The sequence below is a fragment of the Stenella coeruleoalba genome (assembly GCF_951394435.1).
Source record: "Stenella coeruleoalba genome assembly, chromosome: 15".
In the NCBI taxonomy this organism is placed as follows: Eukaryota; Metazoa; Chordata; class Mammalia; order Artiodactyla; family Delphinidae; genus Stenella; species Stenella coeruleoalba.
The window spans coordinates 16,583,052-16,655,140 of record NC_137161.1 but is presented as its reverse complement, the minus strand read 5'-3'; positions in this window follow the sequence as shown (position 1 = coordinate 16,655,140).

Below are 72,089 nucleotides of genomic sequence, written 5' to 3'. Positions count from 1 at the left end.
GGCACTCACCCATCTGGCTTGTCCTCTCAGTGGCCAGTGCCCCTACGGTCAGAGGCCTTGACCATGAACAGGGATGTCACAGGTCAGCCTTGTGGCTGGGCCCAAACTATAGGCTGGGTCCCCCACCTGTCAAAGCCAGCACCTGCCACCTCAGTCCTCCCCTTCTCCCCGACCTGGGCCTGGGTCACCACGTCCAAGGTCTCGCATCAGGGCGATCCTCTCCTATCCTCAGTCTCTCCCCCACCACAGGTTCCTTCGGGCCAGCCTTCAAACGTGCTCGTCTCCCCACCTGGACAAAAGCCCCGGCCTTGGTTCTGCATCTCTCCCAAACCACTACCTCCTCTCTCTCCTTCCACCTGCCACCAAACATCCACACCGGCTATCTGTCCTTCCTCCCCCTCCCCCCAATCTCCCAGCCTCCAGCCTCACATCACATGTCCCTCCCTCACAGAACGATCTTTCTGAAGCATAACAGAACCCAAGACCCCCTGCCTAACCTTCTGGTAGCCTTTTAACCCCCAAGAGGAAGCCAAGTCTTAAGCTGATCATGCAAGGACCGTCTTGGCCTGGCCACCTCCCTGCTCATCTCTTGTCCATGACACACCTGCACCACCTCCTCCCACCTATCCCAGGCTCCAGGCCTGCTCACCCTCCCCCAAATATACCTCCCTCCCATTCATGCACCCCTCCCCTATCTCCTGCCTTCCACCTCTATGAGCCTTGGTTTCTCTATCTATAAAAGAGATGGGTTTGAATCAGCTAATCCCTGAGGTTCCTCTCCCAATTCTAAAAGAAAAATGCAGCACACGAACCACTTAGACTTTTGTCTGAGTATCTAAGTGCTTTCGATGGAAAACTCAGGAACAGCCAGCAAGGATCCCAGCAGAAGCAGCGGATGTATTCTCTCTCACGCTTTTTTTCTCTCTACCTTCAATGTATTTCACCATCTCATGAACAAAAATAGCCTAGTTTGATTCCCTGAGGAAAAGAACAGAAAGGAAGCTGAGAGTCAAATTAGTGTCCACTCTCAGAAAATCAAAAGAAAAAGCAAAGAGAGTGGAATAACAACAACAAAAAAAAACCCGTAAAAGATGTCAGACCCACAGACTGACCAGACAACCTAGCTCCCTGCAGCTGGGGATCCCGATGGGGCCAGAGAGACCGGGGAAGCTGAGGCAGGAAGAAAGCTTTGCCCAAGGTTCCCTATGGGGTCCTGCTCACAGGTATCATGAACCACGAAGTTTTAGAGCAACGCTGACACACGTCAATTCAGGTCAGATGTATAATCAATCATTCCCTTCTCATTTGGTTTATCAGTTCAAAGGGTTCACCTGCCAATGAGTGGACTGATCCTCCAAATGTAAAGTGTATAATTCTTTATATTGGGGTCAGCTAATCTTTGTCTTTTGCTTGGTCCTTGGGGCAGCACTGATGTAAGTCTGGCCTTCTGAGGAAGAAGAAGAGAAATGTGTCTCAGTATCCCTGAGGACTGGGACCCCAGCTTTCACCTCTGGGTAATGGGCCAGGGAATGAGCAATGAGAAAAGGAACTTTCACTTCTGTATGTTTGTCATGTTAATTGTTTGATTCTTTTTCAATTAGCATACTCCGAAGTGTGCTTGGGTGTTTTGTTTGTTGTGTTTTGTTGTGTTTTGTTTTGTTTTGTTTTGCTAACATGCAAGGAGATGACAGGAGAAGTTTTATTCCTCAAGTTGTTCAAGAAAAAAAAAAAAAAAACAGCCCTGGAAGGCCAAATTACCTGGTCGGTCATCCCCAGTGTATTAAACTATCATTTATAGCGTGGTCTTCAAACTATGGCGCGCAAGCCAAATCCAGCCGGCCATTTGTTTTTCTAGGGTCTGCAAGCTTAGAATGCTCTTTATATCTTTTAGCGATTTTTTTAAATTCAAAAGACTATTGAGTGACATGTGAAAATTATATGAAATTCAAATGTCAATGTTCATAAATAAAGTTTTATTAGAGCATAGCCATGCACATTCATTTTCATACTGCCTGTGGCTCCTTTCACACTGTATAGCTGTACAGCCCACAAAGCCAAAAATGTTCACTGTCTGGCCCTTTCCAGAGTTTGTCGACCCCAGCTCTACACTCCCACATCCTGTCATCCCAAGCCTTAAAGAGTTAAGAATATAATAAAAACTGAAATGTTAAGCAAACATCTGTGGAACATTGAATATATTCTTGAGAAACACTATTTGAAAACATACTTAAGGACTTCATAATGTGGGGTTTTTTTCTCTTTAAAGTTTTCGTTACGGAAAATTGTAAACATATTCAATAGGACACAGAACGGTACAACTAAGCCCCCATGTACCCATCAACCAGCTTCAACGGTTCTCCATCTGCGGCTGATCCCACACTCCCCGCTCCTGCACTATTCTGAAGCAAATCCCAAACCGTACAAATTTCATCTGTAAATATTCTGGAGCATAGAATGTCTTAAAATGAAATTTTACAACCGGAGGAGACTGTGACAAGCTGTTGGTCATAAGGAGTTCGCAGCTAAAGAATCATAAGGCTGTGGGGGGTGGAACCGGGAGACATACTTTATAACTGGTTGAGAAATGCATGCCAGGACCTCGTCTTCCAAGCAAAACTCCCGGCTGGCTGACAGTCGCCTGCCACCGGGATGGGGCAGCCCTTCTTTCCCCCATCTATTGTCATCAAGGAAAGGGGGCTTGTGAACGTAATTCAAGGCTGGGAAGGAGACAGACACACTTTCAGGTGAATGAGTTTCTAAAGTCTGCACGAGTTCTGGCATTCACACTGGCAGTGGATGAGGTCTGATTCTCCTTTCCCTAACGGTCAGTATCAACAGGAAGAAAGGAGAAGCGTCCAGACCCCTCTTTGGTCTTCCTCCCCTCTGCCACCCCAAGAACCCAAAGTCACCCCCCAAGTTCCCTACCCACAGGGAAAATAAGCAAGAAAGAGAATAGCCACGTCAGAGGTCAGGAATGGGGGGAGGGGGCAACCTTAACAGGGGAGGCAGAGGTGTGGGAGGGGAAAGGGAGCTTCCCTGGAGGTCGGATGCAGCGGGTCAGTGCAGCCTACGTGCGTGCTGACGAGCTAGCTAGATTAGGGATGTCATGCTCTGATGGTCAGCTCTGTACGTCACCCTGACCTGGCTGAAGCACCTAGTTTACTCAGTCACGTGCTAATCCCAGTGTTACCGGGCAGGCATTTTGCGGATGTAGGGAACACCTGCAATCAGTTGACTTTAAGTAAAGGAGATTACCCTCCATGATGTGAGTGGGTCTCATCCAATCAATCAAAAGGCCTTAAGGGCAAAACTGAGGTTTCCCTGAGGACAAAGAAATTCTGCCTCAAAACTGCAGCATCAGCTCCCGCCTAAGAGTTTATAGCCTGCAGCCCTGCCCTGCAAACTTTAGACTTGCCAGCCTCCACAGTCACGTGAGCCCATTGCTTGAAATAAATCTGTGTGTGTCTGTGTGTGTGTGTGTGTGTGTGTGTGTGTGTGTATGGAGAGAGAGAGAGGTATAGGTATAGATACAGATACAGGTCTAGATACAACTACAGATATTTATATGATGATATTAGACATAGACATGGATCCTTCCCGTCCTGTTTCTCTGGAGAACCCTGACTGATATACATGCTGAATAGTTCTCTCCCCCCGACTCTATGCATGAGTGATGGTAATAACGAATACCTAACAGTTACTGAGTGCCTAGTACGTACCAGGCACCGTTTCAAGCACTTTGCCTATGTTAACTCACTTAATCCTCACAACAGCTCCATGAGGGTGAACCCCACTCTACAGATGAGAAAACTGGGGCATAGAGAGGTTTCTGGAATGCTGTGAGGCTGCTGCAAAGAGCTGATGGAGCCGGGGAGCAAAGGTGAGGAAGGCATGCGATCCTTCCTTGTAGGCTTACCTGAGATACGGAGTCCAGTTCACTCCACCTGAGACAAGAAGATGCTTACTTGGAAGGAGCCTGGACAGGAGGAGAAACACCAAAAGCCCAAACAGACTGCATGCAATCTCTGATTCTACTATAGCGGCATCAACAAAGCACAAAGTAATCTCAATGAATTACCCCATCACATTTCTGTGATACCTCAGAGAGCATTTTAACATAGTAAATCTTTCCATCTTCCCATGTACACTTTGCCTCCAACTTTGATTTATGTTTTGCTTGAGGAGTTACTAATTCAATCAAAGGTACCTGAATCAAGCCCTGTGGCTGGGGGAGAGGGAGAAAGAAGAAGCTGAAGACATCTGTGGAAGCGGGGAAGTGGTCCTCAATGCCCAAGGAATCTTTCCTTGAGGAACCACATCAGGCGGAGTCCTGAGAACCCATGGTCTCGCACCAGCCCTCTCATCCGGACGGGTTCTCAGCTCCAGATCCAATCTGGAGACCAAGCCAGGCCTGTGGATGTTTCCCAAGAAGGCTCTGGTGGGGTGGGGGTGGGATTTCTTTTCCCCTCTTCTCCTTGGAAACATTTGACTGCTTTGCCATCTAAACCCAAACAGCCCAACAATGTGCTGAAGTGCGTTGAAACGCAGGGAGCTGAGGCAGGAGAGCTTCAGAGGAAGGATTCCTTTAGCAAGGCCAGCCTGCCAGGAGGAGCCCCCGGGGGCTCTCTGAGTCACAGGGCCTGTCTGTTGGAGAACCTCTGGAATAAATTTGAGCTTCCCAGATGTTAGAAGAGCTGGATGTCTCGGGATAGAAGGAATTTGTTTTCTAGAGTGGAAGCCTCATACAGACATACCATCCTTTAGCCCACGAGAAAAGTCCACACACAGTTTGGGGAAGCAGGGGAACCCCAGCACCACACGTGCTGTGGTGAAGACCAGGCAGGCGGCCCCGCAAGCCGAGGGTTCTGCCGTGGGTGAGCACACATGCTGGGAGTGAGCTCTGGTGCACTTTCTGCTGTCTCCCCAGTAAGTCCTCTCATGGCCCTTAGGCCAGCAAGACCAGGGAAACCCGAAAACAAAGCCTCCTCAGCAGACTTCTCCTCTCCTCTCCCCACCATCCTTTTCAACCACCCCCTCTCTTCCATTCCTTCCACCCGGGATCCCCCTTTCTTTGACCTGACTCAAGCAGCCCTCTGGGTGTGTCCCCATCACAGTGATGTCAGACCGTCTCCTAGCAAGAGGGTGTCCCCCAGGAAACCAAGAATTCCCTGAGAAGGAGACCAACCCAGGGAAGCTCTGCCTGATGAGATTCAGTCCCCTCCACCAGTGACCCCCCTCCCCTTCCCCTTCCTCCGCACCCATACCCTCCCCCAACATTCACAGAGAGTTTATTCTGTGGCAGGTATCGCTCTGGGTGCTGGAGAAACAGGAATGACCATGACAGACCCGGGCCGGGCCCTTCTGGCAATTCCATCCATTCATTTGTTCATGCAACAAACACGGACTGAGTACCTGCTATGCGCCAGGCACTGTTCCAGGTGTTAGGGACATAGAAGTGAGCAAACAGAACAAAAATCTTGCCCCCGTGGAGTCTACATTCTAGATAGGACACTAAATAAGTCATTACACAGATTGTTAATGACAAGTGCATAGCTGCTGCAATGGGAGCGCTCAGGACGTCAAGAAAGCACAAGGCAGAAGAACTCTAACCTGGTCACCCCCCGAGGAACGGCATTAACTGAGGCCTCACGGAAGCGGGGGGAATCAGCAGGGAGAAGGGCGGGGTATGAAGGAGCATTCCTGGCGGAGACTGCAGAGCTGGAAGAAAGGCTAATTCAGACCCAAACAAGACCAATGCGAGGGAACAAGCGAAGGGAAGTAGCAGTAAAACTGAAGGACATGCAAGGCTCATCCAGGTAGGGCCTTGTGACTGAGGATCTGGGTCTTCACCCTGAAAGTCATGGGGAGCCACAGAAGAGCTTCAAGCAGGGGAGAGACACGATCAGATGTGTGTTTATAAAACGTGCTGCTGGTGGCTGGGCTGAGAAAAAAATGGCAGGGTGTCAGCGTGAAAGCAGAAAGGCAGGCTCGTGAAACCAAGGGCTGTTATCAATTAAATCCCTTAAACTATAACTTGCTTGATAAATAATACTCTATAACCTGCCTTCACTGACTAAGGTCACTTTAATTGTTCTTGCAAACTGCATACCTCCATGCTTAGACAATATATCACAAGACTCCTTTAGCTGCCCCTTATAGATAACACCTCTGACGTATGAGTCGTTATAGTAGCTGTTGCTTAAGTTGTTTTTCAGGAACATGGAGCTAGTCTTGCCCAGTTCAAATCAGTCGAGACAACTGACCATTCAACTGGGCCTGTGTGAGTGTCTGATGAATGACCGTTTGCAGGTCAAAAACTCCACCCTCAGATCGTGCTAATGCCACCATTTTCTAAACACGTGTCCCACGAGGCAGCACGTAACTCAGCTACACCTGTGCAGAACACTGATTACTTCACCTTTTTCCTGTCTCCCATCCCCTTTCCCCACGCCTCAGATCACCCTGCTCCTCTATCCCATAATTATCCTGAGCCCCTCGCCTTCAGGGAAGTGGATGTGAGACTTGTTCGCCCATCTCCTCGCTAGGCTGTCTCATGAATAAGCCCTTTCTCTGCTGCAAGCCTCAGCATCTCGGCAAATGCTGAGGCTTGCTGGGCATCAGGCAAACAAACCTGGTTCAGTAAAGCAGGAGTCCAGGGAGATGGTAGAGTTTTATGTTACAGTGAAGGCCATGAAGGTAGAGGGAAAAGACAGACTGAAAGAAATTTGGGAGGTAGGCTCCACTGGCAAGGAAGCTGATTACGTGAGTTTGCTAGGGAATAAAGTACCACAGACCAGGTGCTTCAAACAACAAAATGTTATCATCTCACAGTTCTGGAGGCTGGAAGTCCAAAATCGAGGTGGGGTTGGTTTCTTCTGGGGCCCCTCTCCTTGGCTTGTAAACAACTGTCTTCATGTTCACATGGCTTGTTCCCTGTAATGCATGTCTGTCTCCAAATTTCCCCTTTTAAAAAGGACACCAGTTATACCAGATTACAGCCCACCTTAATGACCTTACTTTAACTGGATTACCTCTGTCAGGACCCTGTCCCAAGTAAGGTCACCTTCTGAGGTACTGGGGGATAGGACTTCAACATGAATTGGGGAAGACATCATTAGCTATAACGCTGACTAAGAAAAGTTCAACGGGGAGTGAGGAGAAAATGTAAAGCCTTTCATGTGTTTAGAGAGACTCCAGTTAAAGCGACTCCTCTTGAATCCTCTTCAGCTGCCTAGACTCTGTCTCTTGGATTGTTTGTTTGAGGCCATGCTTTAGAGAGAGGACCACGCGTGTCTAAGACTCTCAGTTTCCAGGGATGAAAATCCAACCCCAACAAACCTTCCTGCCGGATACTTTAATGGGGGTGGGAGGGTGGGGAAGAAAAGGCCAGGCTAGTTACAAACACGAGCCAGTGGAATCTAAGTAGGGCCATGGGGAAGGCTGAGAAGGGAGCACAGTAGGTTATCTGTCCATTTCTGACATTTTCCTGTCAATAACCAAAAAGTCTGGAACTTTATCTACAGCATTCTTCTCGGAGAACCCCAAATCTGACTCACAGTCACCCTGGGGTACTTGTTAAAATACAGATTCCCAGGCCCCACCCTTGCAGATTCTGCAGTGAGACCTCAGACCCCTGTTTTTCTCATGTGCCCCAGGTGATTCTGGTCTCCAGTGGCATCTGGAAGCTGCTTCTACAGAGGCCCCTTCTTCTGATGGGCCTAAATATAAACATGTGTGCGGGGACCTGGGGAACCCAGTGGTTCTGATCTGGGGGGGACTGGCACAATTCCTAGCCCTTGATTATCCTACTAACTTGTCTCAAGGCGAATTCTGATTTCCATCTCTATTCCTCCCTCTCTACTCTCATTACTTTAGCAAGTGCCTTTCAATTGTCCCACTCTTTTCTTTCTTAAAGAACAGCCTCCAGCTTCAATTTTTAAAAATATACATTTATCAGCTATTTCCTGTGTTCTGGAAGCTTTGTGCTTCCTACCTCTGGGACTTGTTTAGGAAAAGATTTTATTTCTCCTATTTTGATTCCTTTAAGTCAACAAAGACAGACTTACATGACATTTTGTTTTTGTTTTTGTTTTTGTTTTGCGGTATGCAGGCCTCTCACTGTTGTGGCCTCTCCCGTTGTGGAGCACAGGCTCCGGACGTGCAGGCCCAGGGGCCACGGCCCACGGGCCCAGCTGCTCCGTGGCATGTGGGATCTTCCCAGACCGGGGCACGAACCCGCGTCCCCTGCATCGGCAGGCGGACTCTCAACCACTGTGCCACCAGGGAAGCCCTACGTGACATTTTGATCAAGCGTTTTTATCGTAGATAGAGATGACCCCAGATGGGGTTACTCAAGTACCCAATTTGGACCAGCCCCATGGTTGATCCTGTTGGTTCTCTGCCCGTGGACCTCCACACACTGAAGCCAGCTTAGGGCAAACCTTGCAGCTCATGGCCTGTGAGTATGGGGGCAGGCTAGGCCAGTGTGCAGGGCAAAACAGAAGCCCCAAGGAGTTCATACCCCAAAAGCAGCCCTCAACCAATTGACAGACCAGGAATTGGTAGATAAATGCTCCAGCTTCTTTGTTTCCACATTGGGATAACTTCAAGACATGATCTACACTGGATCCCGGAGTTCCCCAACCGAGTTGAGCTCTGGTTGTCCACAGTAGTGATCTGCTTGATATAATCCCCCCTTATCGGCTTCCTTCCCTTCTCTCTTTCGCTTCCTCTGTTCCTTCACAGGTGTTTCCTGGGCTCACCTCCCAAGGAAATAACTTGTACTCAAATCCTTGTCTCAGTGTCGCATCAAAAGGAACTCAGAGCAAGATAGGCACTGTTCTAAACTGTTCTTCCTGCGCTAGATCATAACTCTTACTCAAGAACTCAAACCCAAGCCTGTACTATATTTTGAATTTTATTACAGGATATTTAGGGTGCAACACTGTAGACTATAGAAGGTCTTTTCCGGCCATGCTCAGATCTGCAATGCAATGAGCGTTCCTCTGAGACTTTGGACCAAACTGGGCTTGAAGCTCAAATGAATTGCCAGCATCTGAAAACCTATTTCAATCAACAAACACCAAAACAGAGCTTCTGGAGGTGGGACTGTTAAATGCTGCAGCCACTTTGGGAAATAGTGTGGCAGTTCCACAAAAACTGTTACACGGTTACCATATGATCCAGCAGTTCCACCCTTAGTCTATACCGAGAACTGAAAATACATGCCCATACAAAAATCTGTACCTGAATGTTCACTGCAGCAATATTCATAAAAGTCAAAAAAGGGGGAAACAACCCAAACACCCATCAACTCGACTGATGAATAGACAACATGTGGCATATCCACACAATGGAATATTATTCATCCATAAAAGGAATGAAATACCAACACACGCGACAACTTGGATGAACCTGGAAAACATGCCGAGTGAAAGAAGCCAGTCACCGAAGCGTCCGATTCCATTTATATGAAAGGCCCAGAACAGACAGATTCACAGAGACAAAGTAAATCGGTGGTTGCCAGGGGCGTATGAGGAGTGACTGCTAATAGGTATGCGGTTTCTTTGGGAGGTAATGAAAATGTTCTAAAATTAGATAGTGGTGATGGCTATACAACAACTCTGTAAATGGGCTATAAACCACTACACTATTCTTTTTCAAGGTGAATTTTATTGTATCTAAATTATGTCTCAATAAAGCTGTTATTTAAGAGAGAGAGTTTCTGAAGTCCCTATGAACCTGGACCTCAAAATTGTTTTACAACTTTCTGATTTCCCTGAAATATCTTTTCAAAGCCATGTTACAGCCTCAGAAGCAAGTGAAGCTAAAAGGCAGGCTGTGAGTCTTGGCGAGGGCCAAGCTGAATTCCAAGCAGAGGCTAGGGCTGTGAGCTTCGGTGGGCACAGCAGAGGGGATGCAAGAGGATCTAGCTCCAGATCCCAGTGCGGCCACCTGCTGGTTCTGTGGCTTCGGCAGGTCGTGCCTGGATACGGGGTGTGAAAACATTAAATGAGATTACATCTATATGAAAATCTGTCTCAGACAGGCAGAAATCCGTCTTAAAGCAACATCTGAGGGAGGGAGGTTGCTCACTCATTTGCTCATTCAAGGCACCTGAATCTTGACAGCAATGGACAAGCTGGTTCATATGTCCCTCTGTAACAAAGCAGGAGGGACTTTTCATCCAGGAACTCTTAAGGCTGCAAAAGAATTCATTCAGTAATACAAAGGGATTTATTTACAAAACAGAAGCAGACTCACAGACATAGAAAACTTAGGGTTCCCAAAGGGGAAAGGGGGAGATAAATTAAGAGTATGGGATTAACAGATACACACTACTATGCATAAAATAAACAAGGACATACTATATAGCACAGGGAACTATATTCAATATCTTGTAATAACCTATAATGGAAAAGAATCTGAAAAATATATATATATATATATGAATCACTTTGCTGTACACCTGAAACTAACACAATATTGTAAATCAACTATATTTGAATTTGAAAAGAAAAGAATTCATTCAGGAGGACTGAGGTCATTCCCTGGGGTGAGGACAGAACACATGCATGCAGTTAATTTCAACATCATGATGTTTAACCAACTACAAAAGTCTTGAATAAAGTCTGTAAAATGATCCCCATTTTACAGAAAAGAAACAGAGCCTCAGAGAAATCAGATGAGTGACTTCAGGTCACATAAGTAGAACCTGGTGTTGCTGGGGCTTGGACCCGTATCTCCAGCCATACGGCGCACGCACATAGGCAGAAGTCAGGCAGGGCCGGGGCTTGGGTGGGTCAGGGGAAGGTGTTCAAGAGAGCAAGCCTGGGGAGGAAGCCAGGGCCACATCCAGAGCTGCTTCTTACATCGGAGCGGCAGCGAGCAGGGCCATCTGAGATGACCCTTAGAGGGAAACGTAGAATGACCAACCCATTCAGCTTGGTTTCAAAGAGCTGCACGGTTTCTCATGGAACCCACACAGCAGCCCTGCTCTATAGAGCTCATAAGGTAAGTGTGCCGATGAGGAAACAGGACTTGAAGAGGTGATGTGACTCACCCGGGTGTTCAGCTAGTGCTTGGAGGAGGCAGAACTTGAACTCAGGTCTGTACAACCCCAAGTCCTACGCTCTTTGCTCCTTAGTACCCGTTTGGTAGACAGCCCCAAGTAAAAACGCTTCCCTTTAAAAACCTTTCTGTTGATCTTACTCAGACGTGGGTGGGGGCACTGGAGCATGGCCCCAAAAGTAGCAGCTGCTCCTAAACTTGCAACTTATTTGTTTTTAGCTATACAATGGAAATAAAACCTATGCCATTGAGCTGCTATGAGGAGTAATGAGTTGATTGACATAAAGTACCTAGCGGGTGCCTGACACACCATAAGTGGCTGAAATGTTGACTCCTTTCCCTCAGTAGGAAGGCTGGTAGTCCAAGGTTAACAGCCTGTCCTCAGTGGAGATAAAAAGACAGAGGCACAGTTGTAGCACACAGAATTACAAAACGGAGTGGGCAGGGCCTTAAGGAACAGCCAATCCTATCCAGTAGATGACAGCTTGAGAAACTGAGGCTCAGAGAGACAGGCAGTAACTTGCCCAGGGTCATCCACAAAGATGGTTAGATCATTTGGAGAAAAAGCTATTCTATATTCCCAGGTGTTTTCCCCTCAACCCTGAGGAGCAAACATGATTTCTCTTCTAGTAATCCTTGGCAATTCTTAATAAAGACACTTCTCTGGCATAAATGTTAAAATTGCCTAAATATGGCTAACTCTTGGATAATGCTGGTTAATCCTGGCTAATGTTGGATCCTCTAAAGCATCTTTTCCCAGAAATAAACTTTTTTTTGTGGGAAACTCTCATTTGCCTTGTGTTTCTTATGGAAATGTGATTTGTACATACATCCTCCCTGCATAAATATTTAGCTCATCATTGTGCCACACAAATTCCCTGCAAATTAGGTGGAAATCAGCCTCAGCTGACAGAAGCATCTATACTCATCCAGGGGGAAATCATTATTATTGAGAACTCATTAAACCCCGATAGTTAGTACTGGATGAGCCTGGGAACTTCAATAAATACTGAACGCAAATATAAGCCCAATTCTTGAGCTAAGATTGCTCTTGTAATTTCTAACTGCCAAGCGGCAGCAAAAGGTTGAGGAAAAAAAAATGGGTGAAAACTTGGTTCTGCCAACTGCACACTGTTGCAACAAGAGCAAACCACTGCGTCCCAGGACTTCCCTGGTGGTCCAGTTGTTAAGACTGCACACTTCCACTGCAGGGGGCATGGGTTCGATCCCTGGTCAGGGAACTAAGATCCTGTGTGCCATGTGGCGAAGCCAGAAAAAAAAAAAAAAAAAAAGACAACAACACTGAGTCCCTCCTCATCTATAAAATGGGTCTAAGTACACCTATCTCACAGGGTTTTTCATTATAAAGATTAAATGAGATAATATATCAATATCTAAACTATTCAGCATGAAGCCTGGCACATAGTACATGCTCAATAAATGTTCACTTCTAACAAACTAATGAACCCCAAGTGATGAGATGTGGAACTCTTAGTTCACAGGTTGGTTGCAATTGTATCCCACCCCCCTATGCTACAAACATAATTTACTCCAATCTCAACCAGGTTTTATTTGAAGGTTGCAGTTAACTTGCCAATATGACATAAAACTAATCAGAGGACCAGTTTCATCTAGTGTGAGATAAAAGTCTCCATGTTTATACAAACTGCATCATTAGACTTTGTAGCCAATGCTGTCCATGTCCTGTTATACCCCTCGGACATTTCACTGTGCCCGAGCAGCTTCCATCTGTCGTATCTGTATCTCTGTGTGTAAGGGCTCTTGCTCCAGGAACTGTAGTGTATAAATACCCCAGCTCCCTCGCCTCTTGTGTGGGGTCATTCTGAGGCCTGTGTTTCCCCACACACACTTTGCTGCCTCCTTTCCTTCCCTGTTTCACTTCCCCACTGGTGTGACCTCCACTTCCCAAATAAAGTCCCTTCACGTGAATCTTGTTTTGGAGTCCAGGAGAACTCTGAAGGAGTTCAGGATATGTCACCCTAAAATATGCCACTTGGCATGATGATTCATTTGAGCTGAAGACACTGGAGAAACTGCAGATGCGGGAAGGGTTCTATGACCTCTCCTTTTCTACCTAAAAACAGGCCATAAAACTTCCCATGAGAAAGGCGCCTCTCTGTACCAGGAAGACAAGAATATCTTTATCACCACAGATTTGGAACAGACACTGAAAGGGGTCTGTACAAACAAGCTTGCTAAAATAATCCTATCTTCTGCTAGTCCCCCTTCCACTATATCTCTTAGTTATTTCCCCAAAATTTACTGCGCTTTGTCTTGTCATTTCTTCACAAACTTGTCTTTTTTTTTTTTTTTTTTTTTTAGCTTCACCACACAGCATGTGGGATCTTAGTTCCCTGACCAGGGATTGAACCTGTGCCCCCCTGCGGTGGAAGCGCAGAGTCGTTAACCACTGGACCACCAGGGTAATCCAAACTTATCATTTCTTTGTCTAAAAGGTATAAAAGTTTCTGCTCTGGTCACTTCCTCAGGTCTTCATTCTCTTGTCCCGTATACGTGTAAAAATGTAATTAAACTTGTTTGCTTTTCTCCTATTAATCCATCTTAGGTCAGTTTAATTCTTAGGTCCAGCTGGAGAACCTAAGAGGATAGAGGAGAATGTTTCCTCTTCTACAACCTGAACTAAGTCACACACATGCCAGGTTCTCAGGGCTGTGCGTGCAGCTCAGGATCAAGTCAAGTATAATGTGGGAATAAAAACAGTCCCCGTTCCCTGAAGGCTGGCCCTCCAGAGCTCCAGCCCCACATACACAGCAGCACGCTGCCATCCCATGTGCTCTTTAATTCAACCTGAAAAAGTGATCTCCCCATCTGGCCCACATACACCTAGGAACAGCTCCATCACCCACGCACTCTCACAAGCCAGAAACCTGGACATCATCCTCAGTTTATCCCTTTCCCTCTCCCCTGCCCCCACCACTTCCAGCCATTCACCAAGTCCTGCCAGTTTGATCTCCTAAATCTCTCCTCGATTCAATCGCTTCTCTCCATCCGCATAACCACTGAGCCAGACAAGACCACCGCCACCTCTGGCCTCAGCCATTGCTGTGGCCTCCGAACTACTGTCCCATGTCCACCTTGGCTCCCCACAACCCTCTCTCAGTACCACCACCACACAAGTCATTTTCTGGAACTCCAGTGATAACAGCAACACTGAACACTTAGTGAATGCTTACTTTGTACTGGGCACTGTTCTGACCCTGACTTCCGCACTTAAAATCTTCCACTTCTTGTGGCACTTAGGCCAAAACCCCCAGCTCTTTGCTTGAGGATCCAAGGCCCTGCAGGATCTGGCTCCCCCTTTTCTCCATAGCTCTTTCTCTCACTATTTCCCCTGCTGGATTGAAAACAAAAGGGTCTCTTTTTGAAAACCGTGTGCACCAGTTTTCTGCTTCTATTTCTTCGTGGAGACCTTTTGTCAAGTTGGACACAACCAGTCCTCATTTAGCTAAAGCAGTGAAAACAGATTTAGTGACCACTGACAGTAGGGGAAAGTGCTGAGCTCCATTCTGTTGTGTGCAGAGGTGACTGGGCATTTTAAAGGAAGGAGGAGGGAGGAGGGAGGAGGAATGGCAGGGGCTTGAACAGAGTCAGGAAAGTGAGAAATTACAAAAAGTGGGAAGGGGTGTTAGGTCCATGTGAAACCCATCTGGGTTTGCTAACTGGTACCTATCGAAGTTAAGCTCCTACCCTCCCACAGAGACTGAGAGTGGGCCCTGCCTTCAGGTGTTGGCTGGAACAGTGAATTAATTCATTGGCAGCCTTGAGTTTTCTCAGGTAGGAACTTCGAGGCGGCGAGGGTCATTACTAGGGATGCAGGCTTGAGCTGTGAGACGCTATGTTAGTGTTTGCTAAAGTCTCTTTATAGGCCAAAGTTGAGTCCTACAAAGAGGGCTGACAGGAGGCTGGTTAGAGTTTGGTCAAGGAAAGAATCTTCGTCACTGACTTTGAATGTCTGTCAGTGTCAACTCCTTATCTCCACCCCAGTCCTACCCATCCTCTTCCCAGCCCCTACTCCAAAGCCTCTTCCATTAGTAAGAAGCCTTTCCTCCTTGGGGCTCTCATTGGAACACTTGAGATGAGCATGAGATTAAGGATGGTTCTATTTATTCTCTTTAACCATCCACAGGCTCTATTACAGCAAGAACACTCCTCCACCTCCCACAGGCCTGACACAGGACCCAACACACAGTAGGTGCTCAAAGAATGTTTGTTCATTAATGAAGCCATCTAGCCTTAATCACAAATGTTCAAATGTTCTGGAAGTTGCCTTCAAACCACCCTCCCCCGGGACCTGCGGTTGATTGGACAATTACTCCAGAGCTGGAACAAATCACCCTCAGGCGCTCAATAAAACTATTCAGTGAATGCTGCTGACAAAGGAGCTGATTGCCACTGCTTTGACCCTGAAAGTAATTACATGCACCAGTATCCATCTGCCCTCAGGGTGGCCCGAAAGGGGGCCCTCACCTTGACACAGCTCTATCTCCTAAATAAATTCAAAAGAGCAAACATTGTCTCTTCCCCCAGGATCCTTGTCGCTTGTTAGGAATCAAACTGAGGGCGCGAGGGCGAGAGGTGTAATCTGCATATGTTACTGCCTCCCCAGGCTCAGCTGCGCTGCCTTAACCTTCTCCATCTCAGACACCAAACACTGTTAGTCCCCTACTGCAGGCAAAGTCAGCAGGACAGCCTGGGATCACATGACTGTTTGCTCTGCCCTCAGCCCATCGCTGTCACCTCCACACGTCAGCCACTACTGGCACCATTACCTTCTTGCTCCCGCGCTGAAACGCTGGAAGTTATCCTTGGTGCTTCTGTCTCTTCCTCCATCCATCCATTCATTCATTCTCTCTGCAAGCACTTAGCGAGCACCTATGAGAAGCAAGTGGATGGTGCTGGGTTTATACTAACGAACAAGACAGGCATGATCCCTGCCTTCATGCAGCTTACCATCTAGAGAGGAAAATGGAGATTAACCAAAGAGACATACAAATGTTCATTTTAAATGAAACACACCAAGAATTCCCTGGCAGTCCAGTGGTTAGGACTTGGCACATTCACTGCCAGGGCCCAGGTTCGATCCCTGGTCGGGGAACTAAGATCCTACAGGCCTCACGGTGCGGCCAAACAGATAAAAATAAAAAACAAATAAATAAAACTAAGATCCTGCAAGCCACACAGCACGGCCAAAAAAAATTTTTTTTTAATTAAACGCACCTATTATTTGCTGTGTTCTTTGCCTGTCCCTGTAGGGAAGGAATGCAGCATAGAGGGGGAGGTCATCTCCCAAGGCGGCCTTGGTATTCCTCTCAGCTTGACCAAACTTTAGACAGTTTCTTCCTGACCCTATGTCACTGAACTCTCTTTCCTTAGAGCAGTTACTTTAGAAAACTTGTCCTTGTAAATTCTTTCTCTGCTCCCCTTGAGATGTAAATCTTCTCCCAGCCTCTTACCAGCTTAACAACCCAGAAATGTCCTCTTAGAAATGTAGTCATCAAGGAAAACAGTGCCCCTGTTTCCCGGTCTGTGCAGGAAGGTAAGAGCTTCTCTTTGATAAGCACCAATTAGCAGACACAGGTGGTCTAATCACCTAGACCGATGGCCTCCACTATTTTTCTGTTACCCTACCCCTGGGCTTAAAAACTCCCCTGCATTTTGTTTCAGTGTAGTTGAGTTCAATCTCTCTCCTGTTGCAATAGTCTTCAGTAAAGTCCTCCTTGCCTGTTTAACTCTGTCCAGTGCAATTTTTCTTTGGCATCATACAGAAATGAATAAAACATGGATCCTGCCCCCAAAGAGTTTAAGGTCTGATTAGGAAGACAAAACTTTCAAAATTGTAGTAAGCGCTGTGAAAGAAAACCAGAGGAAGCTATAAGAGGGTGCAATGAGGAAAACACATTTAAATGAGAAGGAAGAACTCATGAGGAGTGATATTTAAACTGGGACAAATATCTCTCTGCTCTAGACAGAGGGACAGTACACATAAAGGCCTTCAGATCAAACAGTCAGCTTCCAATATATTAAGACCCTGTCGCCCCATCAAGTCCTGTGCGCATGCGTCTCTTCTTTCACTTATCAAAGCTCAACTCTGACTGTCTGCTCCCTCAGCTCAATAACATTCCATGAATCCCAGGCACCCCCTGAATGGAGTCCATAGCTCTTAACTTCCTCAGCCTTGGGTCAAGATTGTGTCTCATCTGGTTCGTTTTACCTCTCAAACCGTATGGAGAGAAAGTGTCCCAGTGAATCACAAGCCTTCTAGGGTGTGACAGAGGAGGGAGCTTCCTGCAGAAGCAACTGGAAGACAGCCTAGGAGGTATGAATGCACAGCACTCACGTGACTGAGAGTCAATTCATAGAGTTGAAATACACAGAGTTGAAATAGAGTTGAACAGGAAATGCCATGTTCTCCTGTGATGAGCTGGGCCCATGCCCAGTCCACACAGCAAGAAATCCAAGGACCCGAGGCTGGAGCACAGAGCTTGGACCCATGACCAGTGGAGCCCGTACCTCCCTTAAGGCCTGTTGCAGCGGCTGGCAGGAAGGGCGTGCTGGCCTGAGAGCGCCTCCTCGGGAAAGAAGGAGTGGCTGACAGGCACAGCCCACTGCAGCCTTGCCCACAGCTCCCAAGACCCAATTACTGTCCTTGGCTATGACCTATCGGAGGGTCAACTTCTCCCTGGGAGGAGTGAGAGCACCGCCTCACCACCTCTGCCCAGTCTTTTCCAGCTCTCTTGACCTGCTGGCCCCAAGCACAGGATTGTCTCGGTCAGACCTTCCTCCTGGGTCATGCTCTACATCTCAGAGCCAAAGCCCTTGTCTCTTCATCCACAAAACACCCTCCTTTCTTCACCCCGAGGTCGGGAGACTGCTTATGCCTCTGAGCTCTGAGCAGGGGTCCAAGCACTCAGCTCCTCCCCTGTCAGAGTCAGAAGCTTCCTAGAGCCAAGCCTGCAGCCTCGACTCTTGCTTCTGCGACTCTTGCTTCTGCGAGGAGCTCTACCTGCACCCTGTCGAGGGCGATGAGTTACTGTGGAGGTGGGGCAGGACTTTTCTTCTTTAATTCAATTAAGCCACATGCTGACTGTGATTCTTTCTCCGCTATCTAAGGCAGCAGGTTCCTTTGCAATTACTTCCCCTATGCTGAGGCTGCACGTCGGCAGGGGGTCTCCAGGCAATAGAGATGAGGCTGTAGAAACACAAAGGCAATGTGATGGGGGAGAGGACAGACCAGGAAGACCAGAGGACCAGCCAGGGAGTATCTGAGAGAAAGATCAATCGGGAACGGGAAGCACAGATGGCCCTGAACAAGCCATACCTGGGAACCAGTGGAGATGTGATTTCCAGCTGCTTGCAGGGGCCTTAGAAATGAGCGGCTATGTCTTAATTCGGGTTTCCCCAAAAGCAGACCCAGAGACAAGGATTTGGGTGCAGGCAGTCAATTCGGAAGGTGATCCAAGGAAACACAGTGAAGGAGTGGGGGAGTGAGACAGGGGAGTGAAGACAGTAAAGTCCGCATTAATGAGCAGGTTGGTCACTGGGCAGGTGGAGCTCAACCCCACTCGGAACTCTCTACGAGGCTAGGTAGCACACACCTGGGAAGTGTCCCCAAGGGGCAAGGAAGCCAGGTGTTCATTCACTGGAGTGGTTGAATGATAGTCCTCAAAAAGTTGTCCAATCCCCAGAGCCTACGAATGTGACCTTCATTGGAAAAAGGGTGTCTGTCACCATAATTAAGGATCTTGAGATGAGAGCACCCCGGATCACCCAGGTGGGACCTAAAGCCAATGACAAGCATCCTTAGAGGCACAGGGAGAAAAGGAGAAGGCCATGTGAAGTCGAAGGCAGAGGTCAGAGTGATGCAGCCACAGGCCAAGGAATACCAGGAACTACCAGGAATTCAAAGTCAGAAAGGATTCTCCCCTAGAGCCTTTGGAGACAGCCAGTCCCTGCCAACACCTTGATTCGATTTCAGACTTCTGGCCTTAAGAGCTGGGAGAGAAGAAATTTCTGTTGTTTTATGCCACCCAGTTTACAGAAATTCGTTACAGCAGCCACAGAACACGGACACATCCACCAACTCCCATCCCTCCTTGGTTAAGGGTTACTCCTGGGGTCAACCTCCCAGCATTGCCAGGCTGCGCCACCAAAGGCTGAACCCAAGAAAGACCTCGGGCACAGAGACACCTGTGCTTGTGGTAGGACGCCGTCACTGAGGATGAGAATTGCCCACTGAAACTGCAGTTGACCTGACTTCTGTTGGGGAGAGGGTTTGAGGAGGGAGGTGGGCACTGACAGCACCTGCTATAGGATGGCTCGAGTTGGGTCAGGGCCACCTTCTGGTCTACCTGTGTTTTCCAAGGGGACCCCTATCAGGAAGCAGGCTCCTCCTCACAATCAACCCTCAGGTAGGACAAGCAACTCACATTAGGATGTGCCAGCTGTGTGCCCACATGCACATCCCCCCAAACACACCCTTCCAATGCCCCTAAGGGATATGGAGCATGTGGTGGGAAGAATAATGCTCCCCAAAGATGTTCATGTCCTAATTCCCAGAACCTAGGAATATATGACCTTACGTGGCACAAGGGACTTTGTAGATGTGATTAAGAATTATGAGATGGGAAGATGAGCCTGGATTGTCCAGGTGGGCCCAATGTAATCCAAGGGTCCTTATTAGTGGAAGAGGGAGGCAGGAGGGCCACGAGGTCAGAATCACAGGCAGATGAAGATTCTACCCTGCTGGCTTTGAAGCTGGAGGAAGGAGCCTCAAGCCAAAGAATGCAGGCAGCCTCTAGAAGTTGGAAGGGATTCTCGCCTAGCACCTCCAGAAGGGCACACAGCCCTGCTGACACCCTGATTTTAGCCCAGTGAAACCCATTTCAGACTTCTGACCTCCAGGTAAGAGAATAAATTTGCATTGTTTTAAGCCACTGAGTTTGTGGTAATTTACACAACATTGGACATTAACACATTTTATAGACTTAAAAAAAAGGGGGGGGGGCTTCCCTGGTGGCGCAGTGGTTGAGAGTCCGCCTGCCGATGCAGGGGACACGGGTTCGTACCCCGGTCCGGGAAGATCCCACATGCCGCGGAGCGGCTGGGCCCGTGAGCCATGGCCGCTGGGCCTGCGTGTCCGGAGCCTGTGCTCCGCAATGGGAGAGGCCACAACAGTGAGAGGCCCATGTACAGCAAAAAAAAAAAAAAAAAAAAAAAAAAAAATTGGGATTAGTCCAGGGGCTGTGAGCAATGGGATGACTGGGAGAGCATTTCTGAGATATTAGTTGAAGTTTTCTTTTTCCTCCTTGTAGTTCACTCTTTAGCTTTCTTCCCTTCCCTCCTCCCACCCCAATTCAAGCCACCAAGCCTCTGAGTTCACTGCCTGCGAGAAGGGGCAGGACGTGACCCAGGTCAGGGAAGTAGAAACAAGACACCTGCCTGGTTTGGGTCTCCACGAGCCTGTGTCCTTGGGGGACATAAACAAAAGTGTGAGAGGAGCACGGCCAAATGTCCTCCACCCCACCAGCCATGAAGATAATCTTCTCCTGGGATTGAGAAGGAGAAACACAGAGATCCTGTGGGGGAAGGGTCCTGCACCTGCACCCCAGGGAGGCTATAGGAGGCTAGAAAGGGAAGGCTGGGGTGGGAGGTGACCCCAGGTGCGCGGGGCTGGGAGTGGCTGAGAATCCACTGGACTTGCACCTCGTAAGTGGTACGGTATTTAAGATGGAACAAGCCCGACTTGGGGGAACATGCTGAGTACCCTGGTGATTGTGGTCAGAGCTGGGGGTCAGGCGAACCCCTGTGGATGGGGGAAAGATTTCCCCTGAAGGGCACAGCTGTCTCTGCCATGATCCCAGGGCAGGATATTAGGGCATCTCAGACTGGGCAACCAAAGGATGTCCCCTCCCTCTCAGGCCAAAGAGGACATTTGGCAGGGACTCCAAACCTCGTGAATACCTGGGTGTACCAGCTTCTGGGGGCTGAGCTGCCCCTGCCCTGTGGAGGCCAGCCAGAAGTTCCTGGGGTCTCCGCAGTGGTGCTTGGGTCTGCGGGCTGCAAGAGCATCTCCCCAGCCCCACACCCTCAGCCAAGCGACTGAAGGGGTGTGTGGACCCCAGGAGACCAGAGAGGGGGATTCGTGATCATCAGTGACGAAGATATCCCTGTCCCCAGGGCAGACTTCTCACCAGTGTCCCTAGCAGGAGTGCAGCCACAGCAACAGAGGGTCCTGCCAAACCCCTCCCCATACCCACAAGATGGCAGCGGAGAAGTCCTCTGAAATAACGGAGGGGACTTCAGGGGGCTTTACCACCAGCAAGAGGCCCAGAAGGGGCTGATGCCAAAACCATTTAATTGTAGGCGGGATGGGTGATCTCATTTCACAGCCCGGGGAGGCTTCCAGCTTACAATTGTAATAAAACATTTTATGGGGAAGAAACAAAATGGGAGCAAATTTGAGTGTAAGAACAAGCAATGGTTTAGAGTTCTGTATCATTAGCAGAATTAGATCAATTCAAAACATAAACCAGGAATAATAAGCCATCTCTCTCCGGGTCACCCTGTGTATTCAATGAGATCTATGGTGTACAAAGGACCCACCAGAGCCAGTCATACAGTCAGTCTAACTACATAACCAGAGGGTCATTTTTAACACCCTCCACACACACTCTAGGGCAAAATTTTTCCCAGGAATAATCATGGAATAATCAATAGTAATTAGTTTTTTGATTCATTCTTTAGTTTTAAAATCACTGACAGTTATCAATTATAAAGGAAAAAGTCAATGTTACATATATAATTCAGATTCCATAAAATATTTACTATAGGAACTGAAATTAGCACTTACAGAACACAAATTTTTCCAGCTCACCATGTATACCCCATTTCACTGTTCTAAATTCTAAGCATAAATAGAAACTCTAACTGGTCACATAGAATGATAGAATTAAAGTAATACATTAGTGTTTTTCACCATTTAATTGCTGGCCTATCACTGTTATTATTGAGTCAACTGTTTAAATGCAGGAATATGTATACCACAGGCGTTAGAGACCTGAATTGGGCCCAAAGAGAACTTGAATGATTCTGAATCATTAGGAACTTACTTTTACAATGAACATGTATAGCTGAGCCCATAAATCTAGAGGGATGACTATATAACAGGCAATTCTTTGGATTAAATGCCATGTAAAATACAATGTTTATGAAAGGATAAGTGATTAAAATATGTCAGTTTGAAGCATGCATGTATATTAAAACTGGACGGTAACCACAGCAATTTAGATTGTAGTTCAACTGAATATTTCAGGGTGAGGGCATGTTTGATACAGTTTAGAATTGCCAGTGTATCATAATGATGAAAAACAGACTGGATAAACAACAAAGTCCTACAGAATAGCACAGAACTATATTCAATATCCTATGATAAACCATAATGGAAAAGAATGTAAAGAAAAAAGAATGTATATATGTGTATAACTGAATCACTTCGCTGTACAGCAGTAATTAACACAACATTGTAAATCAACTATACTTCAATTTAAAACATTTTTTTAAAAACACATATATATGGAATCTAAAAAAAATGGTTCTGAAGAACCTAGGGGCAGGACAGGAACAAAGATGCAGACGTAGAGAATGGACTTGAGGACACGGGGGGGGAAGGGTAAGCTGGGACGAAGTGAGAGAGTGGCACTGACATATACACACTACCAAATGTAAAATAGCAAGTGGGAAGCAGCGGCATAGAACAGGGAGAGCAGCTCAGTGCTTTGTGACCACCTAGAGGGGTGGGATAGGGAGGGTGGGAGTGAGACGCAAGAGGGAGGGGATATGGGGATATATGTATATATATATAGCTGATTCATTGTTATACAGCAGAAACTAACACAAGATTGTAAGGCGATTATATTCCAATAAAGATGTTAAAAAACAAATAGACTGCCTTTCTTGGTTTTATCATTGTTTTTAAATTCTCTATAGATAACGCTCCCTGTTGTTGCCTGCACCCAGGCAGTGTTCCATCCTCATACACTACAGGTGACCGGAACCCCTTCCATTCTTTGGGGGAAATCATTCCTGCTTCAAAAAATGAAAATAGTTCATACTGATTGTCTGCCATAGCTCTAAGAGCTTCACATGTATTAACTCGTTTACTTCTCAGTACACGTCTACGCTGGTGGCTAACTGTCCTTATTGTCATTTTACAGATAAGAACACTGATGTATTCAGAGGCCTTGATATTGTATTTGGGAGTGCTCTGTACACTGTGCCAGACAGATATTACTAAGTTGGCAGTCATGATAGTGAAGTTTTCACGTATTTGGTGATGACAATGGACCAGAAATACCAGGGAGAAAAAGAAGGGTAGATGTTTATGAGGCTGTTAACAACCTGGACAAAATACCAAAGCCAAATTCAACGGCACCAGCGCTCCATATTCCCAAAATGGAGCCTGTGAAGACGGCCAGACGGTGTGACCACGGTCCCCAGTGCCAAGCGGCCAGCTACCAGAGACGTGGTCCAGCTCACAACTGCAGCAAGTCTGTGGTTGCAGACAAATGGCTTCAGCGCTCACAGTCCCCTGGAACCCAGCACCCGCCAGCCGCCCTGACCCCCGCAAGAGCCAGGTCACGCAAGGACTCTTGGCTCTGCAGCATATTCAGAGGGGAGAACTGGGAGAGGCAAGGGACCACACAGCCGCCCGCGGGGATGCCCACCGCCACCCGCGGGCTGAGACGAGGTGGTCCGGACAATCCGTGAACCCCTCGATAGAGGCAGATAAGCAGAATCATGCTGCTCTTTACAAAAGCACATTTAGTGAACACCTAGGGCTTGCGCTGGATGCGTCCATCTTTTCCCTTGCTGTCTTTCATTTATTTAACGCATGCCTCATAAAGCTACTCTTTTCTGCCCATGAGTAATGTATTGTTGGACAGTCACTAAGCTGGAACGGGGTGCAGAGACAGCTGGATTGGTCACAAATAGGACCAGAGCTTGAAGCCCCAGATGACCCACCGTAGACCCTGGGAGCAGCTTGACAACCCCAGACGGGATCCACCCTGGAAGGTCGTGCAGGCCACCCTTGCATCCAGCGCTGGAATGGTCTTGCGCGCCTCCAAGGATAGGGCACGCCCTGCAGCCTGAAACAGCTGTGGACATCTCAGAGGTGAGAAAAAGCAGCCTATTGCCCAAGCACGCCACGCTGCCCCTGTCTCTACACACAAGCCACACCTGTGGCTGGGCCGGCCTTTCAAAGACCTTCAGTGAAGCGCCAGGCTGCCCTGATCAAAATGAATCCACACCCCCACGTCGCCCAGCCCTTGTGTGCCCAGCCCACAGCGGCCTGTGTTTCAGCCTGTTTTATAACTACCTGTCTCCCCCATTCGACTGTGAGCTCTTGAAGGCATAAACTGAGTTTTCTCCTTCATACCTGATCCCCAAAATGCTTTAAAATCCTTTTGTTAAAAAATGTAATTCGGGAATTCCCTGGCGGTCCAGCGGTTAGGACTCTGCGCTTCCACTGCAGGGGCCCCGGGTTCAATCCCTGGTAGGGCAAGTAAGATCCCGCAAGCCGCATAGCCAAAAACAAACAAACAAACAAATTAATTAAGTAGGTGTTGTTTAAAAATAAATACAGGGCTTCCCTGGTGGCGCAGTGGTTGGGAGTCCACCTGCTGATGCAGGGGACACGGGTTCGTGCCCCGGTCCGGGAAGATCCCACATGCCGCGGAGCGGCTGCGCCCGTGAGCCATGGCCGCTGAGCCTGCGCGTCTGGAGCCTGTGCTCCGCAACGGGAGAGGCCACAACAGTGAGAGGCCCGCGTACCGCAAAAAAATAATAATAATAAATAAAATAAAATAAATGCAATTCTTTAACAACAATCACCAAGCTCCCTCGGCTGTCTCTCTCTCTCTCCCTCCTCCCTCCCACTCTCTCTCTTTCTCCCTCCCTCCCTCCTTCCCTCCCTCTCCCATGTGAGGAAATCACACAGAGGACCCTCCCTTCCGTGCTGAACACACGGCACAAACCATCAGCCACCTCTCCCCTCCCACACCCTCACCCTACATGCAATTCCCAGCTTTACTCCACCCCCAGAAAATGAAAGTTCAAAGCAATGGTTTTGAGATCTCAGATCGACTTTCTAATCCAATCTCTGTTCCCATGGTTCTCAAGCTTGATCAGGCATCAGCATCCTCTGGAGGGCTTGTTAAGACACAGAGTTCCTAATTCAGGCGTTCTGAGGTGGGACTCAACAGTTTGCACTTCTAATAAGTTCCCAGGCGATGCTGGTGCTGCCAGTCCAGGGACCACACTTTGAGAACCACAGTGCTTGAAGGATGTTCCCAGCCACCGCATGGCTGGCATATGGGGACAGGAGAGGCATGGAGGACTTGGGCAATATCCTGCCTTTTCTCACCACCCAAGACATCCACAAGCTGTTTCAAGCAGCACTGAGCACATTGAAGGCATGGAAGCAGAGGGTACAAGACTGTATCACAGGGGCTTCCCTGCTGGCACAGTGGTTAAGAATCCACCTGCCAATTAAGGGGACAGGGGCTCGAGCCCTGCTCCGGGAAGATCCCACATACCGCGGAGCAACTAAGCCTGTGCGCCACAACTACTGAGCCTGAGCTCTAGAGCCTGCGAGCCACAACTACTGAAGCCCGCGCACCTAGAGCCCGTGCTCCATAACAAGAGAAGCCACCACAATGAGAAGCCCGCACACCGCAGGGAAGAGTAGCCCCTGCTCGCTCCAACTAGAGAGAGCCTGCGCACAGCAACAAAGACCCAACGCAGCCAAAATAAATAAATAAATTTATTTAAAAAAAAAAAAGACTGTCACACACACAGAATCTCCACTGATGATTTATCTAACCCCTGCTTACATACCTCCAGCAAAAAGATGCCCATTACTTGGAAAGTTAGACTACCCCATCTTCAGTTATTTCTTATATTGAGTGACTTGTCACCTCCTACCTATGGTTGCCAAATAAAATAAAGGACTCCAGGACTTCCCTGGTGGTCCAGTGGCTAAGGCTCTGCACTCCCAATGCAGGGGGCCCGGGTTCCATCCCAGGTCAGGGAACTAGATCCCACATGCCGCAACTAAGAGTTCACACGCCGCAACTGCAGATCCCGCATGCCACAACTAAAGATCCCACATGCCGCAACAAAGATCCCACATGCCACAGCTAAGACCCAGTGCAGCCAAATAAATAAATAAATATACTTTAAAAATACAGGATGCTTAATTAAATTTGAATTCCTGATAAATAATGGATAACGTTTTGTTAAGCATGTCCCATTCATCGTTATTTTTATTTGATAAATCTGGCAACTCTACCCATTAGGTCTCCAGGTGCTTGAGCCAAGGTCCTGCCAATCCTGAAGCAGCCAGGTGAACTCAATCTCAGGTGAAGTTACTTCCTCCACGTCCCAAAAACCATTTGAGTCAGAGGCAAGAGCAAACAGAGTCAGCCTCAGGAAATACACTTGACCAGAGCTGTACTTGGAGTCTGGGTCTTACAGCTAGTCCAGGGCTTGGTCACTGTCAGGAAAATGACCTACCACCTGGGCTCCTCCAGTGTGTGCCTCCTTGCCTTGAAGCAGATAGACTTTTATGTGCTGGAGCCCTACCAGACTGTCAATACCTGGTCATCCACCCGCACCTACCCCAGAGGTAAATGCTGGCGCCTAGACTAAAAGCTACTTCTTCTGACTCCCATGTTGCAGCCTTTTCACCAATTCAAGAATAATTTACTAAGAGGTGACCCCAGATAGTAACTAGACTTCTTGTGGTGATCATTTTGAAATGTATATAAATACCGAATCACTGTGTTGTTGTACCAGGAGCTACCATAGTGTTGTAGGTCAGTTATACTTCAGAAACAAACCCATAGAAAAAGAGATCATTTTTGTGGTTACGAGAGGTGGAGATTGGGGGCAGGGGGAGTTGGAGGAAGGTGGTCAAAAGGTACAAACTTCCAGTTATAAGATAAATAAGTACTAGGGATGTCATGTACAACATGACAAATATAATGAACACTGCTTGATGTTACACATGAAAGCTGTTAGAGCAAATCCTAAGAGTTCTTATCACAAGGAAAATGATTTTTTTCTATTTCTTTAATTTTGCATCTGTACAAGATGAGGGGTGTTCACTAAACTTACTGTGGTCATCTTTTTTTTTTTTGGGGGGGCGGGGGGTTGCCGAGCCGTGCAGCATGCAGAACTTCCCCGACCAGCAATCTATCCCCTGCCCCTTGCATTGGAAGCGCGAGTCTTAAGCACTGGACCACCAGGGAAGTCCTGCAGTCATCATCTCATGATGTATGTTAAGTCACATCATTATGCTGTACCCCTTAAAACTTATACAATGCTGTGCGTCAATTATATCTCAATAAAACTGGAAGAAAAAAAAAGAGATGGCCCCAGGATCTAGTAGAGGTGCTAAATGGTGGAGAAACCCTCTTGTGCAAGTCTTGTCATTTCAAGATGCCAAATGCCATGGATCAGAAGAGTCCTACCCACTTTCTGATGTCCCCCTTAGAGACCACCCAGCCCAACCAGAGAGGAGAAGGGACTTGCCCAAGCTCTGATTCAAGTTGACAGTAGAGCTGGATAAGAATCTACGTCTACTGACCTCAGCTCAGACGTCGTCCCCCCTGCTGCCAGGACCTCTTCCAACCACAAGGGAACTTCTACTGGCAAATGAAAACCGCAGAGGTACACCATTTTCTCCCATGCAACTAACAACAGTAGAAAATTCTGACAATGCCAAGCATTGGAGTGGATGTGGAGAAAATCGTACTCTTCTGTGCTGCTGTTGGGAATGTAAATTGCTAGAGTGACTTTGGAGAAAACTGGCAACACCAAGTAAAATTGAAAGTGCACATACTATACAGCAAAATGGTCCCCACTCCTCACGGCCTGCCTCCAAGGAAACACCTGTGCCCAGTGAGATCTGGGGCAAGGATGCTTGTGGCAGCATTGTTTGTTACGGTGAAAGACTGGAAACAATCTAAATATGCAATGAGAAGGAAATGAGAAACAAAACATGCCTTATCCACATGACAGAATACCTTGCAGCAGTTAGAATGAATGGATTAGAGCTAAATTTGCCAACAAGAATAGAGGTCAAAAGTGGCCTTGTGTGAAAAACAAGGTGTAGGGGACTTCCCTGGTGGTCCAGTGGTCAAGACTTTGCCTTCCAATGCAGGGGGTGCAGGTTCGATCCCTGGTCAGGGGGCTAAGATCCCACATGCCTCAGGGCCAAAAAAACAAAATATAAAACAGAAGCAATATTGTAACAAATTCAATAAAGACTTAAAAAAAAGAAAAAGAAAAACAAGGTGTAAAGGGACCCAGGGCAAATTTATGTAAATATCGAAATGCATTCCCACAAAACAATGCCATGTATCTATTATTTATAATATATCATAAATGTATATAAAAATACAGATGTTTCAAGACAATTTATTTTAAAAGGCTTGCCCAGAAGGAAACACAGCTCTTCACGAAAGTCACAATAGTTGTTGATTCTGGGAAAGGGGTAAAGTTTAAAATGTTAAAATAAAATATCTTTTGTTCAAAATACACTTGAAGTAAATATAACCCGATGTTCAACGTTATCATCCCAGCAGTGGGCATGCCAATTCATTACTTTTGTGTTTTTCTTTTGTTCTAACTTCTCAAAGAAAAATAAACCGGCTATTCTGAGGTGCTGCTCTCTGGGGCCCCCCAAGCCTACGTGACTGACCAAATACACATTTCTCAGGTTTCAATAATTCATCACCTGAGCGGAGGCATGAGTGCGGGAAAGTCTCCATCCTTAAGGGAACACAGAGGAACGCATCCGGTCCAAGCTAAAATCTCCCTCCCTCCATCCTGACTAGAGATGACCTTGGGTTTGAATGAAGAGGAAGAGGGTTTAATGCACTGGACGCTTCTCCCAACCTACTTTAGAGAGATGGAAGGGAACTCTCACCTGCCTCAATAATTTATCAGAAGTTTAGCAGGACGAGATGAAGAACATTCCATAGGCATGGGCTGTGAGTTTAGCAACAACTCTTCATGACCACTCGCTGGTTGATTTGAGGTGATGGGCTCATCCAAGCTCGAGGATGGTAAGGGGTACATGATCCCCATAGACGGGAGAGAGGAATCCCTAACGTGCACACAGATCACATGGGGATCCTGGTACAATGCACATCCTGATTCCGTAGGTCTGGGGGCAGTGCTGGGAGGTTGCATTCTATCAAGATCCCAGATGTTTTGGGGGTGGCTGGTGCATGGACCACACTTTGAGTAGTGAGTTGCTACACTCTCCACTGTCAACTGCCTCCTTCAACTTCTGCTTCAGCATCCGCCTTACAAATAAAAGCCGAGCATTGATGGTGTCTGACGGTATTAGGGTCAGGAGAACCGGGAACACCTAACTCCTGCCTGTCAGTCCCAAGGGAGATGGCTGCTGGGGGACCAGAGCACCCCTTCTTAGCGGCCCTGGGTTGTGGGAAGCAGAGGAAGGGGCCAGGATGGAGCATAAGTTTGGCTTTCATTTGCTCTGGACTCCTCCAGCCATTGAGGAGTGGTTAACTCATGGGACACTTAAAGCAAATTGCCTTATATGGGAGGGTATCTGCATTCCCTTAAACATATTTCTGTGTTCAGACCTTGTGCAACAGCCTAGGGCTACAGAGATGGGGGAGGTGCTTGTTCCCAGGCTGGTGGGGAGACAGATGTAGAAGGATGCATTTGACATGCATGTGGTCAATGCAGGGACAGAGCACAGTGCAAAACCCAGCAAAAGCATAGAGTGCAGTTACCAACCCTGCTGTCCATCTCCCACTTCCCTGAGTGGGCTGGAAGCGGCTCAGCTCTGGGGGCTTGTCCTGACCCTCAGAGCACAGATCTGTGCACACAGCTAGTGCTCAAAAATGTACCGTTGGGCTTCCCTGGTGGCGCAGTGGTTGAGAGTCCGCCTGCCGATGCAGGAGACACGGGTTCGTGCCCCGGTCCGGGAAGATCCCACATGCCGCGGAGCAGCTAGGCCTGTAAGCCATGGCTGCTGAGCCTGCGCATCCGGAGCCTGTGCTCCACAACGGGAGAGGCCACAACAATGAGAGGACTGCGTACTGCAAAAAAAAAAAAAAAAAAGGACCGTAGAGGCCCAGCTCCTGCACTGCCTTCCGGGAGCAATGCCTTGTCTGACCTATGGCCTGAGAAACCAAAAAAGAACATTCAATAGACTGCCTTGCGCTAATGAAACTACTAACATCTAAAGTACTAACATCTAATGAAACTACTAACATCTAAACAAACTGATGCTTGTCTAGATGGAAAGGCAGGCAATCATTTCCTATCTGCAAACTGCAAATTCTCCAGTTAAAAGAAAGTGAAAGGGAAGAGTCTCCCCTGTTGACATCAGTGCTTTGATTCTAGCTCAGCTACTGTCTGGCTACCAACTGCTCCAAATCAGGCCACCCCTGGGCCACTGGGCCACAATCACTGGCTCTTGAGGTCGGGGTCCTGCACAGCTCTTATGTTATTCCTACCTAGAAAAACTCCTAACCCCTCCTCCAGCACCCAGTTCCTGAGAAAGCCAGGGAGATGCAAGGGAAAGAGAATCTTTCCTGGAATAGGGTAAACCGGCCTGAGTTTAAATCCTAGCAAGACCATTTATGAGCCATGTGACCTGCAGCCAGTAATTTACCCACTGGGTCTCAGCATCCTCATCTGTGAAATAGGGATAAACACATCCACTCTCAAGAGTGTGGGGAAGATTAAAGGAGATCATATGAGTAAAGATCCCGGCTCCCAGGTAGACAGCCCGCGGTCACTGCCTCCAGACCCTCCAGCTATTGGGATCTGGTGGTGTGGAAGGAACTGCATGTGAGGGAGAACACTGTTCTGCAGGACTCTTCCTTCCAATTCCACCTCCAACTTTCGCTGCCCTTCTGTGGAGTGCCGGGAGTAGAAGTGTGAAGGCCCCGAGTCCTCCCAGCTGTTCTCTTTGTGACTCAACCTCGGGCAGTCGGCGCAGAAATATCACAGGCAGAGCCTGTTCTGGTGACATTTCAAATCCAGAGCATCTTTTGCATCCCCCTCCCAGGCTGTTTCTGGTCAGCCTCCATGGCTCAAAAACTTCCTGGGGAATTTCTGTCTCCTTTTCAAGGGTCCTTATTTATTCTACTTCACATGGGGATAGTACTTTACAGTTTATAGATAGCACTGTCACATGCCTAATCTCATGCAAGCCTCCCAGCTTCCCTGCCAAGGAGGAAACAAATGCTCAAAAAGTCAAATCAACTGCCCGAGGTTACCCAGTGGGCTTGTGGCAGAGTCAGGATTTGAACCCCCGACTGCCTGGTTCACAAGCCTCGCCTTTTATACAAAGTCATATTAATGCACACAGAAATGAAGTAAGGCCACCGTTCCTCTCGGCCTTCAGACTGGCCCTTGGCACCAGGTAAGAGCTGGACCAGAGACTGGACAAGGACCTGGAATCTCTAGCACCCACTCACCTCCCACAGACATGCAGTCCAGCCTATGGGGCCAGGAGCCCAGAGCACTTACTTCCCCCAGGTCCCCCTCCCCAGGCAAGGCATCTGGAACCTCCCAGGACAGGCTCGCTACAAAGCCTGACATCAGCACCAGGAGCACCCACAGTGCAGCATCTCTGACACCTGCATCCCATCAGGCTCAGCCCCGGGGTTGTTTAACAGACAGACCTAGATGTACAGCCCAACCTCCAGCATAAACGATACTGCTAAAGGGACCAAAAACTGAATTGCAGTCGGGGCAATTATGAATAATAGGATACAAAAGGCCACAAACCAACGGCCATTTCTGAGGAGCTGGGAGCAAAAGCAAAGTACTGCACATGAGCCCTGCACACAGCGCCACCCAGGGGCCAAGCCGACCTCCTAAGCCGCACGGCCCGCCCCCCACCCGGGCTGACCCACCCACCTACCCCCACCCTCATCCCGTTTAAGGGACCAGCCCGCCCTCCTCAGAGAACGAGCAAGGACACCTGTTTCTTTTTTTTTTCTTTCTTTTTCTTTTTTTTTGCGGTACGCGGGCCTCTCACTGTTGTGGCCTCTCCCGTTGCGGAGCACAGGCTCCGGACGCGCAGGCTCAGCGACCATGGCTCACGGGCCCAGCCGCTCCGCGGCATGTGGGATCTTCCCGGACCGGGGCACGAACCCGTATCCCCTGCATCAGCAGGCGGACTCTCAACCACTGCACCACCAGGAAAGCCCATGGGCACCTGTTTCTTATTTTCACTCCCCCATGCTGCAGCGTGAGTCCCAATAAAGCCTTGCCTGAATTTCACGTCTGGCCCCTCATCGATTTCTATCGATTGAAGAGTCCAAGGAGCCGCGTCGGTAGCACTGGCACCTTCTAGAGCAGGGTTTCTCAACCTCAGCACTACTGACATTTTAAGCTGGATAATTCCTTATTGTGAAGACTGTCTTTACAACGTACGATGTTTAGCAGCATCCCCGGCCTCTACCCACTAGATGCCAGTGGTGCGTTCCACCCCCCCCACACCCTGACCCAGTAGTGACAACCAAAAATGTCTCCATACATTGTCCATTGTCCTTCAGGAGGACAAGATCACCCCCAAGTGAGAACCACTAGAGCAACGTCAGCACCTGGACCAGGACCAGTGGCCTTGACCACTCCATCCCCATCAACTGTCACTTCACTCTGCTTCCTTCCTCTCCCGGGGCAGCCACCTACCTTCTCCACTGCCCAGGGCCACCCAGGAAGCAGGCGGGAGCAAGAAGACTTAGGTCCCAAGCTTCAGTCACCCAGGCTCCTCCCTCCTAGTACTTCCCCTAGTCTGTAACTGCACTGTCACTTATTAGTATTTATTTCCTGGGTCCATTATCTTTTCTGCCTCCCCTGCTAGGATGCAAACTCCTTGAGAACAGGAACTGTTTTCTTCACTGTTCTGTCCCTTACACTAGCAGAGGGCCTGGCCCAGAAAACACAGATGGGAGGAAGGGGGAGTGGCGGGGAGGAAAGAGAGAAAGGAGAGAAGGACAAGAAAGAAGAAAAAGGTTTTCAGAAGAAAGGGGAGAACTCTGCAGAGAGGGGAAGTATTTATCAGATGAAGCAACGAGAGTCAAACATAACATCTGTGCCTTGAGATAATCTGTAGCCAATAAAAGGGATAATGTACCTCTATATTCACAGACATAGAAATATCGCTAATAAAGCTATTTATATACCCATCTGTGTATGTATGCCCAAAGAAATATCTGAAAGAATGCTCACCAAAAGGTTGAAGATTTTTATCTGAGTGGGGACATTTCAGGAGGAATTTTGCTTTCTCTTTTACTTCCATTTCCTACAATAAGAATTATCCTTCCAAGCAGAAAATTTTATAAATCATGTTTTCAAAGAACATATTTTATGATGGGCAACATCTCATGATAAAATGTTAAGTGGAAAGTGAGCTATACAAAGAATTTACTTACTATACATATAGATAGCCCAATTAAAACAACTTTTTAAATTTCACATGGAAAGTACTAGAAAAGAGACCAAGAGGAAATCCATCACATTGCAGGGATAAGGTGCTTTAAATCCTTTCTCTTCCTGCGCCTTTATTTTCTAAATTCTCTAGAGTAGCGCTGTCCAATATGGTCGTGAGCAGCTATTGACACTTGAAATGTGTTAGGCACGATATGACTTAGGACCTGAATTTTTTATTTGATTTTATTAATTGAAATTTAAATCTAAATAGCCTCACGTGCCCAGTGGCTACTGTTATTTGAGAGCAGAACTCCATCATGAACAAATATTTTTTACACTTAGAAAAAGAACACGAGATGTGATTTTTAAATTAATAAATAAAAACTCAGAACAGAAAACCCAAATGCTGCCCCAGTGTCTGGCCCAGTTCCAGCCCAGGGCTGTGTTCTGCATCTGTTTAGTGTACGATTTGAATGCCCCATCCAAACTTTCTTGGCAGATGTATCATTTTTCCCACTTTTTTAAAAAATAAAAAGTGATTTCTTCATCTCTTATTCAGTTTTAGAAAGTGAGGCAAGTCAATGAACTCACACATATTCCAGAAACTGACTTCCTTAGACCCTAACAGAAGGTACTTAAGTGCACAGATGTTTGCTGGTTTTAAAAGGAGGCCTTGCTGTGTATGAAAAAACGTTCCCCCTAATTTTTTGCTCAATTTGTTTTAAATTGGTAATGAAATCTGTGAATCTCCGCTCCCTTTCTTCAGGAAAAATGGAATTTTGATCTCTTTTAAAAATCAGAACGCAACAGGATAATGGAGAAATCAGTCTCAATAGCACATTTCATGTTCATTTCAAGGCTGTGATGTGTAAACGTGATGATGCTACACTTTTGGGGTCTTTGAGATTTTTGCCACAAGCATAGCAGCTCAGGTGGATTATTGCCTGATGCATGCGTCTTTGGTAGATTTTTGTCAACAACTTGCATGTCTGCTCATTTGAAATAAAATCATGAAGTTGTTAATGCCTTTGCACAAAGACCGCTCCATTCTGTTGGCCCTGGGGAAGGAGACTTTACACTAATCACCTCTTCTCTCCTAGAGTAAAGAGCTGGAAGAGGGACAGAAAACCCACATTGATTGCACTCTTACTACATGCCAACTAGTCACACACATCAGAGGTTTGACTGTCTCCTGGTGATCAGGGGCCATGGTAGAGAACAGAAGGGGTTGCTGCTTGGCCTCTGGTTTCACAAAATAAATCATAATAAAATAAAACACTGAACATTTGTGCTTTATTCACTACCTTATTGTACGCACTTTGTAGATTCTGCATTCAACAACGCAGAACAGGCTAATGAAAAAAGTTCCCCCAAATCTCACCACCCAGAGACAAAAATCACCCATTTTGGAGGGCATTCCACATCTCTCTCTATTCCAGTGGTTCTCAACTGAGAGCAGTTTTGTCCTTTAGGGGACATTTGGCAATGTCTGGAGACATAGTTGGTTGTCACAGCTGGGATGGGGTGCTACTGGCGTTTAGGAGGTAGAAGCCAGAGATGCTATGAAATATCCTACAGGGCACATAGGACAGCCCCCGCCCAGGAAGAACGATCGGGCCCAAGTGTTAGTGATGCCGAGGCTGAGAAACCCCACCACACACATACGGACTCTGTGACAATTACATAATCAAGTTCACACTATGCCAGCTGTTGGTCATCCTGCAAGGACACATGTATTGCTTATTCGATATAGTTGAGCACTGCTCGTTCCCTAGAGAGGGCTTTGTTTAATTTTTACCAGAACTCTGTAAGAGAAGGAACTATTACAGATTTCTTTAGCTGAAGAGACTGAAGCTTAGAGCAGTGAAGTGTCTAGTCCAAGGTTGCACAGCCATTAGTCGTGGTGCTGAGTCTGAAGCCCAGGTCTGAGGGATTCCAAACCCTGCCTTTCCCACCATCTGTTGATCTGCTCCCTTTCACCCCAGGACCGAGTTTATAAAGGGCAATTAGGAACCTGGGAAGAAGACCAGAAGAAGACCCTTGAATCGTCCTTCCAGAACCCAAGGGAGGTAGGGCTTTGGTCTTCATGTACATCATTCAAGCAATTCTGTTACTTAAATCCTCTCTATAGTCTAATTTATATTTGTGTCAATACGATCTGTCAAGAATCAAAAGAATACATTCAAGTTTCTCACTAACTGCTTTTCTGTCAATTTCTCATTGCATGTCCAATATTTTTCTACGTATATTTATAAGCTACATTACATTCACAATTATTACCTCAAGGTTGTGGATTAAACTCCAGCAGTCTGTTAAGTGACCTTCTTGGTCTCATTTAATAACATCTACCTTGAATTCCCCTTCCTCTGACAGCAGCGTGTGACCCCTGCCTTCTTTTCGTTTGCATCTGGCTGGTGTATTTGTGACTATTCTACCTTAATAATTTTATTTTAGGGAATGTCCTAATCTAAAAGTCATTTTCTTTTACTAGATTTTTTTTTAATTTATACATACTTTCATAACAGAGATCTTTGGTCCCAATTCCATTTTCTTCTTTTATATTTTATATGCTTCTGTTCTATCTCTTTTCTTACTTTTCCTACCTTGCTAATTTGGTAAACAGAATGTTTTTAGTTTGCTATGGTATGAATGTCTGTGTCCCCCCAAAATTCATAGGTTGAAATTCTAATGCCCAAAGTAATAGTATTAGGAGGTGGGGCCTTTGGGATGTGCTTAGGTCATGAGGGTGGAGTCCTCATGATGGGATCAGTGCCCTTATAAAAGAGACCCCAGAGATCTCCCTCACCCCTTCCACCATGTGAGGACACAGCAAGAAGTAAACAGTCTGCAACCCAGAAGAGGGCCTCACCAGAAATGAACCCTGCTGGCACCCTGATCTTGAACTTCCAGCCTCCAGAACCGTGAAAAATAAATTTCTGTTGTGTATAAGCCACTCAGTCTGTGGTATTTTATTATAGCAGCCAAAACAGACTAAAATACTTATTTTCTAATTTTTCCTACCTTCTGCTAACTTGGTAAACAGAGTATTTTCAGTTCTATTGGTGATTATTTTCATATCTTTAAATAACATGCTTTAATTTACATCTCTGAAGTTATAAACTTCAGAAATTAAAAAGTAGCTGTTGACTCCCCTTGTGAAAGACAAGAAAATCAGTCCCCTTATACTTCCTCACTCTCTGCACACCCCTGTGGGTGTGGGCTCTGGGAATTCGTCTCAGTCTTTCATAGTAAAATTATGAGGTTATTTTGCTATGTATACTTTTTAAGAATTATAATAACTCCCTTCTGTTTTCTAATTTTTCCATGGTTTTTTAAATTTAATTTTATATATAAATAGTTACAAAGCACACTACCATCCAATAGATTTCCTTTCCAGCAATGCTAGATGCTTTTCTCAGGAGTTCTTTGTTTTGATTCATCTCTTGGTTGACTGAAGTACCTCTTCCAGTATTTTCTCAGCACTCCCTTTCTCACAAGAAGAATATATGAATGATATATAATATTGATATATCAGATATATATATAATATCGATATATCAGATATATATATATGGACCCCATCCTTTCCCCTCAAATGTCTTCATTGCTTCATTTTCTTCTAGAATCTAATGTCAGAGTTGAAAAGCTGAAGCCGTCTGATTTTTATTTTCTTTGAGGACAACTGGCTTCTTCTGCCTGAACTTTCATAAGTTGTTCTTTATCCTTGAAATATAATGGTTTCATCAGAGCATATGTCTCACTATTAGTTTTTTGTATCCCCACTAAATTCACTTGGTCACCCTTGAGCTATCTCCCTTCACTCTGGCAATGTTTTCTTCTATTTCCTTTTTGAATATTGTATCTGTTACACTTGTTCTCTTTCCTACTGTCCTAGAACGTAAATTATCCCTACATCAGTTCCAGATTTCCTTCTTCTACAGATTTCAGTGTATCAGTCAGCCTCCGGTCAGGAGACAAAAGCCAGTTATTTTAATAGAAATAATTCAATGTAAATAACTGTCAACTGGGCATCAATGTGTTAACTAGGTACTGAAAACGCAAAAAGAGAACACTAAAATATTCTATAAGTAGCAACTCCAGGGAGCAGCTATCCCCGTGACAACTGGAGAAACAAGGGACGAAGTTGGTACTATTAAAACTTAGAAGCTTGGAGCAAGGGCTCCATAAAGCTGAAGAGAAGCTTCTCAGTTTCTGAAAGAAGCTCCAGACTTCTAAGGAGCAGGCACTGCTCGGCTGTGCTGGTGTCTCTGAGCTCAGAGGTGAGGCCCCTTGATGCTGGGCTAAGACCTAATGGTTCCTGTGCTCCAAGCCAAGCATTTAACATCCCCTGCCAGAGCCTGAAACAGTGACAGGTCCTATGCAGAGGTACTTCTAGGCCGGCAATTCCCAGCCTTGGCTTCACACTGGAGTCACCTGGGGAATATTAAAAAATACTGATGCGCGGATCCCATCCCTTGAGAGTCTGAATTAACTGGTCTGGAGTGGTGCCTGAATTGTGAGTTTTTAAAGCCCCATGTATTCAATTTTCTTCTACATTTGATTATATTTTCTATTTTACTTAAATTTCATTTGCCCGTTTATTATTCCAGTTGTGTCTAGTTCTATTTTTGTGGTAGTATTGTTTGTCTTAAGTGGTAAATACTGGAAAATATGAATTGAATCTTTATACTGTACTAATACACTTCAGAACACAAGTATACATTTACTATATGTCTTAAAATATTTTGTAAAAGTCCAGAACTCATATCACTTTGGAAAGTAACCACTAGGAAATCCTTTAAGTGTAGGGGTCAAATTATTATTAATAGATTGAGGTAAACTAAATAAGTGAAATATAACTCTATATTTTAAAAAATTTGAATATGTTCCTTACCTTAAGGAAAGCCATATCTTTTGAATATCTTATATATTATTTCTGTTACCACAGGAAACCACTTTATAAGGTCTATTAGAGGTCAAAATCTTTTGTTGTATTAAAAACTGATTGTAGGGTCTTCCCTGGTGGTCCAGTGGTAAAGAATCCGCCTTCCAATGTAGTCGACGCAGGTTTGATCCCTGGTCCGGGAATTAAGATCCCACCTGCCACGGGGCAACTACACGCGTGGGCCACAACTACAGAGCCCATGTGCTCTGGAGCCTGCACGCCACAACTAGAGAGAGAAAAGAACCCGCATGTCACAGCTAGAGAGAAGCCCGTGCGCCGCAGCAAAGATCCCGCATGCCGCAACTGAGACGCAACACAACCAAAAAATAAATAAATAAATAAAAAGAAAGAAAGGAAAAAAAACTCAATAGTAAACAAACAATCTAATTTAAATACTAGGTAAAAGCTCTATATAAAATATAATAATATTAAAAACCTGATTGTATAAATGACTTTTTAGAAGAGAATAAAGTTTTTAAAATATGAAAAACTAAAATAAAATAAAAGCTCCCCAGGTGATTCTAAGTGTAGCCGGGATTCTGGTCTAGAATTATCTCTGAATGGGACCTCTTACCACCTCTGAGAACGTATTCTCAGCCTGAGGCTGTATTCACAGCCCTGGTTTTATAGTATCATGATAATCACCTAGGAAAGTTTTTTTTTTAACTGGTGATACCCCTTCCCTTCCCCACCCCCTCCCCACCAGAGGTCCTGATTTAATTCACTTGGGTGGAGGGTCAACTTTGGGAATTTTAAATCCCGAGGAGTTGTAGTGTGCAGCCAGGGTTTAGGGAGAGGAAAGACCCATCATGCGTATTTCTCCTATTAGGGAGTTCTGATGAAGAGATGCCAGACATCATACAGAAGCAAAAATTATGTCTAACATTATGTCAGCAACGGAATATGAGGTTGGTGGGAAAAGCCTGACAATTAGACGACTTTAATAGGGGCCTTTTCGCTATGAGACGGCAGAATGGAGGTAGACTCAGTGGGCCGCGCACACGCACACACACCCATTGATTCTGCAGTGGAGACGACAGAATCAGGAGAAAATCATGAATGTGAGTTGACAAGATAAGTTTCAATTTCCTTTAATATAACTGCGAGTTCACTTTGGGGTCACTGTCCTAGGGCAGGTGTTCCTGGACCAGAAGCATCAGCGTCACCCAGTACCTTATTAGAAATGCAAATTCTTGCGTCTCACCTGCTGACTCAGAAACTCTGGGGGTGGAGCTCAGCTATCTGTTCCAACAAGTCTTCCAGCAGATTCTCATGCACACTCAGATTTGAGATTCACTTCCCAAGGCACTGACATCTGGAAAAGTCACACGGGAAAAAAACAAAACACTAAAAGGCCTGTGTCCACCTCTGTCCCAGGAACCCCTTCAGTGGACAACTGCAGAGAGTAGCCCACCCTCCCTCTGGTAGACCAACTGCATCGCCATAGCAACATGGATACTCCTGGTGGGTCTCAGACATTTACCCCAAGAACATCTTTTCTTAATAAACTGAAGAATTTGTATGTAAAATTAGACTCCTGTGCCCTTTGTCCCTTCGCCTGCCTGTGACAACTAGTACCATCTCTTTGCTGTTTCTTTCCACATACTGAGATTTTTGTCTAATCCTGCTTTATCCTTTCAAATCAGAGCAAAGTCCTTCCAGATTTTGACAAGGGATCATCCGATGGTCCTAGCTTTTGCCTACTGTTGTGATTTTGTCCCTTTAGCAATGCTTTCATTAATGCTTCCGTTGCATTCACTTTCTATAAAGGGCCACATCAAACCGTGACACTAACTGAGCTCAGAACAAACTAAAGCCCCTGATTTATTGTCTGCAGGTGACGCTAAGCCACTCCATCTTGCATCTCGGCTGTTAGTATTTTGGACCCAGGTATACAATCTCATAACAGCTCATGAGGTTTTAGCATGTCATGGTTTCCTGATTCAATTGCACCCAGGTAGCAGACTTTGTTCATTCTGGGGTGACCAACTGTCCTGGTTTGCCTGGGACTGAAGGCTTTCCCAGGAAGCAGAACTTTCAGGACTAAAACCAGGAGAGCCCCCAGAAGCAGCTTTTATCAGTAGAAACGGGATCTTGTGGATAAATCAGCAAACTTGCCCTGTGGCAGTGTGATAGGCAGCTTCCAAGATGGCCCTGGAGGACCCTACCTCCTGGTGTTCATGCCTTTGTGTGATCCCCTCCCCTTGAGGGTGGGCTGAACCTAGGGACTCAATTCTAACATAGTAAAAGTGCTGGGATATCCCTTCTGAGATTAGGTTACAAAACAACTGAGACTTCCAACTTGCTGGCTTTGTCTCTGACTTTCTCCCTCGCTGGCTCTGAGAGAGGCCAGTTACCATGTTGAGAGGTGCTCTACAAACAGGTCCTCATGTCAAGGAACTTATGTCTTTAGACAACTGTTACGGGCTGCCCAGGAACGAGGGGCTTCCAGGGACACGGAACTTTCAGTGTTAAAACCAGGAAAATCCCTAGCAAACTAGGATGAGTTGGTCACCCTAGCTGAGATGTCAATTTTCATACAACAACTGCTTAGAAACCAAGGACACCAGCCAAACTTCTGGCCGAGAAAGACTCTCGTCTATTCTATTCCTGCAGGTTCCTCTGCACTTTCTACCTCAATCAGCTAGTCACTGAGAGCTACTGTTAATTAACAATATATTGTAGACCAGTACTAATTGCAATAAATATTTTATTAATTTTCAAACAAAAGGTTGCCTTCAATTAACCAAGTGCGAAAAATTTGATTACGGTGGTTTGCACATACGCCCATGGTTACCATCACCAATTAGCAAGCTCGTGCCCCAAAAGCCCTCATTAGTGCATGTATTTATGACATATAAACAAAAATTAAAAGCTATGGTGCTGTGGCATCGTTTTTCTAAATTCCACCAAGGGCAGGGAAGGAAACGTAGTACTATTTATGTAGGGTTGTAAAAGCAATGGTTACACGTTATGATATAAAACCCAACCATCGTTTCAAAGTGTTTGCCAAGTGGGCCATCTCCCACAGGAGAGGTGCTTTGCATGGAAAATGCCACCATATTTTGCATGTAGTTGGTCCATAATAAACACCTGTTGACCAAAGTGGTTGAATGTTAGAGCTACAGAGATTCTTGGAATTAATTCTGCATGACCTTGAGGCTCAGAAAAATGAAATGACTTTGCCAGGGTAGCATGGCTGCAAAGTAAAGTTAGGACCAGAGCCTTATTTTAGAACAGGGTTTCTCAACCTTAGCACTACTGACATTTGGGGTTGGATAATTCTCTGTTGCGGGGGACTGTTTTGTTCACTGTAGGATGTTTAGCATCCCGGGTTCCCTCCCATCTTCTCCATGGCCTGTGGCTTCTGAAGGTGACTCTGATCTTCCCTGAAAAACCAGACCTGTACCAGACCTCTTGGCCCCAAAAGTTATCCTTGATCTCCCCATCATGCCCAGCAACAACAATACCTTGGACAGAGAGCAAAATTTCACATGGGAAGGATAAAGAGAAAAGATTATGAGTCAAAGAGACTGCAAGTTGCTAAAGGGTGGCGAGTGGTTCAATAACTGAGGAAATGCAGGAGTTATGGAGAGCTCAGAGGAGAGATAGTTACTGGAACAGCTGTGACTCCAGACCCTCCCTGCTTCAATGGGGAGCCCAGATTCACCCCCGTCCCCAATATTCACCTTTGTATAGCCAACAACAAAAAGTGTCTGAGGCAGAGACAGCAACATCGCTTTTTTACTAGATGATGGATGGATGGATGGACAAATGCTGAATGAGAGCACAGTTGTTCTCTGGAGGCAGAACTAGGAGCACGCAGCTGAGGTGAGTGACAGGGCTTCTGGGTGATCCTGCCAATACCTTATGGCTGGCAGATCTCTTAGGTGAGGGGGACAAGTGGCTGTGAGGGGCATGGAGAGAACAGACCAAGGAGACAAAAGCCTGCCTCTCCACTGACCTGCTGTGAGACTCTGAGCTACTCCCTTCGCCTCTCTGAGTCTCAGTTTCCCCATCTACACAAATTATGGCTGTCCTACCTCTCCCTCTCTCCGGTGCCTCCCATCTCCCAGATCCAAGGAATCTTCATGGGGTTGGGGTGTCCCAAGGCTGTTAAAGCAGAGGCATGTTCCAGGCCCTCTGCAGACTGGGTCTCCCCGACCATCTGCCAGTCCCATTCGCAGAGCGACACCAGGACGGGTGGGCAGTTGGGAGGTCTCCAACTCCTCCGAGAACATCTCTGCACATGCTTCTGAAAAGGGTGAGACGTGGGCCTTGCAGCGAGTGAGAAGTTTGGAGTACTGCCACTCGGTCCTGCCTGTCCCCACACTCACCAGACAGACACCATCCCCCAAATGCAAAGTGCTGGTGACTCCCCAGTGCCGGGGCGGGGTGGGGGTGGGGGGCTGGGTCCTTCAGTGCGATGACAGGGACTCTACCAGAGATGTCAAAGGATAAATTCCTGGAACCACTGAGGTCATGCTGATGTTGGAAATGATGCAACTTTCCCACCTATGGGGGCACAGAGGGCCACATTTAGGGGGTGCCCCTTTGTCTCAGTTTAGTCCACTTCCTGTTACTCACTGCCCAGGGCACTGTCAAGTCTCTTTTACAAAGACATTCCTCAGGCCCAGGTAATCGGTTGACACAAATGTATACCAGGGAGGGGCTCTCAATTCTTTAGACACGAAGTCCTCTTAAACCCAGCCAGGATGTCTTGGTGCAAATCATTAACAAATAATTTCCTTTTATTAGCACTTGCTAAGTCCTCGGTGCTGTGCTAGGTGTCTCATTTAATCCTCACACGGACTCTATGCAGGAGGTCTTCTATCCCAATATAATACTGAGGAGTAAACTGAGGCTCAGAGAGTCTATCCACTTGCCGAAGGCCACTGAGTAAGCAAGTGGCAGAGCTGAGATGGGAATGTTGGTCTATCCACAGGCAGAGCTTGTGCCCTAACCGCCGGGCAGTGCTGCTTCCCACCACAGCCCGGATCTTAAAACCAAAGACTCTTCCACCCTCAACAAACTGGCCCCATACTCTCTCCACTTGGCCTCACTACACCATTTGCAGTTCCCAGTCTGGCCAGAGCTGCCACTCCTCTGCACCCTTTGCTCTCCCCAAAATGCTCCAGGCTCTGCTCATGGGTCTCCTCCTCCAGGAAGACTTCCTGACCATTCCCAGGTCCCAAGGTAGAATGAACACCTCTCTCCTTCATGCCCCCATTGACTCTGTAGGTGCATCTATCACAGAAACATGCCCACCATGGTTTTATATCCATCTCAGCCTCTGGCTTCCAGGATTCCAGGAAATACCGTCCCTGCCTTATCCATTTCTGTTTGCCCAGGACCTAGTACAGTGTTAGGCAGGGAAGTGCTCAGTAAATATTGAATGAAGAGTCAGGTGAACTGAAACCCCATGAGAAATCCAAGGGGAGGAGGCAGCAGGAAGTTTTTTTTTTTAAAGAATGAAATCCAATTTCAAGCTACCCAGAACAGCAAGTTCATGGGGCAGGGATGCCTGGCACACGACACATGCTTGCTCAACAAAAACTTACTTCATAGATGAAAGAATGAGTGACTGATGAAAATAGTCAAATATTTGTACACTTATCCCTATCGAATCTCTTACCAGGTGACCTCGAGGGTTGCTTCCAGATGTAATCTGGGGATTGGAAACAGAAACATCAGGTATTTTCTAGTAAACTGATCGTTAACTCTAAGGTTGCTGTTATGGACTGAATGTTTGTGTCCCTGCTCCCAAATTCATATGTTGAAACCCTAATCCCAATGTGATGGTATTAGGGGAGGGCCTTTGTGAGGTGAGGAGGTCATAAGGGTGGAGATCTCATGAGTAGGATTAGTGCCCTTGTAAGAAGAGGCCAGATTGCTAGCTAGCTCTTTCTCTGCTAGGTGAGGATACAACAAGAAGGGGGCACTTTGCCACCTGGAAGAGGGTCCCCACCGGAACCCGATGAGCTGGCACCCTAATCTCAGAATTCCAGCCTCCTGGAAACATGGGAAATAAATTTTTGTTGTTTACAAGCCGCTCAGTCTACGGTACTTTGTTATAGCAGCCCAAATTGACTAAACAGTCTCAGAGTAACTCCTTAAACTGTCCATGGGGACTTCCCTGGCAGGGCAGTGGTTAAGACTCTGCACTTCCAATGCAAGGGGCACAGGTGCAATCCCTGGTTGGGGAACTAACATTCCCATGTGCTGCACAGCGTAGCCAAAAAATAAAAAATAAAATAAACTGTCCTTCTGCAACAAAAGACCTTCAAAATGCAATAAGAAGGACTTCCCTGGTGGTGCAGTGGTTAAGACTGCGCTTCCAATGCAGGGGGCCTGGGTTCAATCCCTGGTCAGGGAACCAGATCCCACATGCATGCCACAACCAAGAGTTCCCATGCCACAACCAAAGAGCCCGTGTGCCACAACTAAGGAGCCCTCGAACCGCAACTAAGACACAGTACAACCAAATAAATAAATAAATAACAATGCAATAAGAAAATAAGCCCTCAATTCAAAACCTTGACAATGAAAGGATATTAGTCACTCCACATCTCAGACAGGCTTGGCCTAATTCTGGAGGGATAATGAGATCCTTAAAATCAAAGTTTAATACATAAAGCCTTTTTAGAGTCAGGATCCCCCAGAAGCAAATCTTGAGACAAGAGTTCGAGTACACGTAATTTATTGAGGTGACCTCAGGAAGCACCAGCAGGGGAGGGGGGAGGAAAGACAGAGAAGGGATGGAAGCCAATTAATAGCATGTTATGGGTCCAATTAGCACTGTGAGCGACTAGAGCTCGATCCTGCTGGGGCCTCTGGGAAACAGCGTAGACTCACTTCTGAACTGACCCACCCATGGGGAAAGGGAGCTGGGCAGTCATTCTCCAACTCCCATCTGCCAAGCCTGCTCCCAGGGGCATTAACTCGCCAGTATTTCCAGCCTGCCCACACACCCAGGGAGGAGAGAGAGCCCTCGAGTGGAGACTGGCGGTGCCTGCAGCAGGAGACCCTCAACAGGGTCAGCGGTGGTGACTGCCGAAGGGGTGTGAGCAAATCATCAATGAGCCTGCTACAAAGCCCAAGGGAAAACAGAGCTGACAAAGGCGTTTTGCTCTAGATTCCATATTTATGCGTTAGCATACGGTATCTGTTTTTCTCTTTCTGACTTACTTCACTCTGTATGACAGACTCTAGGTCCATCCACCTCACTACGAATAACTCAATTTCGTTTCTTTTTACCAAATGTAAAATACATAGCTAGTGGGAAGCAGCTGCATCGCACAGGGATGTCAGCTCTGTGCTTTGTGACCATCTAGAGGGGTGGGATAGGAAGAATGGGAGGGAGATGCAAGAGGGAGGGGATATGGGGATATATATATAGGTATAGCTGATTCACTTTGTTATACAGTGGAAACTAACACACCAGTGTAAAGCAATTATACTCCAATAAAGATGTTAAAAAAAAAAAAGCGTTTGTCTCTAACAGGTATGAGAACCTAATATAAAGTAAGCAAGAAAGCAAGCTCTAGGCAGAGAAGCTAGAACCTTCCATCTGCCTCTCCTCCTCTCTTTCTTTTGAAGTGTATATGTCTGCCTTTCTGCCTTCTCTCCCTCCCTGACCTGGAATCTATTTTCTTCTCAGTCGGAGTCTTTCTTCCTCTTCCCCCTCAATATCTTCCACCCACCTCTTCTGTCCCAATTTTTCCCATCTCTTAAGAGCCCATAACACAGAAGCGAAGCATCTTGCTTAATATTTGTTTACTTAGGAGCCGTGAGTTTTATGCACACTGTTCTTAATTAACATCTCAGCAAGCTTCCGTTTGTGGATGGGGAGGCACTCTGCCTAAGAAGGGGGGGCTTTAAAATCTTGGCACCCTCTTGCCAATGCGCCCCCAGCATTTGGAAGGAACACTCAGTATTCAGTCTTGCATCAGGGGCCCGTGAAGCTATTCATGCTCTCAGCAACACCGATTATTGGCAATTTCACTCTGTGAGGGAAGTGGATTTCCTTCCAGACATGCTGTAGTGGCACTTCAGGAGTGGTGACTCGCTGCTTCATCTGTGTGGGTGGCCTGATGGATAAATGCTCACCCAAAGCATCAAGCGGGGTATCTACACTCTCCACCCAAACCGCAGTCTGCAGTAATCGCTCTCCCCTGTCGTTTCTGGGGCTCCCCTCTAGATGACTGCATCAATGAAGAAAGTGTCTCACTGTCTTCCAGACTCTCCTCCTCCCTTCCAACTCATTTCCTACATGGCTTTCCTCAAGATCACCCAAATGTCACCTCCTCCAAGAAACCTGCCCTGGCTCCCTCAACTGGCAGTCACCCTCTCCTCTGTGTGCCTGAACTTGGGACCACCTGCCTGTAGGGCATTCCCCAGATTGCATGGTCTGCTCACCAGGCTGTGAGTCCATAAAGACAGAGTCTTCATCCTGGTCAACTTTCCTCACTGGGGGTTCAGCCTAGAGTTCAAGCTTGGTAAATGTTGGACAGATGGATGAATGAATGGAATGCTGGGACTTTAGACTAGAGTCTCAGACCAATTTGTAGGAACTCTTGGGCTGATAGCCAGTGAGAAAGGGAAGGAATCCAAGGTGAGGACACCCAGTGATTTTCACTCTGGGGTGGGTGCGGGGGCCGGAGGACTAAACCTACCCCATAGGGAGCCAGGATGCTCCACTCCTGCTGATTTTACATATTGGGATTCTGGAAATCAAGTTACACCCCTAAAAAGTTAGAAAGCCACTGTTCTGCAGTCTCAACCACAGCATTTTGTTAAAGGGGGCATGACCTACGCAAGGGAAGCTTTGCTAGGACCAAAGGTTACTGACTCCTGGTCCATTGCTCGTCCATGGCCAAATACCACAGCCAAGCCTACAGATGTGGTTCTGCCTCCAAATGGACGCCTTGCACCTGCAAGTCCAGAAATAGGGGTCATCTGGCCAGCCCTGAAAGGGAAGTCTGGGATGAGGAGATGGGGGATGGGCAGCAGCAGGAGTGTGGGGCAGCAGGTGGTATCCCTGACCAGAGTGGAAGCAGGAGTGCAGCCTCCAGGTGTTGGGGGGAGGCCAGAGGAGAAGGGATAGGGACCCTATCAAGGTGGAGCTCAGGAGCCTAGACTGGGTTCAATGAGTCAGGGCGGAAGGCCAGGACAAGGTCCCTCCCCCAGCCTATGACAGTGGATCAGGAGTGACCACAGCCCTGAAGGATGGAGGTCAGAAGCATCCTGCAACACACACTGGAAAGCGCAAATCCCCGCTGGACCCATGTCCCCTCTCCCCGCATCCCGCCTTGTATGGAAGAGTAGTAGCCTGGCAGCCTCCGGATGGAGGAGGCTGGAGGCTGGAGGCTTCCCGGTGCCTCTAGGCCCTCTGAGCAGCAGCCAGCAGAGCAGCGGCGGCGCCACCTACTGGTGGCTCCGGGGTGTACAGCTCAAGTCCAGCCAGCCTCAGCCTTAGGTGGTGGCGAGGTCAGGAAGCGCGTGGGAGAACAGTAGATCAGCTGTTTACTTCCGCTTTTTCTACATGTTATCGTGGAAAACTTCAAACATAAGCAAAAGTAGCAAGAACTGTAGTCATGAACTCTCAGATACCCATCCACTTCTCCAGTTACTAGTTCATGGTTGATCTTGCTTCTTCTTTACCCACCCGCACCTACCCCTTCCAAATTATTTCCAAGCAAATCCCAGGCATCTTATCATTTCAACCTAAATGTTTCTGTATGTATCTCTAAAATAAGTATTTTTACAAGGTAACAATACCATTATCTCTGCAAATAAGAATAGAATTCCTCAATGGCATCAAATATTTGTCATATCATCAATTGTTTCATGAATTCATAAATATTTTTCTATATCAGGATCCTGATAAAGTCTACACGTTACAACTGGTTCAATGTGGGTTTTTTGTTTTTTGTTTTTTTTGGCTGCATTTGGTCTTCACTGCTACGCGGGCTTTCTCTAGTTGTGGCGAGCAGGGGCTACTCTTCGTTGTGGTGCGTGGGCTTCTCACCGTGGTGGCTTCTCTTGTTGATGAGTGTGGGCTCTAGGTGTGCGGGCTTTAGTAGTTGTGGCATACTGGGTCAGTAGTTGTGGCTCGCGGGCTCTAGAGCACAGGCTCAGTAGTTGTGGCACATGGGCTTAGTTGCTCCGCGGCATGTGGCATCTTCCCAGACCAGGGATGGAACCCATGTCCTCTGCATTGGCAGGTGGATTCTTAACCACTGCACCACCAGGGAAGCCCCCGGTTCAGTGTCTTTTGAGCCTTTTTATATAGGTTTCCCCTTCATTTATTGTTGTGTTTTGGGTTCTTGTTTGGGTTTTGTTTTGTTTTTTTAAACTTGCAATTCATTTGTTGAAAGAAATTGGTCACTTGTCCTGACATTTCCCACAGTCTGGATTTTGTTTCATCCCTGTGGTATCATTTAATATGTTCCTCAGACTTTCTGAGTTGTAAATTCTGTCAGTTGGGGCTGAATCTAGAGGTTTGTTCAAATTCCATTTTGATCTGTTGTCAGGTCTACTTTGGAGGGGCCGCTGTATTCTGTCAGGAGGCTGGAGATGCCAACTGGCCTCCCTTCCTGTGATGTCAGCAACCATTGACCATCATGACCTAGATCCACTATTTCACTGGGGATCGCAAAACGCTGATATTCTAATTCCATCACAGCTGTTTAGTTTTAAATCTGAGATTCACTTTTTTTTTTTTTTTTTTTTTTTTTTGCGGTACGCGGGCCTCTCACTGTTGTGGCCTCTCCCATTGCAGAGCACAGGCTCCGGATGCGCAGGCTCAGCGGCCATGGCTCATGGGCCCAGCCGCTCCACGGCATGTGGGATCTTCCCGGACCGGGGCACGAACCCGTGTCCCCTGCATTGGCAGGCGGACTGAGATTCATTATTGATTCAGAATTCCTTCCTGCAACGAAAATGGCCCACGGGAGAAAAGCCTCTTCTGGACCCTGGGACAAGTCTTCCTTTTCCAGAACTGTGTCATCTGATCATAATACCCAGATGTGGCTATTAACACCTGAAAATTGGCCAATTGGAATTTAAAATGTGCTATAAACGTAGAATACACTTCCATTTTCCAAGACTTTGCATGAAAAAGGAATGTGAAATATCTCAATAATTTTATATCATTTGCATGGTAATATTTTAATATAGTGAGTTAAATAAAATGTATTATTAAAATTAGTTATGCTTATTCCTTTTTACTCTTGGAATGTGGCTACTTGAAATTTTTAAATTATATATGCAGCTCACATTTGCAGCTGATACTCATTTCTGTTGGACAGCACTGGTCTATCATTTAGTTCTCTCAATGAATTCATGAACTCTCCCATTATTGAGCTCTACCCACGTGTCAAGCACTGTTCAGAGAATACAGCAGTCAACAAAATAGGCAATGCCCCTGCCCTCAGGGAGTGTGCATTCTAGAAGGAAGAGATGAACAGAAAAACTAAATATATACTTCTAAATAATCTATGGAATAATAAAGTAATTATAATAACTAGGCAACTAAGTACTACCATCAAAATTTGGGACAATAGGCTAAGGCAATATGTGGAGGAAAATGTACAGTTTCAAAGGTATTTACCATAAAACCAGAGAGAGTTAAAGCAAACAAGCTAAATATTCAATAGAGAAGTTGGAAGAGAGCAAGAGAGATGATGACAGCTTGAACTATAGTAGGGGAGACGGAGAAAAATTGGGAATTTTTTTGAAGATTGAGTCAATAGGATGGATGGATGCTTCTGGAACTCAGTGAAAAGGGTATAACCTAGAGATATAAACCTGGGAGTCATCAGCATACAGGTGGTATTTAAAGCAATAGTCAAGAGAGCAAGTGTAGATAGAGTACAGGACCTAGGTGAACTCATCAGAGCCCTCGTTCTGAACCTAAACTGGATAAATCTTGTTGGGGGTCCCAGCATATGTTAGGTACAGAGATGCTGCCTCTAACCAAAAAAGCCCACCTGGTGTGTAAACCAGAACACCGAACAAGGCATGTAATTTTCAGGTAGACCAGATGCCACGATCATTATCATCATCCATTCATTCATTTATTCAATATCTCACACAGATGGTATTATTACCCCTGTTATACGAAAGGAGAAAGTGAGCTTTAGGAACTTTGTCCACAACAGTGGCGGGATTCTATCCCATACATCTAGTGCTGCATTGACAGTACAAGGTTGCTCACTGCCACACTGTTCGTAACAGCAAAAAACTGGACACAGCATCAATTGACATCATTAAGGGAGTGTTCACACAATTACAGGTCTGAGTGATACAGACTGAGACATTTAAGATCTATTCCAAAACTCAGTGATAGATGCGGTAGCGGGAACACTGCACATGGAGTCCACCACCGGGACTCAAGCCCAGCTCCACAACTGATAGGTGTGTGATCTGTAGCAAATCACATCACCTCCCTGAGCCTCCGCTTCCTCATCTGTTCAGTGGGGGACAAGACTCCCTCTCCTAGTAACCCTACAGGTTGGCAGTGACAACCACACAGAAACAGATGTGAAAGCTTTTCATTTCAATAGAGGGCTATGCAAACAGGAGTGACGGCTGCTGCTTCTAGAACTCCAAACAGGCCTGGCTCCACTCAGGTGATTCCTAGAACTCTGGGAGGCCCAGTCCTGCTAGCAGTGGGACAGGGTCAGATTTCGAGATCCCCATGCCTCTCTAGCTTTGCACACACAGAGAGTATCACCCTTTGACTCCAGCTACAAGGGCCTCCCTGCCTTGAGTCTCTACTTTGAAGGGTCTTTCTCTGGCCTTCCAATGGCCAATGCTGCTGCCCACAGGGCAAGGAATCTGGAGGTCCAAGAGGATGTGCCCACCTGTAACCCCTCCCCATTCCTAGACCACGCTGCAGTTCCCCAAGTCCCCAGAATTCCCTGCCTACATGTCCTGGGCCGGCTTCCAGGACCTGCATAAATTCTTCTTTGGGCCTTTCCTCCCAAGAGTGGACTGTCCCCACTGTGTGCTTCCCTAGCCTCAAAGGGCCAAAAGGAGGTCATCCGCATGGGGATAAAGGAGGTGGAAAGGAATGGGAAATGCAGAGTACGGTGACCATATGCGTGTAGGGAGACCCCTCGTGGTGCAAGGCAAAGCTGGGGATGGAAGCGAAGAGGATGGGCTCCAGACCAGAGCTTCCAATTGTACGCTTGCCCCAGGCCTCTCAAACATTGGGGTTGCACATAAACGTCATAACACTGATCATATCCCTCCCCTTCCCTGGGAAGGCTGGTGATAAAACACAGGGAGCAAAAACAATCACTGCTGGGGCCTAATTATGGCAAGCAGCCTGTTAGTGCTGTATATAGACTCTGCTTTGGGGGAAATGTGCTGATTTATGCAGTTCCCAACATTTAAAGGTGGAGACCAGACTGTGGCTGAATCAGATGAGATCGTTCTTTGGGACAAATTACACCCCTGAGCTGCTCAGCAAAAATGTGTAAGAGATTGCCTGTCCTTCCTTCCCCTGACATGCAACTAGCTTCACCTTGGGTTCTCTGGTCATTCCTTTGAACCAAAGGCTCAAGTTGGCCACATGGGTATTGAAGCAGAAGCCAGTAATTACAAAGCACCTGCTCTGTGCAAAGCTCTGGGGAAACTGAGGCATCTCAAACCAAGGCCTCCAGGAGCTCACAGCTCAGTGAGCTCAAACAGATCCTCTTGGCATGAAGGCTGTCTAGCTGTGGAAGATTAAAAAAGCACAATCCCCTCCACACCCCATATGTGCACCTTCTTGCTGTTACTTTGAGTCCCCTTCCACTCTGACTCAGCTCTGTCAGGTGACTCGTTTTGGCCAACAGGACTTTAGCAAACAGGATATAAGCAAAGATTTGAAAAGCTCTTGAGAAGTGGGGCTTGTCCCCTTTGTCGGCTTTTGGAATCCACCACGTGAAGAAATCTGGGCTACCCTCCTGGAGGATGAGGGCCACACAGAGCTATGCAGAGAGAGACCACCTGTCCGTCATCTCAGACATCCCAGTGAGGCCATGATAAGCCAGCCAGCCCCAGTCAACCCACTGGCACACTGCAGACTCATGAGTGAGCCCAGGCTGGTCCAGAAGAACCACCCAACTGAGCCCAGCCCAAACTGCCAAACTACAGAATTGTGAATTAAATAAATGGCTATGATTTTAAGCCCTCCACAGCAAAGGAGAGGACTGAGCCAGACCTACAAAGATGAGTAGGATTTACCAAGTAGACAAACCAGGAAGGGTAAACCAGGCAGAGGGAACAGCATAAGCAAAGGCATAGAGGACTCTTCAGAGAATTATAGTCACCCAATACGACTAGATCACAGGACCTCTGGGAAAGACGAGGCTGGTGAGTTAGGCAGAGGCCTTGCCACGGGGGACCTCAGTGCTGAATATGGAAGTTTGGACTTTATCCAGAAAGCAGTGGGAAGCCACTGGAGGAATCTGAGCAGGAGGGGGCCAAGGTGAGCTGTGTATTTTCAAGGACACTTCGGCAGCAGTGAGGGGAATCAGGTGCCCACCCTCCACCTCCAGCAAGGGGCCAGCGCCACCAGCCTCTAAGGGATGTCAGGCAGCAGCCCTTCCTCCCCCCTCCCCTCACCTCGACCTCAGACAGGAGGTGCTGCCGGGAACCCCAGACAAATGCACTTCAAATGAGCCAAGAGAAGTCAATTTCCAACCCCAGTTTCCATGTCTAAGACAACAGCAGTGCTGTCTCAAGGGCAGTGACAGGCATGTTGGATTCTCAGAGTCAGTGACAAGGGAGACAAGTGTGGACAGTGAGAAGGCAGCTTTGAAAAATCAGCCTTTTTCAGAGTTGGAGAGGACCTCAAGGGCCAGCTGCCCCAGCCCCCTCTGAAGTAGGTCTCTACCGCATACCCTTTCTTACATAGCTCCAGTGACGGGGTGCTCAGTACTTGCTCCGCCCAAAGTTCTTCATCACAGACTTATTATTGATCCATGCCTCCTGCTTCTGTCCACAGCAGCCTTCAGAGGTGACAGGATGCCTACTGAAACCCCTGATTTGTCTCTTCTCCAGACTGAACATAATTCTGGAGTGATCTGCACAGAATGAAAAGGGCAGCACTTACTTCACTCCGAAAACCAAATGTCTATCGGTGTAGCCTAAATAACCTTTCATGGCAGTTACATCAGTACCACCCCATGTCACCTTCAGGACCCCTCTCTCGATAAGGTGGTATTTTGTACGTCCTTCTATTATAGCTGAACTGCAATTCTTTTCCTACACGACAAAATGATTGAAAAACGAGCCCTAGAGCAAATGAATCTTTGTCCCTTCACCATGCCAGCCCAAGGTCTGGGATAGAGTAGCAGCTCATAAAACATCTGCTGAATGAATAAGCCTGTTTCCTAAAGAGTAAGGGCTATGGGATGGGACGTACCAAGCAAAACAGCCTAGTACCAAACATATGGGCTCAGGAAGAAGAGTGCTTGGGTTCAAGGCCTTGTGTTCACTAGCCCCGCCCTTGTAGGCCCACAGTTCCCAAACTATGGGCCAAGACACCCCTAGGCACTGTGGCAAACCCACAGGGGTACCACGGGTTATCTTAAATGTTCAAGAGGAACACAGTGATATCTGTCGTACATCTACAAACTACAGTTCACGGTAGTCACAGTTTCAACATTAATTTGTGCTACATTCCTTCTGATGACACCAGATCCTTGCAAAGCTGGGTTTTCAGTGGTTACAGTAATAAAAAAACAAATACCATGTGAAAACCAAAGTGGAACAAAAAATGAAGATGGCAACGTCGCACCTGAGTCTGAGTTCTGAGAAGATGTGCAGAGCCCAACAGGCACACACATCCCATCACTATGTCATTCTGCTTATTTAAGATGGAATAAAATTTTTTTCAATTTGTGTGAACTATTTTTTCCAATAATTACTAAGCTGTTAGGACATAAATATTTATAAGTAGCTGTTTGGACCTAACTACTTAATAAACAGAACTACTAGGTATTTCTTTTGGCCTTTGGATACCATGAAAAAAATACTGAGATACTAAGGATTGTGGGAAACTATGGGAATCTGTTTTAGGCATTTTACATCACTTCTCTGGACCTTAGTTTCTCTAAATATAAACTGGGGGATGACAATAATAGAACATAAGGTTGTTGATAGGATTGATTAAGTGAGGATATATATGCAATATTCAGGATGATACCTGGTACATAATAACTGCTGTATACATGTTACTATGACATAGAGAAACCGAATCAGTAACTGACAAGATTATAGGGGAAGTGTCTAAAACACAGCAGAGAACCATTTTCTAACATTCTCTTCTTGTATTAATAATGTGACTGCCATATACCAAGTGCTCTGACATTCATTACAAAGAGCACTGGACTGGGAGTCTTAATCAGGTGTGCAAACACCAACAGGGACCAGATCCCAGATGGGAGACTGACTCCTGTACAATAAATAGTACAAACCTGAGGAAGTAGGTGATTAATACTGCACAATTGATATGCTAATTAAAACCATCTTTATCAGCTTGTTGCTGCAAATTCCCCCAGGCTCTGGAGGCCACAATCTGAAAGAATGAGTTTCTCGACTCAGTCTGAGCCTACGAAACCACGTGCTTCAAACTGATTCAGACCTTTCACTAAATTAGACCATCTCAGAATGTGTTGGAATAGTGAGGTTTTGCCAGCTGTATAATCAGTTCCTTATTCAATTCCTTAAATAGAGATTTGTTGATAAACCAACCTACTGTTTTTAAAATGAAGTTTTTGGAGAAAAAATAATAAAGCTTTCCTTTAAAAAAGATTTCAGTCTTCATTAGATCAAATTTCCTTTGCCTTTTTGCCTCTAGGTTTCCTAGGCACTCTGAATTTTTTTTTTAATGCTGAGTTATTCCTTTATTAGATAATCATTGAAATTGACCTCATTCTCACAGAGGGGTGATTATGGGCACAGAAAATGCATTCACTCCTTTTACAAGGCTGGTGGCTGACAGAAATGATTCTGCTGGTAGCTTCAGTGGAAATGTTGCGTTTTATAAAACGAGTACTGAGATTATTATAAAGCTGGTTTTGGCATGTTTTCCTAAATTAAAAAATAATGAAAATGGAAAAAATGGTTTCTCTCAGATGAAGGGCTCTACAAGTAGAAATAAGACTCCAGGGTCTAAACTCCTCTAGCCTCTTCCCTCCCCAACTAATGAAAGAAGAGTGTCACTCCCTGACCTCACCCTCCAGTCCCCGGGGCCACCCGTCTGTCTCTGAGCCTGGAGCACAAAGCAGACCTACCCGTGGTTCCCAGATCCTCCCTGTGGGCACAGGGCATTGAAACATTGTGATAGCAGAATGTTTAGACTTGACTCAACAAAACAAACAATTATCTTTTGGCTTTTGAAAAATCACTTTACCCCATCCTTGAGACTGACCCCATGACCTCACAGAAACCTCTGGTACAAGGGAAGTCCTCTCACAGTTTCCTACAAAGCTGCTAGAGCCAGATGGCCAAGGTTCAAATCTTGGCTCTGCCACTTAACTAGCTGTGTAACCTTGAGCAAATGATTTAATCTTTCTGTGCTTTGCTTTTCTCATCTGTCCAGTGGAAGTAACAACAACTGAGACATAATATCTGTAAAGTTCTTGGAAGAGGCGCTGGCACACAGTATTTGACGAAAGCCAGCTGCCGGGGTTTTGCCTTGTGTCTGGCCAGCAGCCGATCCTTCTTCCCTCCTGCCCATCCTGCACGTCTGCACCTGAGGATGGCCTCTTTCCCTGGTGAACTTGCTGCTCACTTTCTAACCTCTGTCACTCCGGCCTTCTGCTCCAGACAAACATGTTAGGCCTTTACATCTGCTCCATAACCTTCTGATTGGTCCCAGTCTGTCTGCTGCAGGAAAGAGAGTGGGGCGTGAGAGGGTGGTCACATTCCACGAGTTCCTGGGATGGCCACCAAGTGTGGGTTCTTAGCTTCACGCAGGGAAGAATTCAGGAGCAAGCCATAGTAAAGTGAAAGAAGGTTTATTCAGGGAGATACACACTCCATAGACAGAGTGTGGGCCATCTCAGAAGGCGAGAGGCCCCGAAATATGGGGTGGCTAGTTTTTATAGGCTGGGTAATGTCATAGGCTAATGAGTGGGGCGATTATTCCAAGTATTTTGGGGAAGGGGTGGAGATTTCTAGGAATTGGGTCACTGCCCACTTTTTGGCCTTTTATGGTCAGCCTCCGAACTTATTAACGAATTACATCGGCAAGTAATGTATTTCCAAATAAGGTAACTTCAGCATACCTTAGAACAGGGGTCCTCAACCCCCGGGCCATGGACTGGTACCGGTCCATTGCCTGTTAGGAACCGGGCCGCACAGCAGGAGGTGAGCGGCAGGCAAGAGAGCGAAGCTTCATCTGTATTTACAGCCGCTCCCCATCACTCACATTACCACCTGAGCTCCACCTCCTGTGAGCATTATGGTGAGTTGTATAATTATTTCATTATATATTACAATGTAATAATAATAGAAATAAAGTGCACAATAAATGTAATGTGCTTGAATCATCCCGAAACCATCCCCCACACCCTGGTCTGTGGAAAAATTGTCTTCCACGAAACCGGTCCCTAGTGCCAAAAAGACTGGGGACTGCTGCCTTAAAACTGCAGCATATCTTTTGGGGTGACATAATTCAACCCACAACACATGTTTAAATGAGACTATGGTGAACACATTGAGGTAAAGTAGATAAAATGAGTAACTGCATATGTGGTTTACTTCGGGGGCTCACATTATATTTCTCTTGGACAGCATTGCTTTGGCAGTGTTCACTGTAGTTACTACTGATCAGGCTTCTTTACAACTCTGAAAGCATAGATGCTAACCCTAAAAAGCAAGTGACCAATGAATTTTTATCCTGTAGAGAAGTAAATGGAAAGATGATAACCCAAAGCTTACAGATTTCTTTTACACGTACTCTAGCAATCTTATTCCAACATTCTTTCTTTCAAGTGACTATAAATATTTCTGCCTCATACTTTTTTGAACTCTCCTTACCATCTTGCTGGTTCCCTCATTTCAAGGAGTTAATTAAATCTTTGACACATGCTCGCTTTATGGAAAGTTAAGTTTTCAACATTTTGGAAATTATACTTTGACATGGGGATTCTGAAGATAATGGAGTCTGAAAGGACTTCTTTTTCTTCCCATCCTCACTCCAGGCTATTGCCTTTCCTGAGTAAGAGCTGGTTCCTGAGGAAATCACCGCTGTGAGACTCCTTCCCTCCTGGACAGTTAACTAGTGAGCAGTGCAGGGGTAAAAGTGAAAAGTGGCCACACCAGGGAAAAACTGGGCTTTCAGGATCTATAGACTCGGCATGAGTTGCTGAGCCTTCCTGACCTTTAAAGTGCCAGGAAGTTTCTGGCATGGTCTGAGCTGCCCACCCTCAAGTCTGGAAGAGTCCAGAGAGACCAGGGAACGGAGAAGCCTCCTTTGGATGCGCTGGCAGGGGGCCAACAGCCTCCCATGGATTACAGGTCTTCAGGGCCAGAGACCCTTTTCCTCTGCCCATCTTTAGACACATCTCAGCCAGATCTAAACCCTAAGGAGCAGACAGCAAAAGATAACAGCCCAACCAAAGGACCTCTGAGGAGGATGAGGTAGAACAATTAGACCACATGGCCACTGCACAGAACTGCAGCTGGAAGAGACCAATTAACACCTGAATTTTTAAAATGATAGCAGGCTATAAGAAGAGACAAAAACCCATCACAAAAAGATGTGAAACTTAAAAACAAGAACTTTGAGCTTAAAAAAAAAACAACCCATAGATGAATTAAAGGAAAGGATGTCATTTTTGAGCCCTGAATCAGAAACCTGGAAGATCACATATAAGAAAAATCTTAAAGCTTAGAGAAAAAAGACAACAAGACAAAAGTCATGAAGGAAAAAAAGATAAATGATTTAGAGGAAAGATCCAGGAATCCTAACATGCAAAGACACGAGTGCCAGATGGAGATAAAACAAGAGTAGGAAATGAAGCAAAAATTAAGCTCAGACCAGAAGAAAACTTCCCTGCACTGAGAAAAGGTCTGGATAGCCTGTACAATCCATGGAGACAAAAGGACTGCTGGCTAAGTAATTATTCACATGATAGGGTAGAAGAAAGATACTCAAGGATATGCAAGAACTCACCATCATCGTGGTGAGCCAGCAGACAGAGGACAATGTGTGTGAGCCACAAATTAGCTGCTGTTTCACCTCTGCCTTCAAAATCTCCCAAAAGAATCTCTCTTGAGGCCCACACTCACAAGAAATATATACATAAGAGAATTTGCAAAATTACTCAGCCTAGCCAAGTTCACATATTTCAAAGCCACTACAACCAGCTAAGGCTGAAAGAAATTAACAGATACCGTTAGCCCCATCCTCACCGAGTGGCTTCTGGTCAATAAGCAAGCACGTGGTATGAGGGCTTAGCTATTTCTGCCCAATGAGGGACTCCCTTCATGGGCAACTGTTGCCTCAGAGCTCCCTTGTCAGGCTGGCAGAGACAGTATTAGGTGTACATCATGATGTGATGGCTCCCCTGCCCAAGCCTGCATCCTGCCATTTCCTTTCACAGGGGTTACTACACCATAAATCTGTCTGAGCAACTGCATCTCAGAAATTCCAAGCCACACAAAATAATGTTAAAGCAGCTATTATAACTATGCTCAAGGCCTCAAAAGAAAACATGCTTCAAAAAAATGAACAGGGAATTTCAACAGATGAATAGAAACTACAGCAAAGAACCTAATGAACATTCTAGAACTAAAAATGACAATACCTGGCTTTTTTTTTCAAAAGTTCACTGGATGAGTCTAACAAGAGTTTGAAGGTGACAGAAGAGTAGATGTGCTGGAAGGTAGGTAGAAGTTATCCGATCTGAAGAACAGAAAGAAAAAGACAAAAAAAAAAAAAATTAACAGGACCTCAGGGATCTGGGGAGCAATACTAAAAGGCTTAACGTATGTATAAACGAAGTCCCAGAAGGCAAGGAGAGAAGGGGACCAAAAAAAAATTTTTTTTCAGAAATAATGGCCAAAATTTTCCCATTTCGGTGACAGTTATAAATTTACAGAGTCAAGCTCAACAAACGCCAAGCAGGAAAAACTACAAAGAAAACCATGCATGGATACATCACACCAAACTGCTGAAAGTCAGAGACAAAATATCACGAAAGCAGCCAGAGAAAAATGACAAGTGGCGGGGAGCAGTGATGTGAATGACTTCTGACTTTGCATCAGACATAATGAAGGAGAAAAGACAATAGAATAGTGTCTAGAGTGATGGAGGAAAAATTGTCAACCCAGAATTCTAAATCCACTAAAATATACTTCAAAAATGAATGTATTGCTACCTAAGAAATTACTGCAAACTTGGTGGCTTTAAAACAACACGTTTATTATCTCACATTGGGTCAGAAATCAGAGGATGACTCAACAGGGTCCTCTATAAGGCTGCCCTCAGGGTGTCAGCCGGGGCTCAGTCCTCATCTGGAAGCTTGACTAACAACAATAAATCCTTTTCCAAACTCACTTAGGTTGGTGGCAAAATTCATTTCTTAAAGTCTGTAAGATGAAGCCATCCTCAACTAGATGCTGCCTACAATTTCTTGCCCTGGCAGCTTGCTTGCTCAGAGCCAGAAAATGAATGAGAACCTCTAAGTCAGCTAGCAAGGCAGAGTCTTTTACAATGTAACATAATCATGGGAGTGGCAACCCATCACCTTTGCCATAGTCTATCAGGTTAGAAGCAAGTCACAGGTCCCGCCCACACTCAAGGGGAAGGGGGGGGCGCGGTCCATAAAGTCATGAACACCAGAAGGTGGGGATCACTGGGAGTCACCTCAGGCTCTGTCCACCACAATGAATGGGAAATAAAAAACATTTTCAAATGAATAAAAACTAAGATAATTCATTGCCCGCAGACCTGCACTACAAGGAATACTAAATGAAGTTCATCAAGTGAAGTGAAATGACATAGATGGAAACTCATAACTTCAAGAAGGAATGACAATCCCTGGAGATATTAAATATGTAGGTAAATATAAAACATTATATTCATCTTAATTTCTAAGAAGAACGCATCTGACCATTTAAAGTAAAAATTATACCATTGTATGGTAGGTTCATAATGTAATATGTATGATAAATATAGCATAAAGGTTGGGGTGGCAGTAAATTATTAAATTTTGTGTGAAATGGTAAAAATATTAAATCTAAGTAAAATGTGGCCAAAATTCAGAATGAATAATCACTAAGCAACTGCTTTAAAAAATGCAAAAATGTATAGCTAAATAGTCGATTAATAAATTAAAATGGAGTTCTTAAAATTATTTATTTAACCCAAAAGAAGAAAGAAAAAGTGGAACAGAGAAACAATACATATATATATATATATATATATGACAGACAAATAATAAAATTGTAAACCTCTATCAAATCATATCCATAATTATAGTATCTGCAAAAGACTAAACACTCCAATTACTGGGCATATACTCTGAGAAAACCATAATTCAAAAAGAGTCATGTACCACAATGTTCATTGCAGCACTATTTTCAATAGCCAGGACATGGAAGCAACCTAAGAGTCCATCGACAGATGAATGGATAAAGAAGATGTGGCACATATATACAATGGAATATTACTCAGCCATAAAAAGAAATGAGGGACTTCCCTGGTGGCGCAGTGGTTAAGAATCCGCCTGCCAATGCAGGGGACATGGGTTCGAGCCCTGGTCCGGGAAGATCCCACATGCCGTCGAACAACTAAGCCCATGCACCACAACTACTAAACCTGCGCTCTAGAGCCCGCAAGCCACAACGACTGAAGCCTATGTGCCACAACTACTGAAGCCCAAGTGCCTAGAGCCTAAGCCACTGCAATGAGAAGCCGACGCACCACAGCAAAGAGTATGCCTGCTCACCACAACCAGAGAAAGCCCGTGCACAGCAATGAAGACCCGACGCAGCCAAAAATAAATAAAATAAATAAATTTATTTAAAAGAAAAATAAATGAAATTGAGTTATTTGTAGCAAGGTGGGTGGACCTACAGTCTGTCATACAGAGTGAAGTAAGTCAGAAAGAGAAAACACAAATACCGTGTGCTAACACATATATATGGAATCTAAAAAAAAAAATTGTTCTCATGAACCTAAGGGCAGGACAGGAATAAAGACGCAGATGTAGAGAATGGACTTGAGGACACAGGGAGGGGGGAGGGTAAACTGGGATGTAGTGAGAGAGTAGCACTGACATATATACACTACCAAATGTAAAATAGATAGCTAGTGGGAAGCAGCTGCATCCCACAGGGAGATCAGCTCGGTGCTTTGTGACCACCTAGAGGGGTGGGATAGGGAGGGTGGGAGGGAGACTCAAGAGGGAAGGGATATGGGGATATATGTATACATATAGCTGATTCACTTCGTTATACACCAGAAACTAACACAACAATGTAAAGCAATTATACTCCAATAAAGATGTTTAAAAAAAAAATTAACCACTGAAATTGCTTAAAATAGTGGAAAGTAGAAATGTGTTAGAAATTAGTATACATTAATTAATGTATGATTAATACATTAGTAATTGTTTAACGGTAATGTTTATGGTCCTAAATAATAAAAAAAATTGGGGGAAAAAAGTTAACAGATAATGTCAGAATGGATTAAAAAACAAATACAGAACAGGCTATATTCTGACTACAAAGCACACTTTAAATATAATAATACAGATAGATGAAAAGAAATGGATGAGAAAAGATGTATCATACAGCATAAAATCGGGGCATAAAAAGGCTGGAATGGGGGCTATGTTATTTCAAATGAAGGAGACTTCAAGACAAAGAGTATTATAAGAGTTAAAAGGGACATTTCATGATGGTAAAATGGTCCATTTTCATCAGGACATAAAAATTTATAATTACATCTAATGATAAAGCTTCAAAATGCATGAAACAAAAATTGACAAAATCTAACACTCCTCTCAGAAACTGACAGAACAACTAGACTTTTTAAATCATTACAAATTCAAAAGACTTGAACAACGCCATAAACCACGTGGATCTGATTGAAATTTATAGAACACTATACCCCAAAATAGCAGAATACACATTTTTCTTTTCAAATGCTCACAGTTCAATTCACCAAGATGGACCATATCCTGGGCCATAAAACAAGTCTCAATAAAATTAAATTGAAGTAATACAGGGTGCATTTTCTGTCCATGATGGAATTGAATTTTAAATCGTTAGCATTTAGACATATAGAAAAAAAAACAAATATTTGAATATTAAGCAACAAACATAATCCTTGTCAATGAAGAAATGAAGTCAATGAAGAAATGAAGTCAATGAAGAAATCATAAGGGAAAATATTAAACATTTTTATATGCATAATAAAAGTACAATACATCAAAATTTGTGGGATGCAGCTAAAGCGATGCTTGGTGGGAACTTCATAATCTAAATATTTATACTAGAAAATCAAATACATGCAAAAGAAATTACCTAAGTTTCCACCTCAAGAAACTAGAAAAATAAGAGCAAAGCAAACCCAAAGGAGGTAGAAATCAGGATTTTTTTTAAGAACAGAAATTATCAAAATAGAAAATAAAGAAAATTAACAAAGCCAGAAGCTGGGTCTATGAAAAGATCAATAAAATTAATAAACCCCTAGCCTGACTGACCAAGAAGAGATAAAACACAAATTACCAATATCAGGAATGAAACAGGAGACAGCCTTACAAATCCTACAGATATTTAAAGAATAATAATAAAATATCATAAATGACTTTATACTAAAAATTATTTAGACAACCTAGATCAAACAAATGCCTTGAAAAATGCCTTGAAAAATACAACTTACCAAAATTGATATAAAATAAAATAGAAGATGTAACTAGCCACATATCTAACAAGAAATTGAATCAATAATTAAAAACCTTCCTACACATCCACACAGAAAATCCTTCCCACAAAGAAAACTTCATGTGGCTTCACCAGTGAATTTTATTAAAAAGGAATTAACTTCCATCTTACAAAAACTCAGAAAATGGAAAAGAACGCTTCCCAACTCATTTTACTAGACCAACATAATGCTGACAACAAACCTGACAAAGAAATCCTTTTAATGTCGGACCCATATCCTTCATGAACATAGATGCAAAAATTCTTCTTTTGTTTTTTAAATTTATTTATTTTATTTATTTTTGGCTGCATTGGGTCTTCATTGCTGCACGCGGGCTTTCTGTATTTGCCGCAAGCGGGGTCTACTCTTCGTTACAGTGCGTGGTCTTCTCATGGTGGTGGCTTCTCTTGTTCCGGAGCACGGACTCTAGGTGCACGGGCTTCAGTAGTTGTGGCACGCAGGCTCAGTAGGTGTGGTGCACAGGCTTAGCTGCTCTGCGGCATGTGGGATCTTCCCGAACCAGGACTCTAACCCATTTCCCCTGCATTGGCAGGCGGATTCTTAACCACTGAGCCACCAGGGAAGCCCCTAGATGCAAAAATTCTTAACAAAATATTAGCAAATAGAATCCAATAACATATAAAAAACAAAATGCATCACAACCATATTGGGTGTATCCTGGGAATCTCAGCTTGGTTCAACATATGCAATGCCAATCAATGTAATTAACCATATTAACAGACCAAAAAGAAAAACAAAACACTTATTTAAATAGATTCAGGAAAACCATTTGAAAAAAATTAATCAACAGCCATTCATTTGGAAAAAATCTTCTGGCAAACCACAATTAAAAGGAAATTTCAACTAATTAATGGCATCTTTAAAAACCCTGTTAAGGGCTTCCCTGGTGGCACAGTGGTTGAGAGTCCGCCTGCCGATGCAGGGGACACGGGTTCGTGCCCCGGTCCGGGAGGATCGCACATGCCATGGAGTGGCTGGGCCCGTGAGCCATGGCCGCTGAGCCTGTGCATCTGGAGCCTGTGCTCCGCAACAGGAAAGGCCATGACAGTGGGAGCCCCGCGTACCGCAAAAAAAAACAAAAAAAACAAAAAAAACCTGTTAACATTATACTTAATAGTTAAATACTGAATAAATATTCCCCGTAAGATTTGGGATAAAGCAAGGATATCCACTTTCACCACTTCTATTCCACACTATACCAGAGGTCCTAGCCAGTGAAGTAAGGCAAGGAAAAGAAATAAAAGGTGTACAAACTGGAGAGAGAAGTTAAAACTGTCTTTGTTCACAGGTGAGTGATTGTTTACATAGAAAACCTTAAGAAATCAACAAAACATCTAGAACTAATAAATAAACTAGCAAACTCGTAGATACAAGGACAATAAACAAAAATCAATTGTATTTTTATATTCTAGCAATGAAAAAATGGAAAGTGAAATAAGAAAAACAATTTCACTTACTCTGTTGTCAAAAACCATTACTCAGAAATAAATTTAACAAAAGACCTTACCTCTACACGAAAAACTTCTACATCAAAGTTCCATTAAAATTACATTAAAAACTACAAATACTGGACTTCCCTGGCGGTCCAGTGGTTAGGACTCCGTGCTTCCACTGCACGGGATGCAGGTTTGATCCCTGGTCAGGGAACTAAAATCCCACATGTCGTGCAGTAGGGCCCCTCCCCCAAAAAAACCTACATATACTGAGATAAATTAAAGACGACCTAAACAAATGTAGAGATATACCAAATATATCAATTGGAATACTCAATGTTTTTAAGATGTCAGTTATCTACACATTTCATGCAATCCAAAAAATAATCCGATCAGTCCACTTCGTAGAATTTGACAAACTCATTCTAAAATTTATATAGAAATGCAAAGGACCTAGCAATATCCAAAGCAATCCTGAAAAAGGACAAATTGATGGGAACTCTCTGGCGGTCCAATGGTTAGGACTCAGCATTTTCACTGCCATGGGCCTGGGTTCAATCCCTGGTCAGGGAACTAAAATCCCACACACCGGACCGTGCAGCCATAAAAAAGGACAAACTGGGAGAAGACTAACACAACTTGACTTAAAGACTTACTATAAAGCGACAGTAATCAAGGCATTGGAGCAATGGCATAAGGACAGACATATAGCTCAATGGAACAGAGTAGAGAGCTCAGGAATATATCCTCGTTTATAGGGTCATCTGATTTTTGATGAAAACAACAAAACAATCCAATAAAGAAAGGAAATTGTTTTTAACATATTGCTCTAGGACAACTGGATAACCAATATGGAGAAATAGTGGCCCTCAACCCTCACCTCCTCACACCTTGTACAAAAGTTAAATCAAGGTGACTCAGGGACCTAAACATAAAAGCTAAAACTATAAAACTTCTAGAAGAAAATGTGGACCATCTTCTCAACTAGAGACTAGACTTCTTTGGCAGCTTTCTTAGGGAGGACTTAGAAAGCAATAATCATTAAAAAATCATAAAGAGGGGCTTCCCTGGTGCTGCAGTGGTTGAGAATCTGCCTGCTAATGCAGGGGACACGGGTTCGAGCCCTGGTCTGGAAAGATCCCACATGCCGCAAAGCAACTGGGCCCGTGAGCCACAACTACAGAGCCTACGCATCTGGAGCCGTGCTCCTCAACGAGAGGCCGCGACAGAGAGAGGCCCGCGCACCACGATGAAGAGTATCCCCCGCTTGCCGCAACTAGAGAAAGCCCTCGCGCAGAAACGAAGACCCAACACAGCCAAAAATAAATAAATAAATTCAAAAAAAAATCATAAAGAATAACCATGAAATAAACATTTATAAATTAGACTTATTCAAATTTAAAACGTCCACTCATCAAAAGACACCTTTAAGAAAATGAATACAGCAGAGGGCAGACAGCAAAAGCAAGAACTGCAATCCTGCAGCCTGTGGAACAAAAACCACATTCACAGAAAGATAGACAAGATGAAAAGGCAGAGGACTATGTACCAGATGAAGGAACAAGATAAAACCCCAGAAAAATAACTAAATGAAGTGGAGATAGGCAACCTTCCAGAGAAGGAATTCAGAATAATGAGAGTAAAGATAATCCAGGACCTCGGAAAAACAATGGAGGCAAAGATCGAGAAGATGCAAGAAATGTTTAAAAAAGACCTAGAAGAATTAAAGAACAAACAAACAGAGATGAACAATACAATAACTGAAATGAAAACTACACTAGAAGTAATCAATAGCAGAATAACTGAGGCAGAAGAACGGATAAGTGACCTGGAAGATAAAATAGTGGAAATAACTACTGCAGAGCAGAATAAAGAAAAAAGAATGAAAAGAACTGAGGACAGTCTCAGAGACCTCTGGGACAACATTAAATGCACCAACATTCGAATTATAGGGGTTCCAAAATAAGAAGAGAAAAAGAAAGGGACTGAGAAAATATTTGAAGAGATTATGGTCAAAAATTTCCCTAACATGGGAAAGGAAATAGCCACCCAAGTCCAGGAAATGCAGCAAGTCCCATACAGGATAAAACCAAGGAGAGACACACCAAGACACATAGTCATCAAATTGGCAAAAATTAAAGACAAAGAAAAATTATTGAGAGCAGCAAGGGAAAAATGACAACATACAAGGGAACTCCCATAAGGTTAACAGCTGATTTCTCAACAGAAACTCTACAAGCCAGAAGGGAGTGGCATGATATACTTAAAGTGATGAATGGGAAGAACCTAAAACCAAGATTACTCTACCCGGCAAGTATCTCATTCAGATTCGATGGAGAAATCAAAAGCTTTACAGACAAGCAAAAGCTAAGAGAATTCAGCACCACCAAACCAGCTCTACAACAAATGCTAAAGGAACTTCTCTAAGTGGCAAACACAAGAGAAGAAAAGGACCTACAAAAACAAACCCAAAACAAATAAGAAAATGGTCATAGGAACATACTATCGATAATTACCTTAAACGTGAATGGAGTAAATGCTCCAACCAAAAGACACAGGCTTGCTGAATAGATACAAAAACAAGACCCATATATATGCTGTCTACAAGAGACCCACTTCAGACCTAGGGACACATTCAGACTGAAAGTGGGGGATGGAAAAAGTCCATGCAAATGGAAATCAAAAGAAAGCTGGAGGAGCAATACTCATATCAGATAAAATAGACTTTAAAATAAAGAATGTTACAAGAGACAAGGAAGGACACTACATAATGATCAAGGGATCCATCCAAGAAGAAGATATAACAATTATAAATATATATGCACCCAACATAGGAGCACCTCAATGCATAAGGCAACTGCTAACAGCTATAAAAGAGGAAATCGACAGTAACACAATAATAATGGGGGACTTTAACACCTCACTTACACCAACGGATAGATCATCCAAAATGAAAATAAAAAAGGAAACAGAAGCTTTAAATGACACAATAGACCAGATAGATTTAACTGATATTTATAGAACATTCCATCCAAAAACAGCAGATTACGCATTCTTCTCAAGTGCACACAGAACATTCGCCAGGATAGATCACATATTGGGTCACAAATCAAGCTTCAGTAAATTTAAGAAAATTGAAATCATATCAAGCATCTTTTCTGACCACGACGCTATGAGATTAGAAATGAATTACAGGGAAAAAACCATAAAAAACACAAACACATGGAGGCTAAACAATACTTTACTAAATAACCAAGACATCACTGAAGAAATCAAAGAGGAAATCAAAAAATACCTAGAGACAAATAACACTGAAAACACGACGATCCAAAAGTTATGGGAAACAGCAAACGCAGTTCTAAGAGGGAAGTTGATAGCTATACAAGCCTACCTCAAGAAACAAGAAAAAAATCTCAAATAAACAATCTAAACTTACACCTAAAGGAACTAAAGAAAGAAGAACAAACAAAACCCAAAGTTGGCAGAAGGAAAGAAATCATAAAGATCAGAGCAGAAATAAATGAAAAAGAAACAAAGAAAACAATAGCAAAGATCAATAAAACTAAAAGCTGGTTCTTTGAGAAGATAAACAAAATTGATAAACCATTAGCCAGACTCATCAAGAAGAGGGAGAGGACTCAAATCAATAAAATTAGAAATGAAAAAGGAGAAGTTACAACAGACACCGCAGAAATACAAAGCATCCTAAGAGACTACTACAAGTAACTCTATGCCAATAAAATGGACAACCTGGAAGAAATGGACAAACTCTTAGAAAGGTATAACCTTCCAAGACTGAACCAGGAAGAAACAGAAAATATGAACAGGCCAATCACAAGTAATGAAATTGAAACTGTGATTAAAAACCTTCCAACAAAGGAAAGTCCAGGACCAGATGGCTTCACAGGTGAATTCTATCAAACATTTAGAGAAGAGCTAACACCCATCCTTCTCAAACTCTTCCAAAAAATTGCAGAGGAAGGAACACTCCCAAACTCATTCTATGAGGCCACCAACACCCCGATACCAAAACCAGACAAAGATACTACAAAAATAGAAAATTACAACCAATATCACTGATGAATATAGATGCAAAACTCCTCAACAAACTACTAGCAAACAGAATCCAACAACACATTAAAAGGATCATACACCATAATCAAGTGGGATTTATCCCAGGGATGCAAGGATTCTTCAATATACGCAAATCAATCAATGTGATACACCATATTAACAAATTGAAGAATAAAAACCATATGATCATCTCAATAGATGCAGAAAAAGCTTTTGACAAAATTCAGCACCGTTTTATGATAAAAACTCTCCAGAAAGTGGGCATAGAGGGAACCTACCTCAACATAATAAAGGCCATATATGACAAACCCACAGCAAACATCATTCTCAATGGTGAAAAACTGAAAGCATTTCCTCTAAGATCAGGAACAAGACAAGGATGTCCACCCTCACCACTATTATTCAACATAGTTTTGGAAGTCCTAGCCACAGCAATCAGAGAAGAAAAAGAAATAAAAGGAATACAAATTGGAAAAGAAGAAGAAAAACTGTCACTGTTTGCAGATGACATGATACAATACGTAGAGAATCCTAAAGATGCCACCAGAAAACTACTAGAGCTGATCAATGAATTTGGTAAAGTTGCAGGATACAAAATTAATGCACAGAGATCTCTTGCATTCCTACACACTAATGATGAAAAATATGAAAGAGAAATTAAGCAAACACTCCCATTTACCACTGCAACAAAAAGAATAAAATACCTAGGAATAAACCTACCTAGGAAGACAAAAGACCTGTATGCAGAAAACTATAAGACACTGATGAAAGAAATTAAAGAGGATACCAACAGATGGAGAGATATACCATGTTCTTGGATTGGAAGAATCAATATTGTGAAAATGACTATACTACCCAAAGTAATCTACAGATTCAATGCAATCCCTATCAAATTACCAGTGGCATTTTTTACAGAACGAGAACAAAAAAATCTTAAAATCTGTATGGAGACACAAAAGACCCCGAATAGCCAAAGCAGTCTTAAGGGAAAAAAACGAAGCAGGAGGAATCAGACTCCCTGACTTCAGACTATACTACAAAGCTACAGTAATAAAGACAATATGGTACTGGCACTAAAACAAAATCATAGGTCAATGGAACAAGATAGAAAGCCCAGAGATAAACCCATGCACCTATGGTCAACTAATCTATGACAAAGGAGGCAAAGATATACAATGGAGAAAAGACAGTCTCTTCAATAAGTGGTGCTGGGAAAACTGGACAGCTACATGTCAAAGAAGGAAATTAGAACACTCCCTAACACCACACACAAAAATAAACTCCAAATGGATTAGAGACCTAAATGTAAGACCAGACACTATAAAACTCTTAGAGGAAAACATAGGAAGAACACTCTTTGACATAAATCACAGCAAGATCTTTTTTGATCCACCTCCTAGAGTAATGGAAATAAAAACAAAAATAAACAAATGGGACCTGATGACACTTAAAAGCTTTTGCATAGCAAAGGAAACCACAAACAAGACGAAAAGACAACCCTCAGAATGGGAGAAAATATTTGCAAACGAATCAATGGACAAAGGATTAATCTCCAAAATATATAAACAGCTCATGCAGCTCAATATTAAAAAAACAAACAACCCAATCCAAAAACGGGCAGAAGACCTAAACAGACATTTCTCCAAAGAAGACATACAGATGGCCAACAAGCACATGAAAAGCTGCTCAGCATCACTATTTATTAGAGAAATGCAAATCAAAACTACAATGAGGTATCACCTCACACCAGTTAGAATAGGCATCATCAGAAAATCTACAAACAACAAATGCTGGAGAGGGTGTGGAGAAAAGGGGACCCTCTTGCACTGTTGGTGGGAATGTAAATTGATACAGCCACTATGGAGAACAGTAAGGAGGTTCCTTAGAAAACTAAAAATAGAATTACCATATGATCCAGCAATCACACTACTGGGCATATACCCAGAAAAAAACATAATTCAAAAAGACACATGCACCCCAATGTTCATTGCAGCACTATTTACAATAGCCAGGTCATGGAAGCAACCTAAATGCCCATCAACAGACGAATCGATAAAGAAGATGTGGTACATATATACCATGGAATATTACCCAACCATAAAAATGAATGAAATTGGGTCATGTGTAGAGACATGGATGGATCTAGAGACTGTCATACAGAGTGAAGTAAGTCAGATAGTGAAAAACAAATATCGTATATTAACGCATATATGTGGAACCTAGAAAAAAGGTACAGATGAACCAGTCTGCAGGGCAGAAATTGAGAGACAGTTGTAGAGAACAAACATATGGACACCAAGCGGGGAAAGCGGTGGGGGGTGGGGGTGGGGTGTGATGAATTGGGAGATTGGGATTGACATGTATACACTGATATGTATAAAATTGATGACTGATAAGAACCTGCTGTATAAAAAAGTAATAAAATAAAATTTTAAAAAAAGAAAATGAATACACAATTCTTAGACTAGAAAAAATGCACAGAACATTTATTTCTGACAAATAGCCAGTATTCAGCGTAATTTTTTTAAAAGTCTCCTACAACCAATAATACTAAATTTAAAAGCCCATTAGCAAGCACTTTACAAGAGAAAATATATGAGTGGCCCATATGCACATGAGAACACGTTCAGTATCTTCAGTCATCAGGAAAAGCAAATTAAAATCACAATGAGATACCGCTACATATTTACCAAAATGAATATATTTAAAGACTAACACCAGGGCTTCCCTGGTGGCGCAGTGGTTGAAGGTCCACCTACCGAGGCAGGGGACGCGGGTTCGTGCCCCGGTCCGGGAGGATTCCACATGCCGCGCAGCGGCTGGGCCCGTGGGCCATGGCCGCTGGGCCTGCGCGTCCGGAACCTGTGCTCCGCAGCGGGAGAGGCCACAACAGTGAGAGGCCCGCGTACCGCAAAAAAAAAAAAAAAAGACTGACAGCACTGATTGTTGTTAAGAATGTGGTGTGATCACAGCTCACATCTTGTTGAGGGGAGTGGAAAATGGTACATTTGGGGAAAAGATCCATCAGTGTCTCATAAAACTAAACGTATACCTACCGCATGACCAGTCA